Here is a 72,089-nt window from a genome sequence, read left to right as displayed (position 1 = left end):
TGGGGTTTCGTCGGAGTTGGAGCAGGAGATTGTGAGGGCTCAGTCTCTGGCCATGGCGGCCATTTTCAAGTCAGCCATTTTGGATCCAACTCAATTTTTTTCAATGTGAATAGGGTCATGTGACATCAAACTTATTGAGAATTTTACACAAAAAAACAATGGTGTGCTTGGTTTTAACGTAATTTTATTATTTCATGAGTTATTTACAAGTATCTCAAGGCAATTGTCTACGCTGTGAAGATACGAGAAGTGCAGCATCTGAAACAACGGATACTGGAAGCCCATGCTAGGATTTCTTCTGCAGTGTTGCTATCAGTGTATCAAGAGTAGGAGAAGAGGTTTACATTGGCAATCCAACACAATGGACAGCACTTTGAACACATTTTATAAGTGGTCATAAACTTGTAAATAACTCATGAAAGAATAAAGTTACGTTAAAACCAAGCACACCATTTCTTTTCTTGTGAAATTCTCAAAAAGTTTGTTGTGTCACATGACCCTCTTCCCATTGAAAAAATAAAGTTGGATCCAAAATGGCCAACTTCAAAATGGCTGCCATGGTCACCACCCATCTTGAAAAGTTTTCCCCCTCCCATATACTAATGTGCCACAAACAGGAAGTTGATATCACCAACCATTTCCATTTTATTTAGGTGTATCCATATAAATGGCCCACCCTGTAGTATATGTTGTGGGCCAGTGACTGGCTGAAGACATGTTATGTATGCTGTGATGTCCACAGTGTAGAACTGCTGGGTGATAGAATGGTGCGTGTACATTAGTGTTTTACATGTACCGCTGTCCATGTGCTGCCTTTTCATTATTTTGGAAAAGCTTTCTAAAGTATTTTCTATACATTGTATAGTCAAGACTTTAACCCCTTGACCCCCGGAGCTTTTTCGTTTTTTCGTTTTTCGCTTCCCTTATTTCCAGAGCCATAACTTTTTTTTCTTTTTCCATCAATATGGCCAGGCGAGGGCTTATTTTTTGCGGGACGAGTTGTTCTTTTGAACGATACCATTGGCTTTACCATGCGTGTAACAGAAAACGGGGAAAAAATTCCAAGTGCGATGAAATTGCAAAAAAAAAAGTGCAATCTCACACTTGTTTTTTGTTTGGCTTTTTTGCTAGGTTCACTAAATGCTAAAACTAACCTGCCATTATGATTTTCCAGGTCATTACGAGTTCATAGACACCAAACATGGCTATGTTCTCTTTTATCTAAGTGGTGAAAAAAAATTCCAAAGTTTGCTAAAAAAAAAATGTAAAAAAAATTTGCGCAATTTTCCAATAACGGTAGCGTCTCCATCTTTTGTGATCTGGGGTCGAGTGAGGACTTATATTTTGCGTGCCAAGCTGACTTTTTTAATAATACCATTTTGGTGCAGATACTTTCTTTTGATCGCCCGTTATTGCATTTTAATGCAGCGACCAAAAAAACATAATTTTGGCGTTTTGATTTTTTTTCTCGCTACGCCATTTAGCGATCAGGTTAATCCTTTGTTTTTATTGATAGATAGGGCGATTCTGAAAGCGGCGATACCAAATATGTGTAGGTGTGATTTTTTTTTTTTATTGTTTTATTTTGATTGGGGCCAAACTGGGGTAATTTGAACTTTTATATATTTTTTATTTGTTTTATATTTTTAAAACACTTTTTAAAAAATTTTTTTGGCATGCTTCAATAGTCTCCACAGGAGGCTAGAAGCATGCACAACTCAATCGCCTCTGCTACATAGAGGTGAAGCACAGATCACCTCTATGTAGCAGAAATGTAGGGTTGCTTTGACCACAGGGTGGCGCTCAAAGCAATCGGCCATCAACAACCATAGAGGTCTCAAGGAGACCTCTGGTTGTTATGGCAATGCACCGATGACCCCCGATCATGTGACGGGGGTCAGCGGTGCGAGCCTTTCCGGCCGCGCGGTCGGGAGCCCTAGTTAAATGCCGCTGCCTATTAACTAGTTAATAGGCGCGGGCGGATCGCGTTTCCGCTCGCGCTCATTGCGCGCACTTGTCCGCTGTACAAAACAGCGGACATGTCACTGCTTTGAGGTGGGCTCACCGCCGGAGCCCACCTCAAAGCGGGGGTTCTGCCAGCTGACGTACTATTCCGTCAGCTGGCAGAAAGGAGGTCACGTGCACACATTGAGTATTTCGTCAGTATTCTACATCAGTATTTGTAAGCCAAAACCAAGAGAGGAAAAATCAGAGGAAAAGTGTAATAGACATACGTCACAACTTCTGTATTTTTTTTTTTTAATCTTTATTTATTAATTTTCAGTATAGACAAAAACAGTAACAGTAAAAGAACCTACAACAGCAAATCACAAAGTTTCAAATGGTAAAACTATATTGTTAGATGACGAATTGAGAATCACACGATAAAGAACAACTTGATCTCCTGTTCAACTAGAAGCCGAAAGTAAGTCAGAGAACAAATAACTGTAAGAATAGAAAGCAAAAAAAGAAGAGAAAAGGAAAAAGAATACAGGTAAACAACAGAATGATTAATGAAAACGTCGCAAGAGATCTGGAACAGGACCTCCCTGACGCCTACAAGATGAGACATTAAGGAACAGTTAAAAGTAAATGAATACAGAAAGGAATGGGTCTATGACATTAAATATGATGAGACATATATTAAATGAGAAAACTAATGTGAGTTTGGGTCCATACACTGCGGCAATTGGGAATTGTGGAAGGAGAATTGAAAGGCCCACATACCGGAAACAAATTTTTTGATAGATTCATTGGGGGATAGGCAGAGTACTTTGCCAAGGAAGCCAAGGTTTTAGGAATTTATCATGGATACGGGATTCCCAGCTAGACAGTTCTTCCATCCTGTAGATATCCTGAACTTTGTTAATCCATTCGTTCAAGTTAGGAGGCGAGGATTGCATCCAGTGTAGCAAGATCAAGTGTTTTGCAGCGGCCAACAATAAAGGACGAAGGGCATGTCTCTTAGGTTTGAAAGAATTTGTGGGGAGCGACAGCAGTACTTCTTGGGGTGTTAAATCTCGTTTAATTATACCCAAAAGGCGAAGATATTTAAATATATCGGCCCAGTATTTCGAGATAGTAGGGCAAAGCCAGAAAATGGAAGTTAGATTGCCCACCGAACTCGAACCCCGCCAACAGAGAGGGGAATCCGACAGACCTAAATGGAATAGTCTTTCCGGGGTTCTATACCAACGTGAGAGTATTTTAAAAGCATTTTCCTGTAACAAAACACATCTTGAAAAACCATGTGAATTACCCAGAATTGCTTTGTCTCTTGAGAAGACAGGGTACAGTTTAGCTCTGATTCCCATGAGGATAGATATAGTGGTTTGAATTGGGTGGGGGGGAAATAAGATTAGGGTATAGTGTAGATATGAGTTTGGGGGGCGGGGATCTATGTCTGACCAGAAGTTCTAGCCCAGCCAATTGGGGCTGTGTTTAAAATAGGTCTTGAGTTTCGACAAAATATATCATACGTGATGTTTTTGTAAAGTATCGCGGGGGGAGGGGGCGTTTCGTAGCATCACTTGGCCAAGCATCAATGCAGTGAATCTGTTAGAGAGAAGGTGTGAAATTGGTAGTTTGGGTAAGGAATCCCAAAGACAAAAAGCATCCACATAATTGGGATCTATTAGCCATGGGATAATTTTCAGTGGTATATTATCTAGAAAAAGACAATGAGGGAATTTATTAGGAACAAGGGTCCGTCTAATAGCTAAGGTGTTGTTAGTTATTGCATTCATAGATTTGTTAGGGGGGGGGGCAGAGGAGGTCCAAAGATATATCTCTGCATTTTTCCCCAACAGATAGAGCTCAAGGTTAGGGGATTTGCGATCTGAATTTAATTTGACCAAATTCAGCCAACGGGCACGATGGATTGCGAGGTAGTATACCTTAAAATTGGGAAGGCCAAGCCCACCAGCATGTTTCTGAAGGGAGAGGATTTTAAAGGCAAGTCTCTTAAGGTACCTTCACACTAAGCGACGCTGCAGCGATACCGACAACGATCCGAATCGCTGCAGCGTCGCTGTTTGGTCGCTGGAGAGCTGTCACACAGACAGCTCTCCAGCAACCAACAATGCCGGTAACCAGGGTAAACATCGGGTTACTAAGCGCAGGGCCACGCTTAGTAACCCGATGTTTACCCTGGATACCATCCTAAAAGTAAAAAAAACAAACGCTTCATACTTACCTACCGCTGTCTGTCCCCGGCGCTCTGCTTCTCTGTACTGGCTGTGAGCACAGCGGCCGGAAAAGCAGAGCGGTGACGTCACCGCTCTGCTTTCCGGCCGCTGTGCTCACAGTGAGTGCAGGAAAGCACAGCGCCGAGGGACAGACAGCTGAAGGTAAGTATGAAGCGTTTTTTTTTACTTTTAGGATGGTAACCAGGGTAAACATTGGGTTACTAAGCGCGGCCCTGCGCTTAGTAACCCGATGTTTACCCTGGTTACCAGCGAAGACATCGCTGAATCGGTGTCACACACGCCGATTCAGCGATGTCAGCGGGAGAGCCAGCGACCAAAGAAAGTGCTGGCCCTCTAGCCCCGACCAGCGACATCACAGCAGGATTCTGATCGCTGCTGGGTGTCAAACTGAACGATATCGCTAGCGAGGACGCTGCAACGTCACGGATCGCTAGCGATATCGTTTAGTGTGAAGGTACCTTTAGACCTCCATACGAAGTTTGCGATCAATTTAATTGCGACTAGGAAGAAAGTATCAGGAAGAAGTATAGGGATCATATTCATAAAATAAAAAAATTTGGGGAGGATATAGGACTTTATTATATTGATCCTGCCAATTCAATATAGGAACGGCAGATCATATGATTTTAGTAAAGATTGTAGTTTATCCAACAGGGGAAGAAAATTATGTTTATATAGCGACGAAGGATCTGCAGTAAGATAGATCCCTAGGTATTTTAGTTTCTCAAGAGGCCACTTGAAGGGGGTTATCCGTTTAAGTTCAGAGACCATCATATTGGTTGCTGAGATGTTCAGAACTTCGGACTTATTCATGTTAATTTTGAAGTTAGAGACAATTCCAAATTCATTAAGTAAATCCAAAAAGTTTGGGAAAGCTGTTTTAGGGTTCGAGATCAGAAGCAAGAGATCGTCAGCAAAAGCTGCTGTCTTAACTTCAAATTGGTCAACTATTAAACCCCTAACAGCTGAATCCTGTCTAATTTTCTGAATCAGGGTCTCCATTACCATCACGAAAAGGGTGGGGGAAAGAGGGCCACCTTGTCTGGTACCATTTCTAATCGCAAAGGGCTCCGAAAGTAATTAATTTACTCTGACCTTAGCCATTGGAGATGAATAAAGAGTTATAATGGCATCGATAAAAGGGGGCGGAAAGCCAAACTTCTGTAATGTGCATATCATATAATGCCAACTGACTCTATCGAAGGCCTTCTCGGCATCTGTTGATAGAATAGTCAAGGGAATATTAGAGCGCTTCGCGTGAGAAAGAGCTAGGAGAATTTTTGAGGCATTATCTTTGCCTTCTCGACCCTCAACAAATCCAACTTGATCGGGGTGGATCAATGAGTCCAATATGCTATTAATTCTGGAGGCTAGGATCTTTGCCCACAATTTTATGTCGGTGTTAAGTAAAGAGATAGGCCGATAATTACCACAAAAACTGCTGTCTCTCCCCTCCTTAGGGATAACAGTTATGTAAGCCTCAAGGGTCTGCCTAGGTGGGGCATTTCCTTCCAGAAATGAATTAAAAAGAGTGACTAGGTGGGGAAGGAGTAAATCTGAATTTTTTTTTATAATATCCCACAGGGAATCCATCTGGGCCAGGTGCTTTATTACTTGACATAGTCTGTAGGGAGTCTTCAATTTCTTGAAGAGAAATTTTAGAGAGAAGTGCAGTATGGTGTTTAGGTAGCACTTTCAGGAGGGAGAAACTCTGAATCCTCTGCAACGCAGAGTCTAAGTTATAAAGAGACTCATAGTATTGTCTGAATGCTTCAGCAATCTCATCGGACTTATCAACTCTTGAGTTAGATTTTGTGAAGATATTTTTATAAACTTATTTTCTTTTTGGTTTTGGAGCAGACGGGATGTGAGTTTGCTGCTTTTGTTCCTGTGTATGTAGAATCTGTGTCTGCAGTGCATAAATAATTTAGCAGATTTAATATTAAGTAAGTCTTTCAATTTGTTGCGAAGAGAGGACAGGTGAGATTCTTGCGACCCTGATTTTTAGTAGAGACGTTCTGCAGTGCAGATCTGGTGTATGGGTGGCATAATCTCTTTTTCTCTTTGTTTCTTAATGTGAGCACCAATAGAGATAAGCTCCCCCTAAGTACAGCCTTATGAGCTTCCCAGATATTAGGAGTGAGAGAGCCTTCAGTAATATTATCTACAAAATATTGTGAGATGATGGTTTTAATTTTTTCAAAATTCTTTGGGGAATCTAATAATGTTTAATTTAGTCGCCAAGTTGTTGCGGGATGGGGTAATGTGTTGATAATGAGATCGATAAAAATTGGGGCGTGATCTGAGATTGTTATCACTCCTATATTGGTGGATTTGATTAATGCAAGGCATGAGACTGCACCAATAGAAGCTCAATTCGGTGGTATGAGGAGTGAGGAGGGGAAAAGAATGTGTAGTCTTTAGTGGCAGGGTGGTGAACACGCCAAGGATCAACCAGGTGTAGGGAATCCAATTTGTTCAAGAGTTTCCGTCTGAGATTCTGGGAATTGGGAGATAGGCCACTAGATGCGTCTGTTTCAGGGTTAATAGTTAGATTGAAGTCACCCCCCCCCCCCCACTACCAACAATCCTTCCTTAAAAAGTTGTAACACTTCCAGTGTATTTGTGATCCATTGAACCTGATGGGTATTGGGTGCATATAAGTTACCAAAAGTTACCATAGTATTGGCTAGAGTCCCTTTAACAAAAATATATCTACCTTCGTGGTCGCTTAAGCTATCCTTGAGTGAGAATGGGAGGCCTTTTCTGAAAGCAACATTAACCCCTTTAGAGGAAGACGTACTACAGCTATTGAATCATGTGGGATAGGAGGAAAAAGAAGCATTGGGAACTCTGCCAAATTTAAAGTGGGTTTCTTGAAAGAAGACAATTTTTGAGTTTTGTTTTTTTAAAAGGATTTGATTACGTTTTGCTGGGGAGTTAAGCCCTTTAACATTAAAGGATGCAACAGTGATGGATCCCGAACTCACCTGACTATTCATTTTTGACATAGCCCATGTAGATTCTTGTCTCATCAGTAGTGTTGAGCGATACCTTCCGATATCGTAAAGTATCGGTATCGGATAGGATCGGCCGATATTCAAAAAATATCGGATATCGCCGATACCGATACCCGATCCCAATGCAAGTCAATGGGACCAAAATATCGGAATTAAAATAAACCCTTTCTTTCCTTGTAGGTTCATTCTACATGAAGGAAAACAACTAAGAATAATGCAGGATGTATTTGGGGAGGTGGCGGCGACATTAAAGTCATAGAGGTTTAGCCCAATCAAATAGAATAGCATGGTTTGTTTTTTTTTTAAAGACGTTCGGAGTGACAAAGATATTGACTATGTAAATTTTTTTTTTATTTTGTCAGATATTGATGTTTCACTATTCCACGCCCTTCCCCTTCTTTTTTTTTTACTTTTCCCACACTTTCATCTTCATCATCATCAGCATCTTTGACATCAACTTCTTCTTCACCTTATTCATCTTCTTCTTCATCCTTTACCTTTTTTTTTTTTTTAATACATTCTTCATATTCATTTTATTCAACTATTATTATTCTTCCTATTCTACATATTCATTTTATTCAACTGTTATTATTCTTCCTATTCTACTTCTTCATCGTATTCTCATTTGTGACAGGCATTCCCGTAGTTGTTATCTATAAAAGTTGGAAGATTACACCTTCCGTTCTGCCAGCCACAAAAGTTACATTTGTCCGCGTTCAGTTTGGCCTGCAGCATCAGGCTTTATCCAGGGGCACCACGAGGAGGAACGGACTCACCCCCATACACTGCTTAGTCTTCTTCTGCATATAATTTAGATAATATCTTTTGCTCTGATATTAAGTGTTATGCTTAATGTTCTTCTGCTCTTTGTTCTGCAGCCTCTTGTTCTTCTGCTTCTCGGTCTTCCATGTCGCCGTCTCCAGGGTCGTCGTCTCCGCCGTCGTCGTCTCCGCCGTCGTCGTCTCCGCCGTCATCGTCTCCGCCGTCGTCGTCATCGGGGTGGTTTTCCGGGTCGTCGACGTTAGGGTCTTCAACTTGGAAATGTAGCAGAAGGTACAAGAAGGCTGAGAAAATGCCAAGAACCAGCTGATGGAACTGGAACTCGGATGGCTACCCGAAGGTTGAAGAGCCTATGGAACTACCGAGGACCAGCTGACGTTACTGGAACCCGGTTACTAAGCAGGAGGTACCCGTGCTAAAAAGCACTACCAAGGACCGCCTGACGTTGGCGGAACTCGGATACCCAGAAGGAGGCACCTAAGCCAAAGGCTCTGACCGGAACCAGCTGACGGTACTGGAACCAGGATGGGGAGCAGAAGGTACAAGAGCAAAAGACACTGCCGAGAACCAGCTGACGGTACTGGAACCCGGATGGGTAGTCGAAGGTCCAAGAGCCAATGAAACTACCGAGGACCAGCTGACGTTACTGGAACCCGGTTACTAAGCAGGAGGTACCCGTGCCTGAAAGCACTACCAAGGACCACCTGACGTTGGTGGAACTTGGATACCCAGAAGGAGGCACCTAAGCCAAAGGCTCTGCCCGGAACCAGCTGACGGTACTGGAACCAGGATGGGGGGCAGAAGATACAAGAGCAAAAGACACTGACGAGAACCAGCTGACGGTGCTGGAACCAGGTGGTGGACCCGAAGGCCCACAGGAGAGGAGAGAACAGCTAGGCCGCGAGGCAGCCGCAGTTACCGAACCCCAACAGTCCTACAGGGGGAGCTGGGCCTACTGGCACTACAGAACCAGCCTTGACTACCAATTCATGCAGCCCACATAGGAAGCTCCTAAACTGGAGGCACCCTGGAGTTGGCTAACTCGACCGCAACACGACGGGGCAAGCATAGGCGTCTCGGCGAGCTTGACACAACCCGGAAACAGCTGACGGTGCTGAAACCAGGTTTGGCACGAGGGAGTACCTGTGACAAAAACACTGCCGAGAACCAGCTGGCGGTGCTGGAACCTGGATGCGTTGCCCCAGTGTGCAAGAGCCAATGGCATGACCGAGGACCAGCTGAAGGTGCTGGAACCCGGTTACTAAGCTGTAGGTGCCCGCGCTTAAAAGCACTACCAAGGACCGCCTGGCGTTGGCGGAACTCGGATACCCAGGAGGAGGCACCTAAGCCAAAAGCTCGGCCCGGAACCAGCTGACGGTGCTGGAACCAGGTGGTGGACCCGAAGGCCCACAGGAGAGGAGAGAACAGCTAGGCCGCGAGGCAGCCGCAGTTACCGAACCCCAACAGTCCTACAGGGGGAGCTGGGCCTACTGGTACTACAGAACCAGCCTTGACTACCAATTCATGCAGCCCACATAGGAAGCTCCTAAACTGGAGGCACCCTGGAGTTGGCTAACTCGACCGCAACACGACGGGGCAAGCATAGGCGTCTCAGCGAGCTTGACACAACCCAGAAACAGCTGACGGTGCTGAAACCAGGTTTGGCACGAGTGAGTACCTGTGACAAAAACACTGCCGAGAACCAGCTGGCGGTGCTGGAACCCGGATGCGTTGCCCCAGTGTGCAAGAGCCAATGGCACGACCGAGGACCAGCTGACGGTGCTGGAACCCGGTTACTAAGCTGTAGGTGCCCGCGCTTAAAAGCACTACCAAGGACCGCCTGGCGTTGGCGGAACTCGGATACCCAGGAGGAGGCACCTAAGCCAAAAGCTCGGCCCGGAACCAGCTGACGGTGCTGGAACCAGGTGGTGGACCCGAAGGCCCACAGGAGAGGAGAGAACAGCTAGGCCGCGAGGCAGCCGCAGTTACCGAACCCCAACAGTCCTACAGGGGGAGCTGGGCCTACTGGTACTACAGAACCAGCCTTGACTACCAATTCATGCAGCCCACATAGGAAGCTCCTAAACTGGAGGCACCCTGGAGTTGGCTAACTCGACCGCAACACGACGGGGCAAGCATAGGCGTCTCAGCGAGCTTGACACAACCCAGAAACAGCTGACGGTGCTGAAACCAGGTTTGGCACGAGTGAGTACCTGTGACAAAAACACTGCCGAGAACCAGCTGGCGGTGCTGGAACCCGGATGCGTTGCCCCAGTGTGCAAGAGCCAATGGCACGACCGAGGACCAGCTGACGGTGCTGGAACCCGGTTACTAAGCTGTAGGTGCCCGCGCTTAAAAGCACTACCAAGGACCGCCTGGCGTTGGCGGAACTCGGATACCCAGGAGGAGGCACCTAAGCCAAAGGCTCGGCCCGGAACCAGCTGACGTGCTGGAACCAGGTGGTGGACCCGAAGGCCCACAGGAGAGGAGAGAACAGCTAGGCCGCGAGGCAGCCGCAGTTACCGAACCCCAACAGTCCTACAGGGGGAGCTGGGCCTACTGGCACTACAGAACCAGCCTTGACTACCAATTCATGCAGCCCACATAGGAAGCTCCTAAACTGGAGGCACCCTGGAGTTGGCTAACCCGACCGCAACACGATGGGGCAAGCATAGGCGTCTCAGCGAGCTTGACACAACCCGGAAACAGCTGACGGTGCTGAAACCATGTTTGGCACGAGGGAGTACCTGTGACAAAAACACTGCCGAGAACCAGCTGGCGGTGCGGGAACCCGGATGCGTTGCCCCAGTGTGCAAGAGCCAATGGCACGACCGAGGACCAGCTGATGGTGCTGGATCCCGGTTACTAAGCTGTAGGTGCCCGCGCTTAAAAGCACTACCAAGGACCGCCTGGCGTTGGCGGAACTCGGATACCCAGGAGGAGGCACCTAAGCCAAAGGCTCGGTCCGGAACCAGCTGACGGTGCTGGAACCAGGTGGTGGACCCGAAGGGCCACAGGAGAGGAGAGAACAGCTAGGCCGCGAGGCAGCCGCAGTTAGCGAACACCAACAGTCCTACAGGGGGAGCTGGGCCTACTGGCACTACAGAACCAGCCTTGACTACCAATTCATGCAACCCACATAGGAAGCTCCTAAACTGGAGGCACCCTGGAGTTGGCTAAACTGACCGCAACACGACGGGGCAAGCATAGGCGTCTCAGCGAGCTTGACACAACCCGGAAACAGCTGACGGTGCTGAAACCAGGTTTGGCACGAGGGAGTACCTGTGACAAAAACACTGCCGAGAACCAGCTGGCGGTGCTGGAACCCGGATGCGTTGCCCCAGTGTGCAAGAGCCAATGGCACGACCGAGGACCAGCTGACGGTGCTGGAACCCGGTTACTAAGCTGTAGGTGCCCGCGCTTAAAAGCACTACCAAGGACCGCCTGGCGTTGGCGGAACTCGGATACCCAGGAGGAGGCACCTAAGCCAAAGGCTCGGCCCGGAACCAGCTGACGGTGCTGGAACCAGGTGGTGGACCCGAAGGCCCACAGGAGAGGAGAGAACAGCTAGGCCGCGAGGCAGCCGCAGTTACTGAACCCCAACAGTCCTACAGGGGGAGCTGGGCCTACTGGCACTACAGAACCAGCCTTGACTACCAATTCATGCAGCCCACATAGGAAGCTCCTAAACTGGAGGCACCCTGGAGTTGGCTAAACTGACCGCAACACGACGGGGCAAGCATAGGCGTCTCAGCGAGCTTGACACAACCCGGAAACAGCTGACGGTGCTGAAACCAGGTTTGGCACGAGGGAGTACCTGTGACAAAAACACTGCCGAGAACCAGCTGGCGGTGCTGGAACCCGGATGCGTTGCCCCAGTGTGCAAGAGCCAATGGCACGACCGAGGACCAGCTGACGGTGCTGGAACCCGGTTACTAAGCTGTAGGTGCCCGCGCTTAAAAGCACTACCAAGGACCGCCTGGCGTTGGCGGAACTCGGATACCCAGGAGGAGGCACCTAAGCCAAAGGCTCGGCCCGGAACCAGCTGACGGTGCTGGAACCAGGTGGTGGACCCGAAGGCCCACAGGAGAGGAGAGAACAGCTAGGCCGCGAGGCAGCCGCAGTTACTGAACCCCAACAGTCCTACAGGGGGAGCTGGGCCTACTGGCACTACAGAACCAGCCTTGACTACCAATTCATGCAGCCCACATAGGAAGCTCCTAAACTGGAGGCACCCTGGAGTTGGCTAACCCGACTGCAACACGACGGGGCAAGCATAGGCGTCTCAGCGAGCTTGACACAACCCGGAAACAGCTGACGGTGCTGAAACCAGGTTTGGCACGAGGGAGTACCTGTGACAAAAACACTGCCGAGAACCAGCTGGCGGTGCTGGAACCCGGATGCGTTGCCCCAGTGTGCAAGAGCCAATGGCACGACCGAGGACCAGCTGACGGTGCTGGAACCCGGTTACTAAGCTGTAGGTGCCCGCGCTTAAAAGCACTACCAAGGACCGCCTGGCGTTGGCGGAACTCGGATACCCAGGAGGAGGCACCTAAGCCAAAAGCTCGGCCCGGAACCAGCTGACGGTGCTGGAACCAGGTGGTGGACCCGAAGGCCCACAGGAGAAGAGAGAACAGCTAGGCCGCGAGGCAGCCGCAGTTACCGAACCCCAACAGTCCTACAGGGGGAGCTGGGCCTACTGGCACTACAGAACCAGCCTTTACTACCAATTCATGCAGCCCACATAGGAAGCTCCTAAACTGGAGGCACCCTGGAGTTGGCTAACTCGACCGCAACACGACGGGGCAACGCATAGGTGTCTCAGTGAGTTTGACAATACCCGGAAACAGCTGACGGTGCTGGAACCAGGCTGGGCACGAGGGAGTACCCGTGACAAAAACACTGCCGAGAACCAGCTGGCGGTGCTGGAACCCAGATGTGTTGCCCCAGTGTGCAAGAGCCAATGGCACGACCGAGGACCAGCTGACGGTGCTGGAACCCGGTTACTAAGCTGTAGGTGCCCGCGCTTAAAAGCACTACCAAGGACCGCCTGGCGTTGGCGGAACTCGGATACCCAGGAGGAGGCACCTAAGCCAAAAGCTCGGCCCGGAACCAGCTGACGGTGCTGGAACCAGGTGGTGGACCCGAAGGCCCACAGGAGAGGAGAGAACAGCTAGGCTGCGAGGCAGCCGCAGTTACCGAACCCCAACAGTCCTACAGGGGGAGCTGGGCCTACTGGCACTACAGAACCAGTCTTTACTACCAATTCATGCAGCCCACATAGGAAGCTCCTAAACTGGAGGCACCCTGGAGTTGGCTAACTCGACCGCAACACGACGGGGCAACGCATAGGTGTCTCAGTGAGTTTGACAGTACCCGGAAACAGCTGACGGTGCTGGAACCAGGCTGGGCACGAGGGAGTACCCGTGACAAAAACACTGCCGAGAACCAGCTGGCGGTGCTGGAACCCAGATGCGTTGCCCCAGTGTGCAAGAGCCAATGGCACGACCGAGGACCAGCTGACGGTGCTGGAACCCGGTTACTAAGCTGTAGGTGCCCACGCTTAAAAGCACTACCAAGGACCGCCTGGCGTTGGCGGAACTCGGATACCCAGGAGGAGGCACCTAAGCCAAAGGCTCGGCCCGGAACCAGCTGACGGTGCTGGAACCAGGTGGTGGACCCGAAGGCCCACAGTAGAGGAGAGAACAGCTAGGCCGCGAGGCAGCCGCAGTTACCGAACCCCAACAGTCCTACAGGGGGAGCTGGGCCTACTGGCACTACAGAACCAGCCTTGACTACCAATTCATGCAGCCCACATAGGAAGCTCCTAAACTGGAGGCACCCTGGAGTTGGCTAACCCGACCGCAACATGACGGGGCAAGCATAGGCGTCTCAGCGAGCTTGACACAACCCGGAAACAGCTGATGGTGCTGAAACCAGGTTTGGCACGAGGGAGTACCTGTGACAAAAACACTGCCGAGAACCAGCTGGCGGTGCTGGAACCCGGATGCGTTGCCCCAGTGTGCAAGAGCCAATGGCACGACCGAGGACCAGCTGACGGTGCTGGAACCCGGTTACTAAGCTGTAGGTGCCCGCGCTTAAAAGCACTACCAAGGACCGCCTGGCGTTGGCGGAACTCGGATACCCAGGAGGAGGCACCTAAGCCAAAGGCTCGGCCCGGAACCAGCTGACGGTGCTGGAACCAGGTGGTGGACCCGAAGGCCCACAGGAGAGGAGAGAACAGCTAGGCCGCGAGGCAGCCGCAGTTACTGAACCCCAACAGTCCTACAGGGGGAGCTGGGCCTACTGGCACTACAGAACCAGCCTTGACTACCAATTCATGCAGCCCACATAGGAAGCTCCTAAACTGGAGGCACCCTGGAGTTGGCTAACCCGACTGCAACACGACGGGGCAAGCATAGGCGTCTCAGCGAGCTTGACACAACCCGGAAACAGCTGACGGTGCTGAAACCAGGTTTGGCACGAGGGAGTACCTGTGACAAAAACACTGCCGAGAACCAGCTGGCGGTGCTGGAACCCGGATGCGTTGCCCCAGTGTGCAAGAGCCAATGGCACGACCGAGGACCAGCTGACGGTGCTGGAACCCGGTTACTAAGCTGTAGGTGCCCGCGCTTAAAAGCACTACCAAGGACCGCCTGGCGTTGGCGGAACTCGGATACCCAGGAGGAGGCACCTAAGCCAAAGGCTCAGCCCGGAACCAGCTGACGGTGCTGGAACCAGGTGGTGGACCCGAAGGCCCACAGGAGAGGAGAGAACAGCTAGGCCGCGAGGCAGCCGCAGTTACCGAACCCCAACAGTCCTACAGGGGGAGCTGAGCCTACTGGCACTACAGAACCAGCCTTGACTATCAAATTCATGCAGCCCACATAGGAAGCTCCTAAACTGGAGGCACCCTGGAGTTGGCTAACCCGACTGCAACACGACGGGGCAAGCATAGGCGTCTCAGCGAGCTTGACACAACCCGGAAACAGCTGACGGTGCTCAAACCAGGTTTGGCACGAGGGAGTACCTGTGACAAAAACACTGCCGAGAACCAGCTGGCGGTGCTGGAACCCAGATGCGTTGCCCCAGTGTGCAAGAGCCAATGGCACGACCGAGGACCAGCTGACGGTGCTGGAACCCGGTTACTAAGCTGTAGGTGCCCGCGCTTAAAAGCACTACCAAGGACCGCCTGGCGTTGGCGGAACTCGGATACCCAGGAGGAGGCACCTAAGCCAAAAGCTCGGCCCGGAACCAGCTGACGGTGCTGGAACCAGGTGGTGGACCCGAAGGCCCACAGGAGAGGAGAGAACAGCTAGGCTGCGAGGCAGCCGCAGTTACCGAACCCCAACAGTCCTACAGGGGGAGCTGGGCCTACTGGCACTACAGAACCAGTCTTTACTACCAATTCATGCAGCCCACATAGGAAGCTCCTAAACTGGAGGCACCCTGGAGTTGGCTAACTCGACCGCAACACGACGGGGCAACGCATAGGTGTCTCAGTGAGTTTGACAGTACCCGGAAACAGCTGACGGTGCTGGAACCAGGCTGGGCACGAGGGAGTACCCGTGACAAAAACACTGCCGAGAACCAGCTGGCGGTGCTGGAACCCAGATGCGTTGCCCCAGTGTGCAAGAGCCAATGGCCCGACCGAGGACCAGCTGACGGTGCTGGAACCCGGTTACTAAGCTGTAGGTGCCCGCGCTTAAAAGCACTACCAAGGACCGCCTGGCGTTGGCGGAACTCGGATACCCAGGAGGAGGCACCTAAGCCAAAGGCTCGGCCCGGAACCAGCTGACGGTGCTGGAACCAGGTGGTGGACCCGAAGGCCCACAGGAGAGGAGAGAACAGCTAGGCCGCGAGGCAGCCAAAGTTACCGAACCCCAACAGTCCTACAGGGGGAGCTGGGCCTACTGGCACTACAGAACCAGCCTTGACTACCAATTCATGCAGCCCACATAGGAAGCTCCTAAACTGGAGGCACCCTGGAGTTGGCTAACCCAACCGCAACACGACGGGGCAAGCATAGGCGTCTCAGCGAGCTTGACACAACCCGGAAACAGCTGACGGTGCTGAAACCAGGTTTGGCACGAGGGAGTACCTGTGACAAAAACACTGCCGAGAACCAGCTGGCGGTGCTGGAACCCAGATGCGTTGCCTATTAAAGATTGTCTTCCTAGTGCCCCAACTAGCGGTGCTGGAGCAAAGGGTAAGCAGGGGGAGCAGAGTGTAGGCCGAAGCCTGCACTGGAGGCAGCTTTGTGTCTGCATTGCGTTTGCAGGACACTTTGCCGGCTACACAGTGGGGGAACAGCTGGCGTTGCTGAACCCCACTAACACAATGGCGGGTGTTTTTCTCTGTGCAGCTAGCACTTGCGGGCAAAAACTAGCGATGTTAGAGCCCGTGGTGAAGCAGGAGGAGGAGGAGAGGAGCAGAGTGTAGGCCGAAGCCTAGTTGAACCAATTTCAAAGGAAACCTTTAACCCAGGTGTTACAAAGTACAAGAGACACACCTTGTGCAGTATTAATGCTGCACAAGTGAAAGATTGCTCTATTAATTTGTCTACTTGCACACGCTGAATGAAAGACGTACACAATTTAGACCATTCTACAGTCAAACTGTAGTGGATGCATGACTTGTCTTTTTAAGGAGACGCAGCACAGGTGTCCCAAATAACGCCTTGGTGCTTGGCGCAGCTTCCTGAGCATTGTTATTTGCTGTACAGGAGTCTGCGCTCTTGTGTTATCCCTTGGCAATGCCCTGTTAGCGCTGCCCGTCTTATGACCTCATTTCATGTTGGCCGGTGCGGTTAACGATGGCCATAAATCCCAGACCCACAGTGCCTTTTCATAAAGTCACACTGCGGTGCTGGGATTCGTGGCCTTGAGCAGTAAATATTTTGGCCGCTCACACATGTCCTTACACCTGCTTCAGACTGGGTGGCCTCTGCTGATCCCTTCTCGCATGCCGCGGCCATGAGGCTGCACAGTCTGAAGAAGGCGGAAGGAGATGAGTGACGACAGGCGAACATATGCACTGCTCGTGCCCATAAACCACACCCTCGCTGACAAAATAAATAAGAAACCGAGGGGCGTTGTTTGGAGTAGGGCGGACGCACAGGCGCAGCCAGCTAACCAATGATGTCAAAAGACGGGAAGCGCTACCAAGGGTGGTGCTGCGCATCATTAGAAAGGAAAGTCACACCTCAGGGACAGTGTAATGGTCTCAATGAGACACATTTTGTACGTGTTGAGTTCCACGTGGGCAAGTAGAAAAAGTCAGCCACCTTGTACAAATGCAGCAGTACTGCTGTACAAGGTAACTGTTATACATAGAAACACCTGGGGGTGGGGGGCAGGCTCCCTTCAATTTCAGTTCATGTGCCTGCGTGGTGTTTGCAGGTCACGTTGCCGGCTACACAGCAGGGGAACAGCTGGCGTTGCTGAACCCCACTAACACATTGGCGGGTGTTTTTCTCTGTGCAGCTAGCACTTCCGGGCCAAAACTAGCGGTGTTTGAGCCCAGGGGCAGCAGCAGGAGGAGAGGAGCAGAGTGTAGGCCGAAGCCTGCACTGGTGGCAGCTTTTGGTCGGTTGTGCCAGCATGGCTTGTGCTGGACACGATGCCGGCTACACAGCAGGGGAACAGCTGGCGGTGCTGAACCCCACTAACACAGTGGCTGGTGTTTTTCTCTGTGCAGTTAGCACTTCAGGGCAAAAACTAGCGGTGTTAGAGCCCAGGGTCAGCAGGAGGAGGAGAGGAGCAGAGTGTAGGCCGAAGCCTAGTTGAACCAATTTCAAAGGTAACCTTTAACCCCCCCTCAGGTGTTGCAAGGTACCAGAGCCACACCTTGTGCAGCATTAATGCTGCACAAGTAAAAGGTTGCTCTATTAATTTTGCTCCTTGCACACGCTGAATAAAACACGTACACTATTTAGCCCATTATACTGTCAAACAGTAGTGGAGGCGTGACTTGTCTTTTTAAGGAGACGCAGCACAGGTGTCAAAATTTACACCTAGGTGCTAGGCGCTGATTCCTGAGCGTTGTTATTTGCTGTACAGGAAACTGCACTATTTTGATCCCTTGGCCATGCACTGTGAGCGCTGCCTGTCTTCTGACCTCATTTCATGTTGGCCGGTGCGGTTAGCAATGGCCATGAATCCCAGGCCCGCAGTGGGTTTTCAACAAATCACACTGCGTGGCTGGTATTCGTGGCCTTGTGCAGTAAATATGTTTGCCGCTCACACATGACCTTACACCTGCTTCAGACTGGGCGGCCTCAGCTGATCCCTTATCGCCTACCACGGCCATGAGGCCGCACAGTATGAAGAAGGCGGAAGGAGATGAGTTAAGACAGGCGAACATATGCACTGCACATGCCCATCAATCACACCCTCGCTGTCCAAAAAAATAAGACAACGAGGGGCGTTGTTTCGAGCAGGGCAGATGCACAGGCACAGCCAGCTAACCAATGATGTCAAAAGACAGGAAGCACTACCAAGGGTGGTGCTGCGTATCATTAGAAAGGAAAGTCACACCTCAGGGACAGTGGAATGGTCTCAATGAGACACATTTAGTACGTGTTTAATTAAACGTGGGCAAGGAGAAAAAATCAGCCACCTTGTACAAATGCAGCAGTACTGCTGTACTAGGTGGCTGTTATACATAGAAAGACCTGGGGGGGTGGGGCAAGGTTCCCTTTAATTTCAGTTCAGGTGCCTGCATGGTGTTTGCAGGACAAGTTGCCAGCTACACAGCAGGGGAACAGCTGGCGTTGCTGAACCCCACTAACACATTGGCGGGTGGTTTTCTCTGTGCAGCTAGCACTTCCAGGCTACAACTGGCGGTGTTATAGCCCAGGGTCAGCAGGAGGAGGAGAGGAGCAAAGTGTAGGCCGAAGCCTGCACTGGTGGCAGCTTTTGGTCTGTTGTGCCAGCGTGGCTTGTGCTGGACACGATGCCGGCTACACAGCAGGGGAACAGCTGGCGTTGCTGAACCCCACTAACACATTGGCTTGTGTTGTTCTCTGTGCAGCTAGCACTTCCGGGCAAAAACTATCAGTGTTTGAGCCCAGGGGCAGCAGGAGGAGGAGAGGAGCAGAGTGTCGGCCGAAGCCTGCACTGGTGGCAGCTTTTGGTCTGTAGTGCCAGCGTGGCTTCTGCTGGACACGATGCCGGCTACACAGAAGGGGAACAGCTGGCGGTGCTGAACCCCACTGACACAATGGTGGGTGTTTTTCTCTGTGCAGCCAGCACTTCCGGGCCCCAACTGGCGTAGTTAGAGCCCAGGGTCTGCAGGAGGAGCAGAGTGTAGGCGGAAGCCTACTTGAACCAATTTCAAAGGTAACCTTTAACCCACCCTCAGGTGTTACAATGTTGAAGAGCCACACCTTGTGCAGCAGTAAAGCTCCACAAGTTAAAGGTTGCTCTTTAAGTTTTGCTCATTGCACACGCAGAATGAAAGACGTACACAATTTAGCCCAATGAACAGTAGTTCAGTTCTGTATTGGAGGCGTGACTTGTCTTTTTAAGGAGACGCAGCACAGGTGCACATAAATAACGCCTTGGTGCTGGGCGCAGCCTCCTGAGCGCTGTTATTTGCTGTACAGGAGTCTGCGCTATTGTGATCCCTTGGCCATGCGCTGTGAGCGCTGCCTGTCTTCTCACCTCATTTCATGTTGGCCGGTGCGGTTAGCAATGGCCATGAATTCCAGACCCGCAGTGTGTTTTCAACAAATCACACTGCGTGGCTGGGATTCGTGGCCTTGTGCAGTAAATATGTTTGCCGCTCACACATGTCCTTACACCTGCTTCAGACTGGGCGGCCTCAGCTGATCCCTTATCGCCTACCACGGCCATGAGGCCGCCCAGTCTGAAGAAGGCGGAAGGAGATGAGTTAAGACAGGTGAACATATGCACTGCACATGCCCATCAATCACACCCTCGCAGCCAAAATATATGAGACAACGAGGGGGGTTGTGTCGGGCAGGGCGGACGCCCAGGCACAGGCAGCCAACCAATGATGTCAGAAGACGGGCAGCGCTCCCAAGGGGGGTGGTGCGTGTCATTAGAAAGGAAAGTCACACTTCAGGGACAGTGGAATGGTCTCAATGAGACACATTTTGTACGTGTTGAGTTCCACGTTGGCAAGGAGAAAAAGTCAGCCACCTTGTACAAATGCAGCATTACTGCTGTACAAGGTAGCTGTTATACATAGAAACACCTTGGGGTGGTTGGCGGGGTCCCTTTAATTTCAGTTCATGTGCCTGCGTGGCGTTTGCAGGTCACGTTGCCAGCTACACAGCAGGGGAACAGCTGGCGTTGCTGAACCCCACTAACACATTGGCTGGTGTTTTTCTCTGTGCAGCTAGCACTTCCGGGCCAAAACAAGCGGTGTTTGAGCCCAGGGGCAGCAGCAGGAGGAGAGTAGCAGAGTGTAGGCCGAAGCCTGCACTGGTGGCAGCTTTTTTTCTGTTGTGCCAGCGTGGCTTGTGCTGGACACGTTGCCGACTACACAGCAGGGGAACAGCTGGCGGTGCTGAACTCCACTGACACATCAGCTAGTGTTTTTTCTGTGTAGACAACACTTCCAGGTGGCAACTGACAGTGTTGAAACCCAGGGAATCAAAGAGGAGCAGAGTGTAGGCCGAAGCCTGCAGTGGAGCAAGTTGAAAGGGAACCTTTAACCCCTTTCTGACATCGGACGTACTATCCCGTCCATGTGGGGTGGGCCCCTATGACCATGGACGGGATAGTACGTCCAGCGAGATCGGCGGCGCTCACGGGGGGAGCGCCGCCGATCGCGGCCGGGTGTCAGCTGCCTATCGCAGCTGACATCCGGCACTATGTGCCAGGAGCGGTCACGGACCGCCCCCGGCACATTAACCCCTGGCACACCGCGATCAAAGATGATCGCGATGTGCCGGCGGTGCAGGGAAGCACCGCGCAGGGAGGGGGCTCCCTGCGGGCTTCCCTGAGCCCCCCGCAGCAACGCGATGTGATCGCGTTGCTGCGAGGGTCTTACCTCCCTCCCTCCCTGCTCGAGCCCCAGATCCAAGATGGCCGCGGATCCGGGTCCTGCAGGGAGGGAGGTGGCTTCACAGAGCCTGCTCAGAGCAGGCACTGTGAAGGCTGCAGCGCTGCATGTCAGATCAGTGATCTGACAGAGTGCTGTGCAAACTGTCAGATCACTGATCTGTGATGTCCCCCCCTGGGACAAAGTAAAAAGAAAAATTTTCAAATGTGTAAAAAAAAATAAAAAAAAATATTCCAAAATAATGAAAAAAAATATATATATTATTCCCATAAATACATTTCTTTATCTAAATTAAAAAAACAAAACAATAAAAGTACACATATTTAGTATCGCCGCGTCCGTAACAGACCGACCTATAAAACTGGCCCACTAGTTAACCCCTTCAGTAAACACCGTAAGAAAAAAAAAAAAAAAAACACGAGGCAAAAAACAACGCTTTATTATCATACTGCCGAATAAAAAGTGGAATAACACGCGATCAAAAAGACAGATATAAATAACCATGGTACCGCTGAAAACGTCATCTTGTCCCGCAAAAAATGAGCCGCCATACAGCATTATCAGCAAAAAAATAAAAAAGTTATAGTCCTGAGAATAAAGCGATGCAAAAATAATTATTTTTTTCTATAAAATAGTTTTTATCGTATAAAAGCGCCAAAACATAAAAAAAGATATAAATGAGGTGTCGCTGTAATCGTACTGACCCGAAGAATAAAACTGCTTTATCAATTTTACCAAATGCGGAACGGTATAAACGCCTCCCCCAAAAGAAATTCATGAATAGCTGGTTTTTGGTCATTCTGCCTCACAAAAATCGGAATAAAAAGCGATCAAAAAATGTCACGTGCCTGAAAATGTTACCAATAAAAATGTCAACTCGTCCCGCAAAAAACAAGACCTCACATGACTCTGTGGACCAAAATATAGAAAAATTATAGCTCTCAAAATGTGGTAACGCAAAAAATATTTTTTGCAATAAAAAGCGTCTTTCAGTGTGTGACGGCTGCCAATCATAAAAATCCGCTAAAAAACCCGCTATAAAAGAAAATCAAACCCCCCTTCATCACCCCCTTAGTTAGGGAAAAATTAAAAAAATGTATTTATTTCCATTTTCCCATTAGGGCTAGGGTTAGAGTTAGGGCTAGGGTTATGGCTAGGGTTAGGGCTAGGGTTAGGGCTAGGGTTAGGGCTAGGGTTAGGGTTAGGGTTAGGGTTAGGGCTAGGGTTAGGGCTAGGGTTAGGGTTAGGGCTAGGGTTAGGGTTAGGGTTAGGGCTAGCGTTAGGGCTAGGGTTAGGGTTAGGGTTGGGGCTACAGTTTGGGTTGGGGCTAAAGTTACAGTTAGGGTTTAGATTACATTTACGGTTGGGAATAGGGTTGGGATTAGGGTTAGGGGTGTGTCTGGGTTAGAGGTGTGGTTAGGGTTACTGTTGGGATTAGGGTTAGGGATGTGTTTGGATTAGGGTTTCAGTTATAATTGTGGGGTTTCCACTGTTTAGGCACATCAGGGGCTCTCCAAATGCGACATGGCGTCCGATCTCAATTCCAGCCAATTCTGCGTTGAAAAAGTAAAACAGTGCTTCTTCCCTTCCGAGCTCTCCCGTGTGCCCAAACAGGGGTTTACCCCAACATATGGGGTATCAGTGTACTCAGGACAAATAGGACAACAACTTTTGGGGTCCAATTTCTCCTGTTACCCTTGGGAAAATACAAAACTTGGGGCTAAAACATATTTTATGTGCGAAAAAAAAGGATTTTTTATTTTCACGGCTCTGCGTTATAAACTGTAGTGAAACACTTGGGGGTTCAAAGTTCTCACAACACATCTAGATTAGTTCCCTGGGGGGTCTAGTTTCCAATATGGGGTCAGTTGTGGGGGGTTTCTACTGTTTAGGTACATTAGGGGTTCTGCAAACGCAATGTGACGTCTGCAGACCATTCCATCTAAGTCTGCATTCCAAATGGCGCTCCTTCCCTTCCGAGCCCTCCCATGCGCTCAAACGGTGGTTTCCCCCAACATACGGGGTATCAGCGTACTCAGGACAAATTGGACAACAACTTTTGGGGTCGAATTTCTCCTCTTACCCTCGGGAAAATACAAAACTGGGGGCTAAAAAATAATTTTGGGGGGAAAGATTTTTTTTTACATTTTCACGGCTCTGCGTTACAAACTGTAGTGAAACACTTGGGGGTTCAAAGCTCTCACAACACATCTAGATGAGTTCCTTAGGGGGTCTAGTTTCCAAAATGGTGTCACTTGTGGGAGGTTTCTACTGTTTAGGTACATTAGGGGCTCTGCAAATGCAATGTGACACCTGCAGACCATTCCATCTAAGTCCTCATTCCAAATGGAGCTCCTTCCCTTCCGAGCCCTCCCATGCGCCCAAACAGTGGTTCCCCCCACATATGGGGTATCAGCGCACTCAGGACAAATTGGACAACAAATTGTGGGGTCGAATTTCTCCTGTTACCCTCGGGAAAATACAAAACTGGGGGCTAAAAAATAATTTTTGTGGGAAAAAATTTTTGTTTTATTTTTACGGTTCTGCATTATAAACTTCTGTGAAGCACTTGGTGGGTCAAAGTGCTCACCACACCTCTAGATAAGTTCCTTAGGGGGTCTACTTTCCAAAATGGTATCACTTGTGGGGGGTTTCAATGTTTAGGCACATCAGTGGCTCTTCAAACGCAACATGGCGTCCCATCTCAATTCCTGTCAATTTTGCATTGAAAAGTCAAACGGCGCTCCTTCCCTTCCGAGCTCTCCCATCCGCCCAAACAGTGGTTTACCCCCACATATGGGCTATCAGCGTACTCAGGACAAATTGTACAACAACTTTTGGGGTCCAATTTCTTCTCTTACCCTTGGGAAAATAAAAAATTGGGGGCGAAAAGATAATTTTTGTGAAAAAATATGATTTTTTATTTTTACGGTTCTACATTATAAACTTCTGTGAAGCACTTGGTGGGTCAAAGTGCTCACCACACCTCTAGATAAGTTCCTTAGGGGGTCTACTTTCAAAAATAGTGTCAATTGTGGGGGGTTTCAATGTTTAGCCACATCAGGGGCTCTCCAAACAAAATATGGCGTCCCATCTCAATTCCAGTCAATTTTGCATTGAAAAGTCAAATGGCACTCCTTCGCTTCCGAGCTCTGCCATGCGCCCAAACAGTGGTTTACCCTCACATGTGGGGTATTGGCATACTCAGGACAAATTGTACAACAATGTTTGGGGTCCATTTTCTCCTGTTACCCTTGGTAAAATAAAACAAATTGGAGCTGAATTAAATTTTTTGTCAAAAAAAGTTAAATGTTCATTTTTATTTAAACATTCAAAAAATTCCTGTGAAGCACCAGAAGGGTAAATAAACTTCTTGAATATGGTTTTGAGCACCTTGAGGGGTGTAGTTTTTAGAATGGTGTCACACTTGGGTATTTTCTATCATATAGACCCCTCAAAATGACTTCAAATGAGATGTGGTCCCTAAAATAAAATGGTGTTGTAGAAATGAGAAATTGCTGGTCAACTTTTAACCCTTATAACTCCCTAACAAAAAAAAATTTTGGTTCCAAAATTGTGCTGATGTAAAGTAGACATGTGGGAAATGTTACTTATTAAGTATTTTGTGTGACATATCTCTGTGATTTAATTGCATAAAAATTCAAAGTTGGAAAATTGCGAAATTTTCATAATTTTCGCCAAATTTCCGTTTTTTTCACAAATAAACGCAGGTACTATCAAAGAATTTTTACCATTGTCATGAAGTACAATATGTCACGAGAAAACAATGTCAGAATCACCAGGATCCATTAAAGCGTTCCAGAGTTATAACCTCATAAAGGGACAGTGGTCAGAATTGTAAAAATTGGCCCGGTCATTAACGTGCAAACCACCCTTGGGGGTAAAGGGGTTAACCCCCCCCCCCACAGGCATTTGTTGCTGAAAGAGCCATCTTGTACAGCAGTAATACTGCACATGGAAAATGGTGGCTCCGAAAATTATGCTCCTTGCAAACGCTGAAGTACACACTCATATAATGTGTCCCCTCACACCGTCAAACTGTCCCGGAAGTGGGACTTTCCTTTGTAATGTGACACAGCACAGCCGTCATTCCAACCCCCTTGGTGCCGTGCGCCACCTCCTCAACGTTGTTTGGTTCTGTCACGGAGCCCGCGCTGTAATGTTATCCCTTGGCCATGCACTGTTAGCGGTGCCCGTATTCTGACATCATTTAGGTGTCAGGCTGGCAGTGCCTGTGCGTCCAAGCTGCCCGAGATCCAACCTCGCAGTGTCATCTAATGTAATCCCACTGCGGGCCAGGGATCCATGGGCATGCGCAGTGTATATCATCGCCTCTCACTCACCTCCTTCCTGCTTCTTCAGACTGTGCGGCGTCACGGCCGTGGCATGCTATTAGGGATCAGCTGACGCCGCCTAGTCTGAAGAAGCGTGAAGAAGGGGAGTGAGAGGCTAGTATATGCACTGCGCATGGCCATGGATACCAGGCCCACTGTGGGATCACATTAGACGACACTGCGAGGTGGGATTTCGGGCAGCGTGGACGCACAGGCGCAGCCAGGACGACAACAAATGATGTCAGAGGACGGGCAGCGCAAACTGTGCATGGCCAAGGGATAACATAACAGCGCAGGGTCCATGACGGAATCAAACAACGCTGAGGAGGCAGCGCACGGTGTCAAGGGGGTAGCAATGACGGCTGTGCTGCGTCACATTACATAGGAAAGTCCCACCTCCGGGACGGTTGGACGGTGTGAGGGGACACATTACATGAGTGTGTAGTTCAGCGTTTGCAAGGAGCATAATTTCAAGAGCGACCTTTTCCTTGTGCAGTATTAGTGCTGCAAAAGGTGGCTCTTTCAGTAACAAACGCCTAGGGGGGGGGGACAGGTCCCCTTACATTTTAGTTGTGCCAGCGTGGCGGTCGCATGACACGTTGCCGGATACACAGCTGGGGATCAGCTGACGTTACTGAACCCCAATAACAGAGGAGCGACTGTTGACTGTGCAGACAGCACTTCCAGGCACCAACTGGCGGTGTTAGAGCCCAGGGACAGCAGGAGGAGCAGATTGGAGGTATTGCCGCACACACAGCTGGGGATCAGCTGACGTTACTGAACCCCAATAACAGATGAGCGACTGTTGACTGTGCAGACAGCACTTCCAGGCACCAACTGGCGGTGTTAGAGCCCAGGGACAGCAGGAGGAGCAGATTGGAGGTATTGCCGCACACACAGCTGGGGATGAGCTGACGTTACTGAACCCCAATAACAGAGGAGCGACTGTTGACTGTGCAGACAGCACTTCCAGGCACCAACTGGCGGTGTTAGAGCCCAGGGACAGGAGGAGAAGCAGAGGAACAGAGTGTAGGCCGAAGCCTGATTGGAGCAAGTTGAAAGGGAACCTTTAACCCCCCCCCCCCCAAGACGTTTGTAGCTGAAAGAGCCATCTTGTGCAGCACTAAGGATGCAAAAGGAAAAGGTTGCTCTTTTAATTATGCTCCTTGCAAACACAGAAGTAAACACTAAAAATGTGTCCCCTTATACCGTTAAACCGTCCCGGAGGTGCGAATTTCCTTCGTAATGGGACACAGCACAGCTGTCATTCCTATCCCCTTGGTGCCGTGCGCTGCCTCCTCAGCGTTGTTTTAAGCTGTCACGGAGCCTGCGCTGTTGTTATCCCTTGGCCATGCCCAATTAGCGCTGCCTGTCTTCTGACATAATTTGGTGTCAGGCTGTCAGTGCCTGTGCGTCCACGCTGCTCCAGATCCCACCTCGCAGTGTCGTCTAACGTAGTCCCACTGCGGGCCTTGGATCCATGGGCATGCACAGTGCATATCCTCGACTCTCACTCCCCTCCTTCCCTCTTCTTCAGACTGTGCGGTGTCACGGCCGTGGCATGCTATTAGGGATCAGCTGACGGCGCACAGTCTAAAGAAGGCGGAGGGAGATGAGCGAGAGCCCGAGGGGAAGATATGCACTGCGCATGCCCATGGATCCCAGGCCCGCAGTGTGATTCAATCAGAAGACACTGCGAGGCGGGATCTCGGGCAGCGCGACCGCACAGGCGCAGCCAGCCTGACACCAAATTATGTCAGAAGACAGGCAGCGCAAATAGGGCATGGCCAAGGGATAACAGAACAGCGCAGGCTCCGTGACAGCTTAAAACAACGCTGAGGAGGCAGCGCATGGCACCAAGGGGGTAGGAATGACGGCTGTGCTGCGTCACATTACGAAGGAAAGTCCCAGCTCCGGGACGGTATAACGGTATCAGTGAACACATTTTATAAGTGTTAAGTTCTGCGTGTGCAAGGAGCTAAACTAAAAGAGCTACCTTTTCCTTGTGCAGGATTACTGCTGCACAAGATGGCTCTTTCAGTAACAAACGACGGGGGGGGGGGACAGGTTCCCTTACATTTAGGTTGTTGTGCCAGCGTGGCGGTCGCAGGACACATTGCCGGCTACACAGCTGGGGATCAGCTGACGTTACTGAAACCCAATAACACTGGGTCGTATGTTTTTACTGTGCAGCCTGCACTTCTGAGCCGCAACTGGCGGTGTTGGAGCCCAGGAATAGCAGTTCAGGTGGTAGAAAGATGAACACAGCAGGAGACCTGGATGACACCCAATTACTTAATCAGGCAGAGGAGTGGCAAATTCCTGCGAGATCCAGGCCTGGTTCATTTTCAGGAAAGTAAGCCGGTCAACGTTATCGGAGGATAGTCGCATGCGACGGTCTGTTAGTACACCACCTGCGGCACTAAAGACACGTTCCGATAAGACACTAGCCGCAGGGCAAGCCAGCACCTCCAATGCATACTGGCTTAGCTCTGGCCATGTATCCAGCTTAGAGACCCAAAACTTGAACGGGGAAGAGCCGTCTGGGAGTACAGTAAGAGGGCAAGCCATGTAGTCTGTCACCATCTGACGGAACCGTTGCCTCCTGCTGACTGGAGCCGCCGGTGATGGTGTAGACATTTGGGGCGGGCACACAAAAGTGTGCCAGAGTTGTGCCATACTGGGCTTGCCTTGGGCAGAGGCACTGCTTCTGCTCCCTCTTTGGGCAGAGCCTCCCCCACTGCCTCGACGCACTGAGCTGCTTTGTAAAGCACTAGCAGCACTCCTCTCAGTTGGACTGGAGAAGATGATGGAATTCACCAGTGTGTCGTGGTACTCCCGCAATTTACTCTCCCGGGTCAACGCTGGGATGAGGTTTTGGACGTTGTACCGGTAGCGAGGATCGAGGAGGGTGAACACCCAATAATCAGGCATGTTGAGAATGTGGTCGATGCGGCGGTCGTTTCTCAGGCACTGCAGCATGAAATCCACCATGTGCTGCAGACTGCCAACTGGCCCAGAAACGCTGTCCCCTGCTTGAGACATGATCTCTGCCCGCTCGTCATCACCCCACCCTCGCTGTACACACTGACCACTGGACAATTGTGTCGCTCCCTCCTCTGGACGGAGCTCTTCCTCCTCCATTGACTCCTCCTCATCCTCCTCACAAAGTGGCCCCTGCGTACCCCTTTGTGAGGAACCACGTGGCGCTGACTCTCCAGAAGCTGATGGAAAAGGTGACTCCTCATCCTCCACCTCTTCCACAACATCATCCCTTAACCCTTGCAAAGTTTGCTGAAGCAGGCAGATAAGGGGGACAGTCATGCTGACTAGTGCATCATCTGCACTTGCCATCCGCGTGGAATAATCAAAAGGACGCAAAACCTGGCAGACGTCCTTCATAGTGGCCCACTCTGTGGTTGTGAAGTCTGATCGGCGCTGACTGCGACTTCTTTGCACCTGATGCAGCTGGTACTCCATAACTGCTTGCTGCTGCTCACACAACCGCTCCAACATATGTAACGTGGAATTCCACCGGGTAGGTCACATATGATGCGGTGTTCCGGAAGGCGGAATCGGCGCTGCAGAGCAGCAATGCGGGATCTTGCCAAGCTGGAACGCTGCAAGTGAGCACACTCTAGGCGGACCTTGTGCAGCAGGGCATCAAGATCCGGATAGTCCCTCAGAAAACTCTGCACAACCAAATTGAGCACATGTGCCAGACATGGGATGTGAGTGAGATTGCCAAGGGCCAAAGCTGCCACCAGATTTTGGCCATTGTCACACACTACCATGCCTAGCTGGAGATTCGCTGGCAGTAACCACACATCGCTCTCCTGCTTGATGGCATTCCAGAGCTCCTGTGCTGTGTGGCTTCGATTCCCCAAGAGTTTCAAGACGACCTGCTGACGTTTGGCCACGGCTGTGCTCATGTCGGTCATAGGTAAACGTTCACGGGTCCATGTGGAGGTGGACTGTGACGGCTCCTGCAGAGATGATTCTGAGGAACTTGTGTAAGAGGAGGAGTCAATGCGTACAGACTGGATTCCTGCAATCCTTGGAGTGGGCAGGACACGTCCTGCGCCACTCGCACGATCTGTACCTGGCTCAACAACATTAACCCAATGGGCAGTGAGGGAAACGTATCGCCCCTGTCCATGCTGACTGGTCCACGCATCGGTGGTGAGGTGGACCTTGCTACTGACGGCGTTCAGTAGCGCATGTTTTATGTTTCCCTCAACATGCCTGTGCAGGGCAGGGACAGCTTGCCTGCTGAAGTAAAAGCGGCTGGGCACCTTGTACTGTGGGACTGCCAATGCCATCAAGTCACGGAAGCTGTCAGTCTCCACCAGCCTGAATGAGAGCATTTCCAGGGACAACAGTTTGGCAATGCCTGCATTCAGAGCCTGTGCTCGGGGGTGGTTGGCCGAGAATGCCCGCCTTTTCTCCCATGCCTGTACTACCGATGGCTGTAGAGTAGACTGGGAGTGTGAGGATGACTGGGAAGGTGGTGCTGTGGGTGGAATTACACAAGGTCTCTGGACAACAGTGCCAGAGGTTCTTCCATGGCGATCCTGGGAGGAAGCCAAACCAGCTGTGCGTGAGCTGGAGGAAGAGGCTACACGAGCTGAAGAGGTGGTAGCTGCCGCTGTTGGTTGGCCTACATCTTCAGTGTGTTTCTGTAACTCCACCGCGTGCCTGGTCTGCACATGTTTCCACATATTTGTGGTATTGAGGTTGCTGACATTTTTCCCTCTTTTTACTTTCTGATGACACAGCTTGCATTTGACAAAACAAATGTCATCTGCAACTGTGTCAAAAAAGGACCAGGCACTGCAAGTCTTGGGAGCGCCCTTTTTGACTTTGGAAAGAGACAGGCTCCTAACGGGTGCCAAAGTGGAGGCTACAGGCTCCGCAGTCTTCCCCCTCCCTCTCCCTCTTTGGCCCGTAAGGGGAATCTCTTCCTCAGAGCTGCTCCCACCACCTTCCTGTTCCTCACGCCACGATGGGTCAACGACCTCATCATCTCCACTACCCTCTGCCACCAACTGCTCCTCCTGGGTAGTCTCGGCAGCACAGTACGCACCAGAAAGCGGCACCTGAGTTTCATCATCAGATGCGTACTGCGCTGTGGTCACCGGAGGCACTGGCCCACCCGCCTCTTCAGAGTCAGAGAGACAAAGCTGTTGGGCATCACTGCACACTGCCTCTTCTTCAATTTCTCCAATGCTGCTTGGCTGGCCCCCTGTTTCCAAGCCAAGAGATTCAGAGAACAGAAGTAGAGACGGCTCCTGTCCTGGGCTCTCTGACTGCCTGGCCAATTTGGCAGGTGGTGAAGAGACAGATGGCTGCTCTCCAGTGCTCTGTGCCTGAGAGGATGTAGCACTAACTGAAGTCGATGCCGAGGCGTTAGCTGCCATCCACCCGACAACGGCTTCAATTTGGTCTTCACGCAGCAGCGGTGCACGGCGCTCTCCGACAAAGCTGTGCATGAAGGACTGTTCCCTGCTGAAACTGAGTGACGACGAGTCACCGGTGCCCGCAGCAGGCACAGAATCACCACGTCCTCTCCCTGCTCCTCTCCCTGCTCCGCGCCCACGCCCACGTGCCTTACTCCCTGCCCTCTTCATCTTGGTTGACAGATAAAGATAAGCAGAAAAGTACTAAGGCCTTAGTGTGCTTATTCCTGAAATGCTCCTCCTAACAGGTGTAAGAAACACTAACGTTGTAAAGTGTGGACTAAACTTTATTATTTTTCAAATGTGGCCTACACAAGTGTTAAGTTGTGTTTGGTGAACTTTCCTTTTTTTTTTTTTCTGCAGATCGGACTACAGAGCAAGTTTAACTCACACGGGGACCGTGCAGACAGCCGTAAACGGCGCTGCAAGGCCCAAAAACCCTCCTCTAGGTTATCCTATGTAGTGTTTTTCCACTATTTAGCTGGAGACGGGTGGAAAAACACTAATAGGAAAAAAAATTTTTAAATGTTAAACAGCCTGCACTATTTGAAAAAAAGGAATTTTTTTTCAAGGTATGAGGCAGTAACGCACCCTGAGCTGAATCCAACCGGCTATGGCTGCACACAGACTACAGGGCGAGCTGCGCTCACACAGAGACCGTGCAGACAGCCGTAAACGGCGCTGCAAGGCCCAAAAAAACCCCTCTAGGTTATCCTATGTAGTGTTTTTCCACAATTTAGCTGGAGACGGGTGGAAAAACACTAATAGGAAATTTTTTTGTTAAATTTTAACCCCTTCATGACCGGGGGATTTTTCGTTTTTCCGTGTTCGTTTTTCGCTCCCCTCCTTCCCAGAGCCATAACTTTTTTATTTTTCTGTCAATTTGGCCATGTGAGGGCTTTTTTTTTGCGGGACGAGTTGTACTTTTGAACGGCATCATTGGTTTTAGCATGTCGTGTACTAGAAAACGGGAAAAAAATTCCAAGTGCGGTGAAATTGCAAAAAAAGTGCAATCCCACATTGGTTTTTTGTTTGGCTTTTTTGCTAGGTTCACTAAATGCTAAAACTGACCTGCCATTATGATTCTCCAGGTCACTACGAGTTCATAGACACCAAACATGACTAGGTTATTTTTTATCTAAGTGGTGAAAAAAAATTCCAAACTTTGCTAAAAAAAAAAAAAAAAAATTGCGCCATTTTCTGATACTCGTAGCGTCTCCATTTTTCATCATCTGGGGTCGGTTGAGGGCTTATTTTTTGCGTGCCGAGATGACGTTTTTAATGATAGCATTTCGGTGCAGATACGTTCTTTTGATCGCCCGTTATTGCATTTTAATGCAATGTCGCGGCGACCAATAAACTTAATTCTGGCGTTTCGAATTTTTTTCCCGCTACGCTGTTTAGCGATCAGGTTAATACTTTTTTTTAATTGATAGATCGGGCGATTCTGAGCGCGGCGATACCAAATATGCGTAGATTTGATTTTTTTATTGATTTATTTTGATTGGGGCGAAAGGGGGGTGATTTAAACTTTTATGTTTTTTTTATTTTTTTCACATTTTTTTAAACTTTTTTTTTTAACTTTTGCCATGCTTCAATAGCCTCCATGAGAGGCTAGAAGCAGGCATAGCACGATCGGCTCTGCTACATAGCAGCGATCTGCTGATCGCTGCTATGTAGCAGAATTGCACGTGTGCTGTGAGCGCCGACCACAGGGTGGCGCTCACAGCGACGGGCAATCAGTAACCATAGAGGTCTCAAGGACCTCTATGGTTACCATTCACAAGCATCGCCGACCCCCGATCATGTGACGGGGGTCAGCGATGACGTCATTTCCGGCCGCCCGGCCGGAAGCGGTAGTTAAATGCCGCTGTCTGCGTTTGACAGCGGCATTTAACTAGTTAATAGGTGCGGGCAGATCGCGATTCTGCCCGCGCCTATTACGGGCACATGTCAGCTGTTCAAAACAGCTGACATGTCCCGGCTTTGGTGCGGGCTCACCGCGGAGCCCTGCATCAAAGCAGGGGAGCCGGCATCGGACGGTATAGTACGTCCGATGCCGGTAAGGGGTTAAACAGGCTGCACTATTTGAAAAAAAGGAATTTTTTTTTCAAGGTATGAGGCAGTAACGCACCCTGAGCTGAATCCAACCGGCTATGGCTGCACACAGACTACAGGGCGAGCTGCGCTCACACAGAGACAGTGCAGACAGCCGTAAACGGCGCTGCAAGGCCCAAAAAAAACCCTCTAGGTTATCCTATGTAGTGTTTTTCCACAATTTAGCTGGAGACGGGTGGAAAAACACTAATAGGAAATTTTTTTGTTAAATTTTAACCCTTTCATGACCGGGGGATTTTTCGTTTTTCCGTGTTCGTTTTTCGCTCCCCTCCTTCCCAGAGCCATAACTTTTTTATTTTTCTGTCAATTTGGCCATGTGAGGGCTTATTTTTTGTGGGACGAGTTGTACTTTTGAACGACATCATTGGTTTTAGCATGTCGTGTACTAGAAAACGGGAAAAAAATTCCAAGTGCGGTGAAATTGCAAAAAAGTGCAATCCCACATTGGTTTTTTGTTTGGCTTTTTTGCTAGGTTCACTAAATGCTAAAACTGACCTGCCATTATGATTCTCCAGGTCACTACGAGTTCATAGACACCAAACATGACTAGGTTATTTTTTATCTAAGTGGTGAAAAAAAATTCCAAACTTTGCTAAAAAAAAAAAAAAAAAATTGCGCCATTTTCCGATACTCGTAGCGTCTCCATTTTTCATCATCTGGGGTCGGTTGAGGGCTTATTTTTTGCGTGCCGAGATGACGTTTTTAATGATAGCATTTCGGTGCAGATACGTTCTTTTGATCGCCCGTTATTGCATTTTAATGCAATGTCGCGGCGACCAATAAACGTAATTCTGGCGTTTCGAATTTTTTTCCCGCTACGCTGTTTAGCGATCAGGTTAATACTTTTTTTTAATTGATAGATCGGGCGATTCTGAGCGCGGCGATACCAAATATGCGTAGATTTGATTTTTTTATTGATTTATTTTGATTGGGGCGAAAGGGGGGTGATTTAAACTTTTATGTTTTTTTTATTTTTTTCACATTTTTTTAAACTTTTTTTTTTAACTTTTGCCATGCTTCAATAGCCTCCATGAGAGGCTAGAAGCAGGCATAGCACGATCGGCTCTGCTACATAGCAGCGATCTGCTGATCGCTGCTATGTAGCAGAATTGCACGTGTGCTGTGAGCGCCGACCACAGGGTGGCGCTCACAGCGACGGGCAATCAGTAACCATAGAGGTCTCAAGGACCTCTATGGTTACCATTCACAAGCATCGCCGACCCCCGATCATGTGACGGGGGTCAGCGATGACGTCATTTCCGGCCGCCCGGCCGGAAGCGGTAGTTAAATGCCGCTGTCTGCGTTTGACAGCGGCATTTAACTAGTTAATAGGTGCGGGCAGATCGCGATTCTGCCCGCGCCTATTACGGTCACATGTCAGCTGTTCAAAACAGCTGACATGTCCCGGCTTTGGTGCGGGCTCACCGCGGAGCCCTGCATCAAAGCAGGGGAGCCGGCATCGGACGGTATAGTACGTCCGATGCCGGTAAGGGGTTAAACAGGCTGCACTATTTGAAAAAAAGGAATTTTTTTTTCAAGGTATGAGGCAGTAACGCACCCTGAGCTGAATCCAACCGGCTATGGCTGCACACAGACTACAGGGCGAGCTGCGCTCACACAGAGACAGTGCAGACAGCCGTAAACGGCGCTGCAAGGCCCAAAAAAACCCCTCTAGGTTATCCTATGTAGTGTTTTTCCACAATTTAGCTGGAGACGGGTGGAAAAACACTAATAGGAAATTTTTTTGTTAAATTTTAACCCTTTCATGACCGGGGGATTTTTCGTTTTTCCGTGTTCGTTTTTCGCTCCCCTCCTTCCCAGAGCCATAACTTTTTTATTTTTCTGTCAATTTGGCCATGTGAGGGCTTATTTTTTGCGGGACGAGTTGTACTTTTGAACGACATCATTGGTTTTAGCATGTCGTGTACTAGAAAACGGGAAAAAAATTCCAAGTGCGGTGAAATTGCAAAAAAGTGCAATCCCACATTGGTTTTTTGTTTGGCTTTTTTGCTAGGTTCACTAAATGCTAAAACTGACCTGCCATTATGATTCTCCAGGTCACTACGAGTTCATAGACACCAAACATGACTAGGTTATTTTTTATCTAAGTGGTGAAAAAAAATTCCAAACTTTGCTAAAAAAAAAAAAAAAAAAAATTGCGCCATTTTCCGATACTCGTAGCGTCTCCATTTTACATCATCATGGGGTCGGTTGAGGGCTTATTTTTTGCGTGACGAGATGACGTTTTTAATGATAGCATTTCGGTGCAGATACGTTCTTTTGATCGCCCGTTATTGCATTTTAATGCAATGTCGCGGCGACCAAAAAAACGTAATTCTGGCGTTTCGAATTTTTTTCCCGCTACGCTGTTTAGCGATCAGGTTAATACTTTTTTTTAATTGATAGATCGGGCGATTCTGAGCGCGGCAATACCAAATATGCGTAGATTTGATATTTTTTTTATTGATTTATTTTGATTGGGGCGAAAGGGGGGTGATTTAAACTTTTATGTTTTTTTTATTTTTTTCACATTTTTTTAAACTTTTTTTTAAAACTTTTGCCATGCTTCAATAGCCTCCATGAGAGGCTAGAAGCAGGCATAGCACGATCGGCTCTGCTACATAGCAGCGATCTGCTGATCGCTGCTATGTAGCAGAATTGCACGTGTGCTGTGAGCGCCGACCACAGGGTGGCGCTCACAGCGACGGGCAATCAGTAACCATAGAGGTCTCAAGGACCTCTATGGTTACCATTCACAAGCATCGCCGACCCCCGATCATGTGACGGGGGTCGGCGATGACGTCATTTCCGGCCGCCCGGCCGGAAGCGGTAGTTAAATGCCGCTGTCTGCGTTTGACAGCGGCATTTAACTAGTTAATAGGTGCGGGCAGATCGCGATTCTGCCCGCGCCTATTACAGGCACATGTCAGCTGTTCAAAACAGCTGACATGTCCCGGCTTTGGTGCGGGCTCACCGCGGAGCCCTGCATCAAAGCAGGGGAGCCGGCATCGGACGGTATAGTACGTCCGATGCCGGTAAGGGGTTAAACAGGCTGCACTATTTGAAAAAAAGGAAATTTTTTTTCAAGGTATGAGGCAGTAACGCACCCTGAGCTGAATCCAACCGGCTATGGCTGCACACAGACTACAGGGCGAACTGCGCTCACACAGAGACCGTGCAGACAGCCGTAGACGGCGCTGCAAGGCCCCAAAAAAAACCTCTAGGTTATCCTATGTAGTGTTTTTCCACAATTTAGCTGGAGACGGGTGGAAAAACACTAATAGGAATTTTTTTTTTTTAATTTTAAACAGGCTGCACTATTTGAAAAAAAGGAAATTTTTTTTCAAGGTATGAGGCAGTAACGCACCCTGAGCTGAATCCAACCGGCTATGGCTGCACACAGACTACAGGGCGAACTGCGCTCACACAGAGACCATGCAGACAGCCGTAGACGGCGCTGCAAGGCCCAAAAAAAACCCTCTAGGTTATCCTATGTAGTGTTTTTCCACAATTTAGCTGGAGACGGGTGGAAAAACACTAATAGGAAATTTTTTTTTTAAATTTTAAACAGGCTGCACTATTTGAAAAAAAGGAAATTTTTTTTCAAGGTATGAGGCAGTAACGCACCCTGAGCTGAATCCAACCGGCTATGGCTGCACACAGACTACAGGGCGAGCTGCGCTCACACAGAGACCGTGCAGACAGCCGTAGACGGCACTGCAAGGCCCAAAAAAAAACCTCTAGGTTATCCTATGTAGTGTTTTTCCACAATTTAGCTGGAGACGGGTGGAAAAACACTAATAGGAAATTTGAGAAAAAATGTGCAGCAGGCTGCACTATGAGCAAAAAAGGACAACTGTGTGAGGCAGTGTGAACCCCCCCCTGAGCTGAATACAACCGGGTATATGGCTGCACACAGACTACAGAGTGAGCTGCACACACACACACACACACACAGAGACCTTGCAGAACGCTGTTAAAACAGCGCTGCAAGGCAAGAGCAAGGTGAACAGTGAAGAACACACAGCGTTTTGCTAAATTAGCCTTGGGAAAGGAAAATAAAGCAATTAGCTATCTCAACTGGCCCTCAGTTAGAACACAGCGTCCTGTCCCTAACTGAAATCACAGCAGAGTGAGCGCAAAATGGCGGCAGCGTTTTTTATAGTGCAGAGTGACATCATTTCAGCAGCCAATCACAGCCTTGCCAGTAGTTACATGCCCACCATGCTAAACAGGATGTGCCCACACTGCCAATCATTCCTCATTGGCTGCTGCGTTCAGTTTGAATTCTGGGAACTTCCGATTCCGGTATCCGATACGCGGGAAGTATCGGAATTCGGTATCGGAATTCCGATACCGCAAATATCGGCCGATACCCGATACTTGCGGTATCGGAATGCTCAACACTACTCATCAGTAAACCTGAAATAAGAAAAAAAGAACAGCATAAACAACGAACTTTTTACAAATATAAACTCGCCTAACGCAGGGGTGGGGAGGTTGTATACCCAAACATAGGCAAGGTAGTCCAAGTTGTGAACAAAAAATGAAAATGTAGAATAAAAGTATTGAATTGCAAAAAAAATAGGACTAGTAGAAACTAGACTCTGAAACAGCAATGAACAAAAAGAAAAACTTATTTTAAGTTAAGCAAGGTCATGGTGGATGCTTCTTGGGGTCGTGTTTGTTAACTTTAGGAGAGGTGTGCTTTTTCTTTAGGGACCACTCTTGTGATTTTGTTAGCGGAGGAAGGCTCCAGTTGGTGTCAATTGGCATCCAGGAAGGTAAATCAATTGGCGAAATGTCCAAAGTCTCCCAGGCCTTGTGTAGGTCATCTGGGGAGCGCACTACAATTTGTCGGCCACCAACATTTACTGTGAGGCCAAAGGGGAATAGCCATTTGTAAGCCAAGTTTTTGGCTTTCAGAGCAAAGAGAAGAGGCCTAAGAATCCATCTCTTCGCCAGGGTGGAGGGGGCCAAATCTTGGAAGAGTTGCAGTTGAGAGTTATCGTAGAGAATTGTATCTTGTTCTCTGGCGCTTGCTAAGATAGCGGCTGTGTCCACATAGCTAAGAAGGCCACAAATGACATCCCTGGGAGGTTCATCTGCTTTTGGTTTAGGTCTCATGGCACGATGCACTCTTTCAATTATAATTACAGAGGCTCTTTCTTAACCCAGAAGATTAGCAAAAATTTCTGTAGCTACTTTATCTAAAGATTCTCGTGCAAAGGACTTAGGGACACCTCTTATATGGATATTTTTTCTTCTGCCCCTATTTTCTTGATCTTCTGCGGCTAATAACGCAACATTGAGATGTTGTTGTTGTTTGAGAGCCTGATCATGTAGGCAAGTTAAAGCATCAACCATGTCGGTATTTGCGGGCTCCAAGGCCTCAACTCTATGGCCCAGTTGTCGGAGATCTGAGCGGATTCCTGACAATTCCTCAAGCAGGTGTTTCATATTTTGTGTCATTAGTTTTTTCATAAAAGCTCTGGAGATGAGAGCTCCATCTTCCGTTGCGGAGTTGCTGTTGGAGTCAACTCCGCTGAGATCAGAATCATCCAAATTTTCAAGAGAGATTAATTTTTTAAGGGCACGTCTTGCAGGAGTATGAAAAGGGTCTGTTTTTTTTCTTTAAGTACGAGTCAAGAGCACCATGGGTATTTTTTTCTGTTCATCTGCAATAGCTTTATTCGCTAATTTTTCACGTTCTTTTTGTGATTTGACCATGTTGAGAATTTCTGTTAACGTGAATGGCTGTGAACACAACTTGGACACATGAGGGAGAACTTATTTGCACATATTGGATTTAGAGCAAGTATTTGAAATGGACACTAGGTGTCACTGTAGGATCAATAGAAAGAAATAATTGACTGCAGAGCACTTTCCATGTCGATTTATGTAAGAATAAACATGTACAGTCTCTAATGACACTTTAAATGGAAGATTGTTCCTCACAATGGGTCAAAAGAGGGTTTAGGAGGCAAATCAAATACAGATCCGAGATAACAAACAGCAGCGCTCTAAAAAGGTTAAGGTGAATCCCCCCTATATCTGCGTGCTGGAGGTATAACAGCCTCACAAAGTCTGGCTGTATGATTTTACATCCTGACAAAGCCGGGTATGGGGCAGCAGGAGAGATGGCACACACAGGGAGCTGCGAGAAAAGAGCGGCTTCCTCCCTTAAGCTGATCGCTAGCAAATCTCTCTGCAGCAAGGAGTGGATCCAAGATGGCATCTGTTTTGGCGGGAGATCATCCGGGGCCGCCACCTTTCCTGCAGAGACGTGCCGGACAAAGAATCCTCCGTCAGGTCAAGGGGACACAGAGCGCCACAGCGGACCATGAGTCCACCCAGCGTCCAGCAGACAGGTACGTCCCGTTCCCCGCTGGGGCGCCGCAAACTGGGAGCAGCGGGCGGACCACGGAGGCGGCTGCACACACGGGACAGAACTGCGGGAAGTGCCGGATCCCCGGGAGTGGAGGAGCGCCTTTGCAGATGAGCGGTGAGTTGGGGCAGGGGAGTGTGCCCGGGGCAGGGGCAGACCGTACCTCACTGAAGCTGCCTCAGTCAGCAGCACGCCTGATATGTGAGGGATCCAAGATGGCGATATCTCCACACCGCTGCCCTCTCTCTCGGTCAAGAGCTGTGAGTCCTGGGCTGAGATAAAGTGCTCCACGCTGCTCTAAGCTCTCCCAGAGAAAGCTGCAATAGGACGGTCCGTCCAGGGAGCTGAAATTGTCACTGTAGCATCTGTAAAAGTTTGGGGAAATACAGAGTTAAGCAGGAGCTCTTAAAAAGTGCGACTGGTCACTTGTGGAGTCAGGCCACGCCCCCAACCCACTCATGGGTTTGGTTTACAAATACTGATGTAAAAAACTAACCAAATACTGAACAAGTGAACATGGCCTTAGACACTTTTCAGTAAAAAAAAAAAATCTTGGTTAACAGTTTGCACACATTCAGTGTTTGGTGAGGTTTTTTTTATCTCCAGATTTGAAAGCCAAAATCAGGAGTGGAACTGTCAGAGGAAAAGTTCAATAGTAATACGTGCACCACTTCCGCATTATTTACCCACTGCTGAAAAATTGAGCATTTACGCTACGTGTGAACACAACCTCACCGCATTTTAACCACATTTATTATTGAAAATATTAATCATGCCATTTTACATAATCTGAATGCTGTGTTGTGCGTGTCGTTATGATTACAAGGACACAAAATAGAGTATTTCCATGTAATTTGCTGATTTGTGAAGTTTATTTTTTTTAAAAAAAAAGCTAAATAAAACTGACTTTATTGTAATTGTTTTTCATTATTTTTTAAGTAATTTTATAGGAAGAAAAAAATCTCTTATTCTCCCTTTAGAATGCAGAGACCTAAAAATTCATTTATAAGTACAGATGTATCTACTATATAGTTGTCTAAGGGTCACTTCCGTCTGTCTGTCTTTCTTTCTGTCACAGATATTCATTGGTCGCGGCCTCTGTTTGTCATGGAAATCCAAGTCGCTGATTGGTCGTGGCAAAACGCCCACGATCATTGCCACGACCAATCAGTGACGGGCACAGTCTGGCGGCAACATGGCCGCTCCTTCCTCCCCGCAGTCAGTGCCCGCTCCATACTCCCCTCCAGTCAGCGCTCACACAGGGTTAATGGCAGCGCTAATGGACCGCGTTATGCCACGGTGTAACGCACTCCAATAATGCTGCTATTAACCCTGTGTGACCAACTTTTTACTATTGATGCTGCCTATGCAGCATCAATAGTAAAAAGATCTAATGTTAAAAATAATTAAAAAAAATAAAAAATCATCATATACTCACCTTCCGGCGCCTTTCCCGCTCCTCGCGACGCTCCGGTAACCGATCCGTGCATTGCGATCTCGCGAGATGATGACGTAGCGGTCTCAGGTTCTCAGAAGGGACAATTAATTGAGGCTCCTCCTCCTCCACTGATGATACTATGGATGTTCTTCTCCCCGGAAAGATAATGGAGAGTGAAGTGGAAACGGGAGAAGAACAAGTACCCAAGTACCATCTAGCCATCTAATGCTGCTATTAACCCTGTGTGACCAACTTTTTACTATTGATGCTGCCTATGCAGCATCAATAGTAAAAAGATCTAATGTTAAAAATAATTTAAAAAAATAAAAAATCATCATATACTCACCTTCCGGCGCCTTTCCCGCTCCTCGCGACGCTCCGGTAACCGATCCGTGCATTGCGATCTCGCGAGATGATGACGTAGCGGTCTCAGGTTCTCAGAAGGGACAATTAATTGAGGCTCCTCCTCCTCCACTGATGATACTATGGATGTTCTTCTCCCCGGAAAGATAATGGAGAGTGAAGTGGAAACGGGAGAAGAACAAGTACCCAAGTACCATCTAGCCTGGTGAGAATTTAGCCGCTGGGCAGTATGCAAGTAAACCAAATTTTTGTAGTCGGTATAGACTTGGAAAGGAAAACGAGCCCCCTCCAGGAGGTGTCTCCACTCCGAGAAAGCCATCTTCATAGCTAGCAACTCCCTGTCCCCGATGGAATAATTCCTCTCCTCCGGTGTGAAGGTCTTAGAGAAAAAGAACCAAGGATACTTCCGACCTTGAGCATCCTTTTGGAATAGGACTGCTCCAGCACCAACAGATGAGGCATCCACCTCCATTATGAAAGATTTATCTACATTGGGGCGATGTAGAATGGGAGCGCTAGCAAAGTGGGACTTAACAGAGAGGAAGGCCTTGGAGACCTCCTCCGACCACCATTTGGGATTTGCTCCTTTTTGGTGAGGGCAACCAAGGGAGCTACCAAAGTTGAGAAGTGGGGAATGAACTGGCCATAGTAATTAATGAACCCCATATAGCGCTGCACCGCTTTGATAGAATGGGGTTCCTGCCAGTCCATCACTGCCAGTAGCTTGGCAGGATGCATAGCCAATCCCTGGGGGGAGATGATATAGCCAAGGAAAGGCAAGGACTCCTGCTCAAACACACACTTCTCCAACTTGGCATAGAGGGAGTTTGCCCGTAGGAGGTCGAAGACTTTGCAAACATCTCTCCGGTGGGAGTCTATATCTGGAGAGTAGATGAGAATATCATTCAGATAGACTACAACCGAGGTGGAGAGCATATCCTGGAAGATATCATTCACAAAGTCTTGGAAAACGGCAAGGGCGTTACAGAGCCCGAAGGGCATCACCAGATACTCATAGTGCCCATCCCTGGTGTTAAATGCCATCTTCCATTCGTCCCCCTCACGGATGCAAATCAGGTTGTAAGCATCCGCAGATCAAGTTTAGTAAATACCCTTGCTCCTCGCAACCTATCGAATAGCTCTGATATCAGAGGCAGAGGGTATTTGTTCTTAACGGTGATGGCGTTAAGACCCCTTTAGTCAATGCATGGACGTAGTTCTCCATTCTTCTTCTGCACGAAGAAGAACCCAGCCCCTGCAGGTGACACTGACTTCCAAATGAATCCTCTTGCCAGATTCTTTTGGATGTATCAGGACATTGCCTCCGTCTCCGGGAGAGACAGGGGATAGACTCGACCCCGGGGTGGCCAAAGCATCCCTCACATGGTAAGCCAGCCCCCTCCAAAATATAGGGATGAGGGCTTTCTCCGGCGACTCCAGCTTAGATGCTAAAGTCCGGAAGTGGATGGCAAAATGGCTGACCATGCATGAGCCCTTGGTCAATGCCACCAGTTGGAGCGCCATATCATGGGTGACTCGAGGTCCTAAAAAGACCTGTTTCAGAGTGCTCAGAAACAGCGGAGCACTCTGCACCACATGATCATCGTGCTCCCACAGCGGCGTAGCCCACTCCAATGCCCTGTCCGACAGAAGGGATATAATGAATCCCACCTTTGCCCGCTCTGTGGGAAAACGTGCTGCCAGGATCTCGAGGTGTATTGCGCACTGGCTCACGAATCCCCTACATGACTTGCAATCACCAGAGTATTTATAAGGCAGCGTAAGGTGGGATAAGGTCGGAACAGGGGGGCAGTGGAGAAACTTGCTGCAGCCACGCTAGCAGCCTGAACAGCTACTGCGGTAACATCCACAGCTGAGGTTGCACTCTCAAGAGCCGCCAACCTGCCCTCTAGCTGCTGGATGAACCACTGCAGTCGCTGTTCGTCCGCCATTACTAGCCAGACCTGGGTGCTAGTACAATGATAGGGCTAGCGGAACGCACCAAATAATAAAGAGGTAGATATGAGGTGTGTTCGCAGCCCAGGGTCCACCGTGCAGAGATGGAACCTGCTGTTGAGTAATGGCGGATGGACACTTGCTCACACGTGGGTTAAACTTCACCCAGTGTGTATGGAAGTGTACTCTGTTGCTTAACAGAGTCGCCAAAATACGCTGCGCCCTGTTAGCAGACACAGGATGCAGCTGCAAGACACTAGTGGGATCCCTATGAATCACCCCCACTAAACTGGTGATTGGACTCTGTGACGGGGTGTACGGCAGAGCAAGAAGGGACAACAGGCCGAGGGATGATTCAACAGATTTATTATCAAGAACGCTGGAACAACACATGCAGGTAGATCTACAGAGTCCACAATTAGTCCAACAAAACAGGTTCGGGGGCACCTCCCGATAATCCTTGTGCCAGCTAACAAAGCAATAGTCCACACGAGTCCAAGGGATCCCAAAACAATCCCACGAGCGACGAGATATGTCCTCAGCTCAAGTTACATAGTTACATAGTTACATAGTTATTAAGGTTGAAGGAAGACTATATGTCCATCTAGTTCAACCCATAGCCTAACCTAACATGCCCTAACATGTCTCCCCATTCGCTTCCGCAGTCACAGATGGACATGGGGTCTTGCCTCAGCTAAGAATCCCCACTCCTTCTCCTTCAAGGATCAACTCACATCTGATCTCAAAATAAGAATGGATTGTCTGAGCTCCTGGGATCCGCCCATGAAGGGGGGTAGGGGTCATACCTTCTATTCAATGGTTGGGTCCACCAAAAGATTCTAGACTGGTGGGCTCCAAGTAGTCTATGTAGTATGTACATTTAACTAGCCACCTGCTGTGAGGAAAAATGGCTATTCTTTCACTAGTGGTATTGACAAAGCTTAATTACATTATAGCTTAGGGCTGCAAGTATTGGGGGAAGGAGACATATTGTTACAGGTGAACTCCCAGCACAAGAAAATACATAAATTACAGCTAATAGAAACCAGAGAACAGTTACATACATCAAATGGCATATTATTCAAATACAGGACAGGGCAAAAGTACATATCATGACAGACTCGCTCTGACCCTTGGTGGCTTTTGAGCCCGCGCCTGAGGACACCCCGAGTCAGATGCAGAGTCCAAGCGGGAATTCCCACCCTACACTGACAGGCTCTCAGGAAAGCGCACTGATTGCTCACGGTGCCGTATAGACGGGCACTGCAAAAGGCACTGTAATGTGTGCTATGTGTGCAGGTAGCACTGTCGGGCGCTATATAGCTTCCACCATTCGCGAGCAGTCAACAACACAAGGAATGGGAATGATTAAGGAGCTTTCATCCATCGACAGTCATTCACCTACACACACAGACGTTATCAAGTTTATACTAGCGCATGGCCATGCGGCCATGCAAACCTTTTATAGAGGAAGCTCTCCGGGATCTTCCTAGTGGTCCAATAGGAGCTGCTACAGAACCTGAGCATGTGACCCCTGACCTCCAATGAGAGGTCGTCCCTTGGGCATGCTCAGTAGAAGAAAAGCAGGACTTAGTCCCAGGAGCGTCTGCTCGCCGCTGAACAGTGCTGGTTACAGTGGCTGAGCCTGGAAGGGCAGCAGTAACCAAGCGCACATTATCTGCCTTAGCCAGACACTGGGACCGACATCTCTGCTGAGCAGGCTCCACTGTGGCTGGAGAAGAATGGGAGACCGCAGCGGAGGTGGTTCGAGATTCCCCCTGTGCAGTGGCGGGAACTCGACAACACCCGTGCCCTCAACAATGCGGTTACTGGGAAAGTCCACCTAACCACGGACACGTGGACAAGTGCTTGTGGGCAGGAACGGGTACATCTCACTGACGGTACACTGGGTTAAAGGGAACCTGTCACCCCCAAAATAGAGGATGAGCTAAGCCCACCGGCATCAGGGGCTTATCTACAGCATTCTGTAATGCTGTAGATAAGCCCTCAATGTATCCTGAACGATGAGAAAAAGAGGTTAGATTATACTCACCCAAGGGCGGTCCCACTACAGTCCGGTCCGATGGGCGTTGCTGTCTGGGGCCTCCCATCTTCTTACGATGACGTCTTCTTCTTGTATTCACACTGCGGCTCTGGCGCAGGCGTACTTTGTTTGCCCTGTTGAGGGCAGAGTAAAGTACCGCAGTGCGCAGGTTCCGGGAAAGGTCAGAGAGGCACGGCGCCTGCGCACTGCAGTACTTTGCTCTGCCCTCAACAGGGCAGACAAAGTACGCCTGTGCCGGAGCTGCAGCGTGAAGACAAGAAGAGGACGTCATCCTATGAAGATGGAAGGCCCCGGACCGGACCGTGACGCCCATCGGATCGGACCGCCACCCCAGGTGAGTATAATCTAACTTGTTTTTCTTATCTTTAAGGTTACATCGGGGGCTTTTCTACAGCATTATAGAATGCTGTAGATAAGCCCCTGATGCTGGTGGGCTTAGCTCATCTCGATTTTTGGGGTGACAGGTTCCCTTTAACATAGTGGAAGCCGGGACCCAGTCGGACCTTGGGATGGAACACATCCTCCCCACACCGAGGATTGTGGGCCCTACATCAATCAGGGTTGCCCTCACAGTCTACAGATCCTGCACCTCCTCCTCTTCAGCCTCCATTTCTGAAGTCAACACATCAGTCAGAAGCTGCAAGCACTGCAGCACTGCCTCAGCCAAACGGCAACAGGTTGTGCAGAAGCTAATCTGCATAGGTGACAAACCGCACAATGCAGAAGAGTTGTGGACAGCGCTCAAAGAGCAGTCAGATATTTGGATGACATCGCTGAACCTACAGCCAGGCATGGTCGTGTGTGACAATGGCCAGAACCTGGTGGCAGCTCTGAGGGAAGGTGAGCTCACACATGTACCTTGCCTGGCCCATGTGTTTAACCTCCTGGTTCAAAGTTTTCTGAAAAGCTACCTGAAGCTGCCGGATCTGCTAGTGAAAGTACGCCGTCTGTCTGTCCATTTTAGAAAGTCAGCTACAGCTTCAGCCGCCCTTGCCTTGCTTCAGCAGCGATTGCAGCTTCCGGCTCACTGTCTGGTGTGTGATTTCCCCATGCACTGGAACTCTACGCTGCATATGTTGGAAAGGATTTGTGAGCAGAAAAGGGCAGTTGTTGACTACCAACATCAACAAGGCCATCGATATTCATATCAGACTCCACACATAAGACCTCAGGAGTAGTGTTGAGCATTCCGATACCGCAAGTATCGGGTATCGGCCGATATATGCTGTATCGGAATTCCATTAACGAGTTCCGATATTTTTGTGATATCGGGAATCGGTATCGGGATTCAGATTCATGTATAAAATAAAGAATAAAAATAAAAAATATTGATATACTTACCCTCTGACGCGCCCTGATTGTCACCGCTGCAACCGCCATGCTTTCGTTGCAAAGAATGAGCGCGTTAAGGACCTTCGATGACGTCGCGGCTTGTGATTGGTCGCGTCCAATACCGATACTTTCAAATATCAGACGGTATCGCTCAATACTACTCAGGAGTGGACATGGATGTCAGACATATGTACAATCCTACAAAACTTTGAGGACTGCACCAAGATGTGAGCTGCGATGACGCCATAATTAGCACTCTAGAGGAATAATTATCATATGCAGAAGGTTTATTGATGTGCATCCATAAAGGCAAGTCGAACGTTTTCGGTCCACATCCGGACCTTCATCAGAACAAATATAAGAGATATGGTGCAGGGAGAAACGTTAATCCTGGCTCTATAAATTCCAATATTGGTAGGGTAGCCTGGATGCAGCAAGAAGTCCTGTCCACATAGGCGCACGTGTAATGCAACCGGAGACGCTGGGTAAATGGCGCCATTTACCCAGCGACTCCAGTCGCATTACACGTGCGCCTACGTGGACAGGACTTTTTGCTGCATCCAGGCTACCCTATGCCTTTATGGATGCACATCAATAAACCTTTAGCATATGATAATTATTCATCTAGAGTGCCAAGTTTTTTCGGATTTGGATTTGTTGGGCTGGGTACCCTACTTGAGCACCTACTATATACACTACTACGAGTGCCGTGTTGTTCTATTATTACGACACCATAACTAGCGTCACCATCCCGCTTCTCAGCATTCTGAAAACTTCTCTGCTCACAATTAAAGAGGACATGGAGCAAGGAACCATACGGGGATTATACTCATCCCAGCCTCATGTCTTTCCAATGTGGATTGGTAGGCAATGAGGAGAACAGGAGCTACTTTCATGCGCTATAGACGGTACTTCAAGCACAGCTGAATTCCCATCTGTTCAGTGGGGAAGGCCTGAGGACAGGGAGGAGGAGGATGAGGAGGAAGAGGACAGCAGTATGTTGCACTGCGTTTCACGTGACCCTCGCATTATAAAAATTTTGGGTGACACTCATTCTTGGTTGGTGACACTTCTAGACCCAGGCTACAAGGAGAACTTTAATCTCTTCTACCAGAGGCAGAGAGGTGTACTAAAATTCTGCAGTACCAGAGGGCCCTTGTAGTGTAATTACTTAGAAAATTCCCATGTGAGAATGCTGGCAGCGGACGTCAGAAGTACAATCCATCTCAGGCAGGGTAACAATGTAACAAAGTTCAGGGACAGTTTTCTCAGACCCTCCCATCGTGCTGGCACAGAGGCAAGGGCAGGGGTGGGTTTCAAATTTTTAACAACAGGTTCTGTGGTTGTGTGTAGGAAAACCACACCCATTTTTAAGCTACACCCATTTACACACACCTTTTCATCAGACATATAAATGTATGGGTGCAGTCAAACCACACCTCCCAATTCTTGAAGAAGGGAAAGAGGGATAAAGCTAGCGGTGCACACGCAGCACGCTGTGACAAATTTTAGGCCACGCCTCTTACCACACCCATTTCACAACTAGTCACACCCATATCCACATCCCAATCACACCCATTTAGCACTGCTGATCACACTGTTGCATAAACAATAATTAGAAAAAAAATATGGCCACACATGATGCTCCATACTGCATAATGGCCCCACATGATGCGCCATACTGTATAATGGCCCCACATGATGCTCCATACTGTATAATCGCCACACGTGATGCTGAATACTGTATAATGGCCCCACATGATGCTCCATACTGTATAATGGCCCCACATGATGCTCCATACTGTATAATGACCACACAGTGCTCCATACTGTATAATGGCCCCACAGGATGCTCCATACTGTGTAATGGCCCCGCATGATACTCCATACTGTATAATGGCTCCACATGATGCTTCATACTGTATAATTACCAGACATTGTGCTCCATACTGTATAATGGCCACACATGATGCTCAATACTGTATAGTGGCCCCACATGATGCTCAATACTGTATAGTGGCCCCACATGATGCTCAATACTGTATAATGGCCCCACATGATGCTCAATACTGTATTATGGCCACACATGATGCTCAATACTGTATTATGGCCACACATGATGCTCAATACTGTATAATGGCCCCACATGATGCTCAATACTGTATAATGGCCACACATGATGCTCAATTCTGTATAATGGCCCCACATGATGCTCAATACTGTATAATGGCCCCACATGATGCTCAATACTGTATAGTGGCCCCACATGATGCTCAATACTGTATAGTGGCCCCACATGATGCTCCATACTGTATTTTGGCCACACACGATGCTGGGTAAAGTATAATGGCCACACATAGTTACTCCTACACATGCGGCTCCGCTCCATACACCTTGCACACATGGCTCCGCTCCGTACACCTTGTAAACATGGCTCCACTTCGCACACCTCACACACACTGCTTCGCTCACCTCGTACACACGGCTCCGCTCCATACACCTCATGCACACACGGCTCCGCTCCGTACACCTTGCACACATGGCTTTGTTCCGTACACCTTGTATACACACGGCTCCACTCCGTACACCTTGTACACACACGGCTCCAGTCCGTACACCTTGTACACACATGGCTCTGCTCCGTACACCTTGTACATACATGGCTCAGCTACGTACACCTCATACACACCCGCCTACGCTCTGTGCACCTCGTACACTTCCGGCTCCGCTCCGTACACCTCATACACACCCGGCTCCGCTCTGTACACCTAATACACATCCGGCTATGCTCCGTACACCTCATACACACACAACTCCACTCCATACACCTCATACACACCCGGCTACACTTCGTACACCTCATACACACACAACTCTGTTCCGTACACCTCGTACACACCCGGCTCCGCTCCGTACACCTCATACACACCCGGCTACGCTCCGTGCACCTCATACACATACAACTCCGCTCCGTACATATCATATACACCCGGCTATGCTCCGTACACCTCATACACACACAACTCTGCTCCGTACACATCATACACACCCGGCTACGCTCCGTACACCTCATACACACACAACTCCGCTCCGTACATTTCATACACAGCTGGCTCCTCTCCATACACCTCATACACACACGGCTCCACTCTGTGCACCTCATACACACACGGCTCTGCTACATCCACACTGCACACCCCTCCTGACCCCACACATAAGTTTACCCTCATCACCATGACAGCACAGCAGAGTCATGCAATACATGGAGGCCCTTGATCATGTGACTCCTGACTCCTCCTGTGACCTCATCACAGGTCCTCTGCACAGAGCAGCGGGAGCCCTGTATGTGGTGTGTGGCTCTCTGAGAATGGAGGTATGCGGCTCTGCAGTGTGGGACCCTCTCAAAATCGGGATGGTTGGGAGGTGTGGTACTAGATCGCGGCTCTGAATCTCCCCGGTTCGGGGAACCGGCTGCTTTTTTTAACAAGAAACACATGGGCTACTTGCACAATGAACAAGTCTGTAGGAACCTGTTCACACACCACCAAGAAATTTGAAGACACAAAAGAGCACAGTGAGGTCAAAAATACCCTGTTGTAAAAAAATCACAGTAATAAGCAAGTGCTAGTCAAGAGATGGAAAAAACAGGGTATTTAGTTGATACTTTTTTTGCAAAAAAATGTATACTAAGCTGCTCCACCAAACGTCAAGGTATACCCATATAGAGCAGTCCTAACTGATGCATGTAATTCCTATCTGATGTATTTAAAACCTGACCATCTGTATATTACCTGTATAAGCTGGGTTCAGAGAGGGAATGTCCAGAAAGTAGCCCATGTGTTTCTGATTCTGTAATTGTTCTCTTGTTTCTACAAGACTAGGGAGTCCACCACTCCTTATGGGTCATTTGCATCAAAGCTGTTCCATCCAGCATGTCCACATGAAAATTCCCTCTCTGAACCCTGCTTATACAGGTACTATACAGATGATCAGGTTTTGAAATACATCAGATAGGGATTATATACATTAGGTAGGACTGCTCTATATGGGTATACCTTGACGATTGGTGGAGCAGCTTAGTATACATTTTTTTGAAAAAAAAGTATCAACTAAATACCCTGTTTTTTCCATCTTTTGACTGGCACTTGCTTATTACTGTGATTTTTTTACAACAGAGTATTTTTGACCTCACTTTGCTTTTTTGTGTCTTCTACATTCAAAAGGTGTATACAAAAAGAAGACACTCATGATCGGCACGTCAGTGATATGGCAGAAAGGTGCACTAATTATATAGTATGGAATGCACTACGCATGTGGGATGACACTGCCAGGCTGAATTCATATACAGGCTTCTTCAGTGAGGCAAGTATGAATGTTGGATGTATCGGGTTCTAACTCTACTTACCTGTTTATATTGCTGTGGTTTTGTTAGGGTCATTGTATCCGAGATGAATTTTATTTGCACTTGGCACTTTATTTTTAGTGAACTCACCTGATTCATTATTTAGTCCATGTGAAGAGAACGGGCTGGCACTCACCGTTCCATGCAAAATAATCCTTTATTGTGGATACATAAAAGCCACACCAGGCGGGTAAAACAGTGGAGCTCATGTGAGACGACGATCGTTTCACACTACAGAGCGCTTCTGATTCATTTTTTATATATGCGCAGTATAACCATCATCTTTTTTGCACATCTTCTGTATTTACCCTGAGACAATAGAATATGTATGTTTTTCCGTGTATTATAATTGAATTTATTTTATAACTATGGGTATTATGTGCATAGTGCATTCCATACTTTATAATTAGTGCACCTTTCTGCCATATTACTGACATGTGCCTTTCATGAGTGTCTTCTTTTTGTATACACATTTTCAATGTACCCTGATATGATACAACATATATATTATTACAGTGTATTATCATTGGTACTTCATGCATTTTGTGCCCCTTGCATATTAACTTGAGTCTCACTTTGATTGGCATTGCAAATCACATTTAAGGTTTATTGCTTAATATGCATCTTTATTGTGGGTGCACATGTGTTTTGTGTGTGCTTTTTAATTGCTTTTAAAGTTTTTCTGTGCATTTGGTATTTCAATAAATGCTTTTTTCATTATATAATCCTTAAGTCCTCAGAGTTGTCACCCCAATCGCACTTGCTTCCTCACAGCTCCCAAGTCTCCAGCTGCCCATCTGAGCATGGGGTAACACACATGGTTGAGTCTGTAGAGCTGTTTACGCATGCTATAGCCTAGGAAGCAGAGGTCTGCTCCAGAGCTTCTGTGAATCCAGACGAGGAAATGATCTGCACTGATGCCCAGAATCTTTGTGAGTCGGATCCAGGCCCAGATGAAGAAGGTTCTGAGCATAATGTAGACCCTCGTTCCCAAACTGTAACTCCTGTTGGTGGAGACAATTAGGAAGATGATGAGACTGAGATACCTGATTGGAACGAAAACTTGACTTTTCGGTCGGGGCAGGAAGAGGTTGGCTCTGAGGACCACGGGTGTGAGAACACACAGGATGATGATCACGAGGTTGTAGACCCCACTTACTGTCAACCCCCAGTCCACCAGTCCATGAGGTCAGCAGAAAAGGTGGAGGAGGATGCTAGAGACGAGTCTGATGACGAGGTAACGGTGCACCTTCCTGGACAGAGACAGAGTACTGGAAGCACCCAACAACTGCATCCTCAACCCCAACTGTGCCTCAGACCAGAAGTCGTGGTGGCTCTTCAGGTCGCACGGGCTCTAAGCCTTGCATAGCCTAGGCATTTTTTTACATCGCAAAGGATGACCCAACTCATGTTGTCTGTAAGATTTGTCAACAAAATCTCAGTAGAGGCCAAGAAATCACTAGCTTGAGTACTTCATGCATGAACCGTCACATGGATATGAGGCATAAGTTGCAGTGGGAAGCTCACTGTGCTACAATGCGGCCTAGTGGGCCGGGTCATCCACCGTCTGCCCCATCAAGTACATCTGCGTCCTCTTCATCCTGTGACTGTGGGGACAGCAATTGCACATGGTTTTGGATGCAGACCTTCCACCTCTTTACCCGCAACAGCCAGTGTGATTGGCAGGTCGTCAGGACATTTGCAAGTGGAAACACCTGCTGGTGTTGAGCACTCTCTGACATCGACACCACATTTTGATCAAGGCAACATAACATCTCTGCCTGCACCTTCCTCACAGACCAGCAGTTTGCTGGGGACACCCTACTTAAATCCATCTAAGCACGGCAGCCAGCCCTCAGTCCCTCAGATGTGGACAAGTAAAAGACCATTTCCTCCTAGCGATGACAAAGCTAAGAGGTTGAATTTCTCCATCTACAAGCTGTTGGCTACAGAAATGCTGCCTTTCCGCCTGGTGGACACAGAGGATTTTCGAGACCTTATGTCCGCCGCAGAGCCCCAGTACCAGATGCCCAGTCGCCACTAATTCTCAAAGAAAGCTGTGCCTGCGCTACACCAGCATGTCACACACAACATCACCGCTTCCTTGAGAAACTGTATGTGACAGGGTGCATTTCACCACAGACAATTGGATGAGTAGACATGGACACGGGCGTTACATGTCAGTGACTGGGCACTGGGTAACTACGGCGACATCAGGAGAAGGGGCTGCTGTCCAAGTCTTGCCGTCGCCACGAGTTGCTCATTGATCCTCTGTATCTAGAAGTTCCTCCACTGCTTCTGCCTCCTCAACCTTCTCTCAGTCCTCCACCTTCACCCAAAGCCTGTCTGTTAATGCCACCCACGTTGTAACTGCGTAGAAGGAATCCTGCACACCTCCTCACTATGCTGTCACCAGGGCTCAACAGCATCAGGCAGTATTTACATTGAAATATCTGGGAAATGTGAGTCACACAGCTGAGGAGTTGTGGTCAGCTCTGGAGACCGAATTCCATCAATGGTTGTCTTCACTCAACCTGCAGCCAGGGAAGGCTGAGTGCGACAATGCTGCAAACCTGGGTGTGGCCCTTCGCCGGGCCAATGTCACACACGTGCCTTGTATGGCTCACATTTTGAACCTAGTTGTTCAGCAATCACTGACCTCACTGTGCTCTTTTGTGTCTTCAAGTTTCTTGGTGGTGTGTGAACAGGTTCCTACAGACTTGTTCAATGTGCAAGTAGCCCATGTGTTTCTGGTTCTGTAATTGTTCTCTTGTTTCTACAAGACTAGGGAGCCACCGCTCCTTATGGGTCATTTGCATCAAAGCTGTTCCATCCAGCATGTCCACATGAAAATTCCCTCTCTGAACCCTGCTTATACAGGTACTATACAGATGATCAGGTTTTTAAATACATCAGATAGGGATTATATACATTAGGTAGGACTGCTCTATATGGGTGTACCTTGACGATTGGTGGAGCAGCTTAGTATACAATTTTTTTTGCAAAAAAAAGTATCAACTAAATACCCTGTTTTTTTTCCATTTTTTGACTAGCACTTGCTTAATACTGTGATTTTTTTTTACAACAGAGTATTTTTTACCTCACTGTGCTCTTTTGTGTCTGCTTTTTTAACAAGCGGTTGCATCAAACCGGGGAGAACCGGACGAATCCCACCCCTGGGCAAGCGGTGCTGTAACAAAAGGTGCAATGTTTGGGAATATGCTGAGGGAGTACCTTGCGGATCGTACAAAGGTCCTCCGTGATTCCTCTGTGCCTTTTAATTATCCAAGCTAAACACAAGGCATGAACTGGCTCTCTACACCTTGGTGGTCCTGGCCTGCCCTGCTGCTAGCGTTCTGTCAGAGCGGGTTTTTAGTGCCGCTGGTGGAATTATAACAGAGAAGCGAATCCGCCTGTCAACTGAAAATACTGACAGGCTGACTCTTATAAAAATGAACAAGGGCTGGATTGGGCAAGACTTCTGTACACCACCAAGTGAAAACAGTGAAACGTAACCTCTAATACATTGTCTTTTTTTGTGGAGGTTTTTGTCATGCACCTCTCCCCAACCATAGATGGCTATCCGCTTCCTGATTTTGTCTGTTTGGTTTTATCCTCCTCCTTATCCTCATCCTCATCATCCACAACAAGTACAACACCTTGCTGAATGTATTCTGTGATGCAAAAGTCACTCAACTTTTGTGCAAGGGTGTTTTCAGATGCCCGTTACTAATTAGAAACCAAAATAAACTCCCCAGGGGGAACTGTCATCAAAATGAGATGTATGTATATTTTTCCCATTTATTCTTATACTAGCTGAAGAGCCCGGCATTGCCTGGGCATAATAAATATCTGTGGTTAGTTATAGCACCTCACTTCTCTTATTTTCCCATCACGCCTCTCATTTTCCCCCTCACATCTCTCATTTTCTCCCTTACACCTCTCATTTTCCCCCTCACTCCTCTCATTCCCCCCTAACCCTTGTCATTTCGACCTCACATCTGTCATTTTCCAATCACTCCACTATTTTCCCTCACTCCTCTCATTTTGCACTCACACCTTTTCATTTTCACCTCACGCCCCTCATTTTCACCTCACAGCTCTCATTTTCCCCTCAGTATATACATGTTTGTCATCTCCCTTATTTATAGTATACACCTGTATGTCATCTCCTGTATATAGTATATACCTGTATGTCATCTCTCCTGTAAATAGTATATACCTGCTGTATGTCATCTCCTCCTGTATATTGTATATACCTATGTGTCATCTCCTCCTGTATATAGTATATACCTGTATGTCATCTCCCCTGTATATAGTATATACCTGCTGTATGTCATCTTCTCTATATACCTATGTGTCATCTCCTCTTTTATATAGTATATACCTGTATGTCATCTCCTCCTGTATATAGTATATACGTGTGTCATCTCCTCCTGTATATAGTATATACCTGTAAGTCATCTCCTGCTGTATATAGTATATACCTGTGTGTCATCTGCTCCTGTATATAGTATATACCTGTGTGTCATCTCCTCCTGTGTATAGTATGTACCTGTATGTCATCTCCTCCTGTATATAGTATATACCTGTGTCATCTCCTCCTGTATATAGTATATACCTGTGTGTCATCTGCTCCTGTATATAGTATATACCTGTGTCATCTGCTCCTGTATATAGTATATATCTGTGTGTCATCTCCTCTTGTATATAGTATATACATGTGTCATCTCCCCTGTATATAGTATATACCTGTGTCATCTCCTCCTGTATATAGTATATATCTGTGTGTCATCTCCTCCTGTATATAGTATGTACCTGTATGTCATCTCCTCCTGTATATAGTATATACCTGTGTGTCATCTCCTCCTGTATATAGTATATACCTGTGTGTCATATCCCCTGAATATAGTATGTATGTGTGTGTCATCTACTCCTGTATATAGTATATACCTGTATGTCATCTCCTCCTGTATATAGTATGTACCTGTGTGTCATCTCCCGTGTATATAGTATATATGTGTGTCATCTCCCCTGTATATAGTATATACCTGTGTGTCATCTCCTCCTGTATATATTATATACCTGTGTGTCATCTCCCCTGTATATAGTATATACCTGTGTGTCATCTCCCCTGTATATAGTATATACCTGTGTGTCATCTCCCCTGTATATAGTATGTACCTGTATGTCATCTCCCCTGTATTTAGTATGTACCTGTATGTCATCTCCCCTGTATATAGTATATACTAGTGTGTCATCTTCTCCTGTATATAGTATATACCTGTGTCATCTCCCCTGTATATAGTATATACCTGTGTGTCATCTCCCTTGCATATAGTATATACCTGTGTGTCATCACCCCTGTATATAGTATGTACCTGTATGTCATCTTTCCTGTATATAGTATATACCAGTGTGTCATCTCCTGCGCTGTATAGTATATACCTGTATGTAATCTCCTCCAGTATATAGTATATACCTGTGTGTCATCTCCTCCTGTATATAGTATATACCTGTGCGTCATCTCCTCCTGTATATAGTATATATCTGTGTGTCATCTCCCCTGTATATAGTATATATCTATATGTCATCTCCTCCTGTATTAGACCGCGTTCACACGTTATTTGGTCAGTATTTTTACCTCACTATTTGTAAGCTAAATTGGCAGCCTGATAAATCCCCAGCCAACAGGAAGCCCTCCCCCCTGGCAGTTTATATTAGCTCACACATACACATAATAGACAGGTCATGTGACTGACAGCTGCCGTATTTCGTATATGGTACATTTGTTGCTCTTGTAGTGTGTCTGCTTATTAATCAGATTTTTATTTTTGAAGGATAATACCAGACTTGTGGGTGTTTTAGGGCGAGTTTCATGTATCAAGTTGTGTGTGTTGAGTTGTGGCTACATGCATGTAGCGACTTTTGTGAGATGAGTTTTGTGTGGCGACATGCGTGTAGCATCTTTTTGTGTGTCGAGTTGCATGTGACAGGTTAGTGTAGCAAGTTGTGTGCAGCAAGTTTTGCGCATGGTTTTGAGTGTGTGCAAGTTTTGTGTGAGGCAACTTTTGCATGTGTTGCAACTTTTGTGCATGTGGCAACTTTTCCACGTGTGCAAGTTTTGCGTGTGGCGAGTTTTCCATGAGGTGAGTTTTGCACGTGTGGCGAGTTTTGCGTGAGCCTAGTTTTGCATGTGGTGAGTTTTGCGTGTGGCGAGTTTTGAGCGGCCACTTTTGTGTTTCGACTTTTATGTTGCGAGGTTGGTGTATGTGTAGTGAAATGTGTACTAAGGTTGGTATATGTGTTCAAGCACGTGATAGTGTGTGGCGCATTTTGTGTGTGTGTTCATATCCCCGTGTGTGGTGAGTATCCCATGTCGGGGCCCCACCTTAGCAACTGTACGGTATATACTCTTTGGCGCCATCGCTCTCACTCTTTATGTCCCCCTTGTTCACATCTGGTAGCTGTCAATTTGCCTCCAACAGTTTTCCTTTCACTTTTTCCCCATTATGTAGATAGGGGCAAAATTGTTTGGTGAATTGGAACGCGCAGGGTTAAAATTTCGCCTCACAACATAGCCTATGACGCTCTCGGGGTCCAGATGTGTGACTGTGCAAAATTTTGTGGCTGTAGCTGCGACGGTGCAGATGCCAATCCCGGACATACACACACACACACACACACACACACATTCAGCTTTATATATTAGATATTCCAGTTTTAATATCTCTGCACCGTCCTTTTATGACCCAGTGTATACCTCTACAATATGAAAATATTGAAATACTATTATGTATTTTTTTTATATCCCTGTCTCTGAGCTCTTGCTAGTGACAAAAATATCTCGTTGGACACAATCTGGCATCATATGTATGAATCTGTGTCTGCCCCTCCCTTTTGTTATTACCCTGGAAAGGATGTTCCTTAACATATTTCCCAGCAAAATCCATTTTGGTTTCGTTTTTGTATGTTTTTTGGTGCAACTGGAAAAATGGCGTGAAACTCTGACAACATTGTTTACAGCTGTGAACTAGGAGTCAGAAATGCTTCCAGGGGCGATCCCCATGATATCCCTGTGTCATTTGAGCAGTGTTTCCATCATTTTCAGATGTTGTTAGACCATAAAAGGATCCCTGGGGGGGATTGTGGTAAAAATGCCCCAGTTTTCCTTAGACTTACTTTGGGATCGTTGCTCGGGTCGAGTACCTGAGTATTCCACTTTGCTCGACCCGAGCAACGTACACCCGAGCATTTTAGTGCTCGCTCATCGCTAATAATAATCTCATAATGAGCACTGGACCCCATCCCATTCCCCCCCCCCCAAGACCGTAACCATGTCCCGAACTGAACTACGTTATTAATTTTATTATAAGCGATCACTATTATGAGATTATTACATGTAGTATAGCTAGCTAGTATTACAGCTGTGGTGTATAGGGGGGCTGCAGGGGGTTTAATATGAGATTAATATATGCAGTGAGATTATTACTTGTAATGGAGATTATGTCAGCCTGGCATTATCTGCACCACATGTAATAATCTCAATTTATACAACATATAGTAATCTTATAATAAACCCCCTGCAGCCCCCCTTCAGACAGTAATCATGGGGAGATTATTACATGTGGTGCAGATTATGTTAGGATTTATTTTTGGGGGGAAGTGGCAGGAGATTTATTATGTGATTATTACATGCAATATTATTACATGTAATACATGTAGTAATCTGATAATAACCCCTCCCCCAGACAGCAATCCTGGCATAAACTGCACCACATGTAATAATCTGATAATAACCCCATCCCCTCCTCCCGACAGTAATCCTGGCATAATCTGCACCACATGTAATAATCTGATAATAACCCCATCCTCTCCCCCGACAGTAATCCTGGCATAATCTGTACCATGTGTAATAATCTGATAACACCCTCCTGTCCCCCAGACAGTAATTCTGGCATAATCTGTACCATGTGTAATAATCCGATAATAACCCCCTCCTGTCCCCCAGACAGTAATCCTGGCTTAATCTGGACCACGTGTAATAATCTGATAATAACCCCCTCCTATCCCCAAGACAGTAATCCTGGCATAATCTTTACCATGTGTAATAATCTGATAATAACTCCCTCCTGTCCCCAAGACAGCAATCCTGGCATAATCTGTACCATGTGTAATAATCTGATAATAACCCCCTCCTGTCCTCCAGACAGCAATCCTGACATAATCTGTACCACCTGTAATAATCTGATAATAACCCCCTCCTCTCCCCCAGACAGTAATCCTGGCATAAACCTCACTGGCATTACATAAAATAATATAATAACCTCCCTCCCCTGTTTAACAGCAAAGTCATTCATCAACTGGGGAATAACTCAGCCATCGATTCTTACTTGTTATGGCTGCAGCCGAAGCATTCCTCGGCACTGCACGTGAGGCCTAGTCCAAAGACAATGGTGAGCACTGAGAAGTGCGCAGAACGTGACAGCTGCACAAGCAGCAAATGAGCCATTTTTGCCACCTCTTATTAGGCTCCTCAAAATAAACAACCAGGACTTATACTGACCATTAGGAATCCTGGATGTATTTATACTCTTATTGCGGCACTAGATGGTGGCCCGATTCTAACATATCGGGTATTCTAGAATATGTAGGTAGTATATAGCACAGGCTATGTACTATATTGCACAGTGACGTAGTATATAACACAACCGACGAAGTATTAAACATAGCCACGTAGTGTATTGCACAGCTACTTGGTGTATTGCACAGGCACGTAGTATATTGGTCAGCCACGTATTATATAGCAGAGCCATGTAGTATATAACATAGCCACGTCGTATATCGTAGTATATTGCACTGCCACGTAGTATATAACAGAGCCACGTAGTATATTGCACAGTCGACGTAGTATATAACAGAACCGACACAGCCACATAGTGTATTGCACAGCTACGTAGTATATAGCACAGAGCACGTACCATATTCCACAGCCACGTCGTATATTGGACAGTCACGTTGTATATTGCACAGTCACGTTGTATATTGCCCAGCTACATCGAATATAGCACAGAGATGTAGTATATAACAGAGCCCACGCAGTATATAGCAATGTGGGCACTATATGCATGTTAAAAAAGACTTAAATAAAAAATAAACATATACTCACCTGTCGAAGGCCCCTTCAAGTCCTGGCGCCTGTGTGCCCTGCACGCGGCAGCTTCCGGTCCCAGGGTTGGTATGAGCGCAGGACCTGTGATGACATCCGGGTCACATGACCGTGACATCATGGCAGGTCCTTCTCGCATAGCATCCTTGGCACCGGAACCTGCCGCTTGCACTGCCGAGGACAGCGGGTGACGTCGGAGGGTGAGAATAACCTTTTTATTATTATTTGTAACATTAGATCGTTTTACTATTGATTCTGCATACGCAGCATCAATAGTAAAAAGTTGGTCACACAGAGTTAATAGCTGCGTTAAGGGTGGTTTTACACTTGCGTTTTTGTCTGCAGCGTTTTTTTTTTTTCAAAAAAACGCATGCGTTTTTTTCCTATATTTAAGGCTACGTTCAGATTTGCGTTGTGCGCCGCTGCGTCGGCGACGCAACGCACAACGCAAATAAAAATGCACCAAAGCGCACGCAAAAACGCTGCGTTTTGTGACGCATGCGTCCTTTTTTGCCGAAATTTGGACGCAAGAAAAATGCAACTTGTTGCATTTTCCACGCCCGACGCTTGCGGCAAAAAAAACGCATGCGTCGCACAACGCAGCACAACGCATGTCCATGCGCCCCCCATGTTAAATATAGGGGCGCATGACGCATGCGTTGCTGCAGCGTTTCCCGACGCAGCGTCGGGAAACGCTAATGTGAACGTTGCCTAACATTGAAAACGCATGCGTTTTTGTTTGTACGCGTTTGGTCGCGTTTTGCAACGCATGCGTTTTTTTACTGCATGCGTTCATTTTCAGAAATGCATCTTGTAGTATTTTTGAGAGGCGTTTTTTGGACCAAAAAAAACACATGCGTTTTCATGCGTTTTTTTTTTGGGTCAAAAAATACATTGGAGTCAATGGGGACGCATGTGTTTTTTTGTGCATGCGTTTTTTGCTTTAAAAACGCATGCGTTTTTATATTAAAAAACCAGAAAACACACTGATATGCCACCCCCCAACATAAACGTGATAAAGGGATCCTAACCCTAACCCTACCCCTAACCCTACCCTACCCCTAAGGGATCCTAACAATAACCCTACCCATAACCCTACCCCTACCCCTAAGGGATCCTAACCCTAACCCTACCCCTAATCCCTTTAGGGTTAGGGTTAGGGGTAGGGATAGGATCCCTTAGGGTTAGAGGTAGGGTTAGGGTTAGGATCCCTTTAGGGTTAGGGTTAGCGGTAGGGTTAGGGTTAGGATCCCTTTAGGGTTAGGGTTATGATCCCTACCCCTAACTCTACCCCTAACTATTTCTGTTTATAGTGGGTTTTTTACTTTATTTTGATGATTGGCAGCTGTCACACATTTCTCAGCATGCGTTTAAAAAACGCAAACGCATGAAAAAACGCATGTAAACGCGTCAAAACGCCGCGTTTTTTTCACCACATGCAAAAACGCATGCGTAAAAAAACGCAGCGTTTGCACGCGTTTACATGCATTTTTTCACCATGCGTTTTTTTGTGTTTTTAACCGCAAAAACGCACCCAAAAAAACGCAAATGTGAAACCAGCCTAACGGAGTGCATTAAACCTCGGTCCGTTAACTCTGGCATTAACCCTGTGTGAGCGCTCAGCGCTGACTGCAGGGCAGTAAAGCAGCGGCCATTTCGCTGCCAGACTATGGCCGTCGCTGATTGGTCGTGGCAATGGTCGTGGGCGTTTTGCCACGACCAATCAGCGACTTGTATTTCCATGACAGAGGCCGCAACCAATGAATATCCATGACAGACAGAAAGACAGACGGAAGTGACCCTAAGACAATTATATAGTAGAATTGTACTTGTTTGATATCTATCTTATAGACCATCAGGTCATGCTCTGACCAACAGAGGGCAGTATTGTTCCATGTCACGTTTTCATGCATTATATGGCTGTAGGTTGGCTCTATTTTTCACACTATATTCATGAATTGACACTGTGCATTTTATTATTAGAATCTATTTTTTCTCACTCATTGACCATTAAGAGGTTGTGGATTATTTACCACAAATTATTACATATATTAATTCTTTGATTTTGTATGCCGGGATTTTTCTTGCCTTTTTTCTCCCTTTCTATTGTTTTTATAGTTTTAAGAGAGAGAGCTGAGAGTGAGAGGATCAGTGCTGGAGGATGCAGGGCTGAGAGTGAGAGGATCAGTGCTGGAGGATGCAGGGCTGAGAGTGAGAGGATCAGTGCTGGAGGATGCAGGGCTGAGAGTGAGAGGATCAGTGCTGGAGGATGCAGGGCTGAGAGTGAGAGGATCAGTGCTGGAGGATGCAGGGCTGAGAGTGAGAGGATCAGTGCTGGAGGATGCAGGGCTGAGAGTGAGAGGATCAGTGCTGGAGGATGCAGGGCTGAGAGTGAGAGGATCAGTGCTGGAGGATGCAGGGCTGAGAGTGAGAGGATCAGTGCTGGAGGATTTAGGGCTGAGAGTGAGAGGATCAGTGCTGGAGGATGAAGGGCTGAGAGTGAGGGGATCAGTGATGGAAGATGCAGGGCTGAGAGTGAGAGGATCAGTGCTGGAGGATGCAGGGCTGAGAGTGAGAGGATCAGTACTGGAGGATGCAGGGCTGAGAGTGAGAAAAGATCAGTGCTGGAGGATGCAGGGCTGAGAGTGAGGGGATCAGTGCTGGAGGATGCAGGGCTGAGAGTGAGAGGATCAGTGCTGGAGGATTTAGGGCTGAGAGTGAGAGGATCAGTACTGGAGGATGCAGGGCTGAGAGTGAGAAAAGATCAGTGCTGGAGGATGCAGGGCTGAGAGTGAGAGGATCAGTACTGGAGGATGCAGGGCTGAGAGTGAGAAAAGATCAGTGCTGGAGGATGCAGGGCTGAGAGTGAGGGGATCAGTGCTGGAGGATGCAGGGCTGAGAGTGAGAGGATCAGTGCTGGAGGATGCAGGGCTGAGAGTGAGAGGATCAGTGCTGGAGGATGCAGGGCTGAGAGTGAGAGGATCAGTGCTGGAGGATTTAGGGCTGAGAGTGAGAGGATCAGTGCTGGAGGATGAAGGGCTGAGAGTGAGGGGATCAGTGATGGAAGATGCAGGGCTGAGAGTGAGAGGATCGCTGCTGGAGGATGCAGTGCTGAGGGTGAGAGGAGGGCTCAGGCCTGTGTGTTCAACCACTAGCAATGGAGCTGAAATCCCCTGCTCCTAGGAAGCATTGTCAAATGCAGAAATCCAGCTGCCTGCTGAAAGGAGTGAGTATATATGTGTATGCTCAATGTGTAAAGTGTGTATATGTGCAAGTCATGTGTCTGTAGTTTGTGTATATGTATATATACAATACAGACCAAATGTTTGGACACACCATATTTAAAGATTTTTCTGTATTTTCATGACTATGACAATTGTAAATTCACACTGAAGGCATCAAAACTATGAATTAACACATGTGGAATTATATACTTAACAAAATAGTGTGAAACAAGGGAAAATATGTCTTATATTCTAGGTTCTTCAAAGTAGCCACCTTCAAACCCATTTATAAGGCAAGAAATCCCACTTATTAAACCTGACAGGGCACACCTGTGAAGTGAAAACCATTCCCGGTGACTACCTCTTGAAGCTCATCAAGAGAAGGCCAAGAGTGTGCAAAGCAGTCATCAAAGCAAAAGGTGACTAGAATATAAGACATATTTTCTGTTGTTTCACACTTTTTTGTTAAGTATATAATTCCATATGTGTAAATTCATAGTTTTGATGCCTTCAGTATGAATTTACAATTTTCATAGTCATAAAAATACAGAAAAATCTTTAAATGAGGTGTATCCAAACTTTTGGTCTGTACTATATATATGTACTGTCTGTAAATACTGCGTATTATGTACTGTGTGTATGTATATATATGCACCTTGTCTATATATGTGTCTTTATATGTAGTGTGTGTGTGTGTGTGTGTGTGTGTGTGTGTGTGTGTGTGTGTGTGTCTGTGTGTGTGTACACTGTTCAAAAAAGGAAACACTAAAATCCCACATACTAGTTATCACTGAATGAAAAACTCCAGTTGTAAATCTTTACTCATTATATAGTGGAATGTGTTGAGAATAAAACCTAAAAATTATCAACGTAAATCACAAATAATTTCCCACGGAGGTCTGGAGTTGAAATGATGCTCAAAATCAAAGTGGAAAATGAAGTTACAGGCTGATCCAACTTCAGTGGAAATGACTCAAGACAAGGAAATGATGCTCAGTTGTGTGTGACCTCCACGTGCCTGTATGACTTCCCTACAACGCCTGAGCATGCTCCTGATGAGGCGGCGGATGGTCTCCTGAGGGATCTCCTCCCAGACCTGGACGAAAGCATCTGGCAACTCCTGGACAGTCTGTGGTGCAACGTGACATTGGTGGATGGTGCGAGACATGATGTCACAGATGTGTCCAATCGGATTCAGGTCTGGGAAAGGGGCAGGCCAGTCCATAGCTTCAATGCCTTCATCTTGCAGGAACTGCTGACACACTCCAGCCACATGAGGTCTGGCATTGTCCTGCATTAGGAGGAACCCAGAACACCAGCATATGGTCTCACAAGGGGTCTGAAGATCTCATAGTGGTACCTAATGGCAGTCAGGCTACCTATGGTGAGCACATGGAGGTCTGTGCGGCCCTCCAAAGAAATGCCACCCCACACCATTACTGACCCACTGCCAAACCGGTCATTCTGAAGGATGTTGCAGGCAGCAGATTGCGCTCCACGGCGTCTGCAGACTCTGTCATGTCTGTCACATATGCTTAGTGTGAACCTGATTTCTTCTGTAAAGAGCACAGAGCGCCAGTGGCAAATTTTCCAATCCTGGTGTTCTGTGGCAAATGCCAAGCGTCCTGCACAGTGTTGGGCTGTGAGCATAGCCCCATCTGTGGACGTCGGGACCTCAGGCTATCCTCATGCCCTTAGACTATCCTCATGGAGTCGATTTCTAACCGTTTGTGCAGACACATGCACATTTGTGGCCTGCTGGAGGCCATTTTGCAGGGCTCTGGCAGTGCTCCTCCTTGCACAAAGGTTGAGGTAGCAGTCCTGCTGCTGGGTTTTTGCCCTCCTATGGCCCCCTCAACCTCTCCTGGTGTACTGGCCTGTCTCCTGGTAGTGTCTCCAGCCTATGGACACTATGCTGACAGACACCGCAAACCTTCTTGCCACAGCTCGCATTGATGTGCCATCCTGGATGAGCTGCACTACCTGAGCCACTTATGTGGGTTGTAGAGTCCGTCTCATGCTACTGCAAGTGTGAAAGCACAATCAACATTCAAAAGTGACCAAAACATCAGCCAGAAAACATTGGTACTGAGATGTGGTCTGTGGTCCCCACCTGCAGAACCACTCCTTTATTGAGTGTGTCTTGATAATTGCCAATAATTTCCATCTGTTGTCTATTCCATTTGCACAACAGCATGTGAAATTGATTGTCAAGCAGTGTTGCTTCCTAAGTGGACAGTTTGATGTCACAGAAGTTTGATTTACTTGGAGTTACATTCTGTTGTTTAAGTGTTCAGACCAAAAGTTTGAACACACCTTCTCATTTAAAGATTTTTCCAACAATCTTGAAGGAGTTCCCAGCGATGCTTAGCACTTGTTGGCCCTCTTGCCTTCACTCTGAGGTCCAGCTCACCCCAAACCATCTCGATTGGGTTCAGGTCTGGTGACTGTGGAGGCCAGGTCATCTGGCGTAGCACCCCATCACTCTCCTTCTTGGTCAAATAGCCCTTACACAGCCTGGAGGTGTGCTTGGGGTCATTGTCCTGTTGAAGAATAAATGATGGTCCAACTAAACGCAAACCGGATGGAATAACATGCCACTGCAAGTTCAGTATGCCTTCAATTTTGAATAAATCCCCAACAGTGTCACCAGCAAAGCACCCCCACACCATCACACCTCCTCCTTCATGCTTCACGTTGGGAACAAGGCATGTAGAGTCCATCCGTTCACCTTTTCTGCGTCGCACAAAGACACGGTGGTTGGAACCAAAAATCTCAAATTTGGAATCATCAGACCAAAGCACAGATTTCCACTGGTCTAATGTCCATTCCTTGTGTTCTTTAGCCCAAACAAGTCTCTTCTGCTTGTTGCCTGTCCTTAGCCATGGTTTCCTAGCAGTTATTTTACCATGAAGACCTGCTGCACAAAGTCTCCTCTTAACAGTTGTTGTAGAGATGTGTCTGCTGCTAGAACTCCCTGTAGCATTGGCCTGGTCTCTAATCTGAGCTGCTGTTAACCTGCGATTTCTGAGGCTGGTGACTCGGATAAACTTATCCTCAGAAGCAGTGGAGACTTTTGGTGTTCCTTTACTGGGGCGGTCCTCATGTGAGCCAGTTTCTTTGTAGCGCTTGATGGTTTTTGCAACTGAACTTGGGGACACTTTCAAAGTTTTCCCAATTTTTCAGACTGACTGACCTTCATTTCTTAAAGTAATGATGGCCACTCGTTTTTCTTTACCTAGCTGCTTTTTTCTTGCCATAATACAAATTCTAACAGACTATTCAGTAGGACTATCAGCTGTGTATACACCAGACTTCTGCTCAACACAACTGATGGTCCCAACCCTATTTATAAGGCAAGAAATCCCACTTATTAAACCTGACAGGGCACACCTGTGAAGTGAAAACCATTTCCGGTGACTACCTCTTGAAGCTCATCAAGAGTATGCCAAGAGTGTGCAAAGCAGTCACCAAAGCAAAAGGTGGCTACTTTAAAAAACCTAGAATATAAGACATATTTTCAGTTGTTTCACAGTTTTTTGTTAAGTACCGTATATACTCGAGTATAAGCCGACCCGAGTATAAGCCGACCCGAGTATAAGCCGACCCCCCTAATTTTGCCACAAAAAACTGGGAAAACTTATTGACTCGAGTATAAGCCTAGGGTAGAAAATGCAGCAGCTACCGGTGAATTTCAAAAATAAAAATAGATGCTCCATACCGTTCATTATTGCCCCATAGATGCTCCATATACAACTGTGCTATATAGAATGCTCTGCACCGTTGATTATGGCCCCATAGATGCTCCTTATAATGCTGTGCCATATATAATGCTCTGCACCTTTGATTATGGCCCCATAAATGCCCCTTATAATGCTGTGCCATATATGCTCTGCACCTTTGATTATGGCCCCATAGGTGCCCCTTATAATGCTGTGCCATATATGCTCTGCACCTTTATGGCCCCATAGGTGCCCCTTATAATGCTGTGCCCCATATATGCTCTGCACCTTTATGGCCCCATAGGTGCTCCTTATAATGCTGTGCCCCATATATGCTCTGCACCTTTATGGCCCCATAGGTGCTCCTTAGAATGCTGCTGGTGCTGCCATAAAAAAAAAAAAAAATCACATACTCACCTCTCTTCTCAGGACGCCGGCGCTTTCAATAATTACCTGCTCCTCGTGCGGCTCCGTCTCCAGCACTGACGCTCAGCAGAGGGCGCGCACTGACTACGTTACCGCGCCCTCTAACCTGAGCGTCACTGCTAGAGGACGCTGCAGACGGAGCCGGAGCGAGGAGCAGGTAATTATAGCGCTGCGCTCCCCTTACCTGCTGTGGCGCGGTCCCTGCAGTCCCTGGCTTCTCCGGCGCTGCAGCTTCTTCCTGTAATTGAGCGGTCACATGGCACCGATCATTTACAGCAATGAATATGCGGCTCCTCCCCTATTGGGGTGGAGCCGCCTATTCATCTCTGTAATGAGCGGTGCCATGTGACCGCTCAGTACAGGAAGAATCAGTTGAATTTATATTTTCTCATCATTTTGGGAGAGCTGGTACACAGTGCTCTCGGCCTCAATATATGGTGGTGCTTTTTGATTATATTAACAAGTGCAGATCTGCAGAGTCTGGATCCGCAGTGCTGTGAATTGCTAGCCGGAGGTAAAGGTGCAAACCTGAATAGAGACATAATCCAGTATATGCGGCTCTAGAAGGAAGAAGATGATAATTAGTATTGAAGGTAATGGAGGTTACACCTTATGAATCACACTTTCTATGGCAGCACAGGCATGGTACTATGATGCATGACAGCATTAAATACCGTGTCCCATCCTGAAAACCTGTTGCACACTGTGAATGGGCAGTGGAATTATATTGACAGGGCATAATCATAACGCAACAAAAAGGCATGATTCAGTATGCGTGGCTCTAGAAGGAAGAAGAGGATAATCAGTACAGAAGGTAATGGAGGTTACATCTTATAAATCACACATTCTATAACAACACAGAAATGGCATTATGAAACATGACAGCATTGAACACCGTATCCCATCCTCAAAACCTGTTGCACACGGGATAAACTTTGAATGGACAATGGGATTACATTGGCAGGGCATAATTATAATGCAATAAAGAGCACATTATCAGATATTTGGCCACGAATGTATGTTACAGGAAGGATAGGGGATCGTATTCTTTACTGAGGCCCTTGGGGGATAATGTATCTAGAGTGTGGTTTCAAAAAGACTCCCGTCGTTTTAGTTGTTTATACGATCCCCACCCCGTCTGGATTGTGGTATCTGTTCAAGAATCTGAAATTTAAGTTGCGCTATTGTATGTCCCTTGGTGATGAAATGATGGGGGACTGGAAAACACATATTTTTTACAGTGGATGGTGCTCTTATGTTTGGTTATTTGATTTTTAACAGACTGTGTTGTCTCCCCTATATACAATAATCCGCAGGGACGTTTAATTGCGTATATGGCAAAGGTAGTGTCGCATGTGAAAAAACCCCTTAAAATTTTATACGTCTTCCCAGTGAGTGGATGAGAAATCTGGGGGCCCTTCAGTACGTTATTGCACTGTGTGCAATTTAGGCATGGAAAGGTGCTGGTCTTGGGGTTCTGTAGAAATCTCTGTCTCTTGGTTGCTCTATGCGGTCCGATATCAGCCTTGACCAGTGAATCTTTCAGATTAGGGGCTCACTTGAAACAAGGAAGACATGGTGTCCTGAATCCGGAACGTCCGGATATGCTGCATGAAGTAATGGCCAATATTTCCGAATGGACTTATGGATCAAGTATGCGAAAGGGTGATAGGAATGGACAAAGGCAACCCTGTCAGATTTGCCCTGTGCTTCATTAGGATGTGTTGGTCTAGAACGTTCAAGATGGATTGGGGGTAACCCCTTTCCTTGAATTTAGATTCCATTTTTTGAACCCTGACATCCCGGGTGGTGTCATCTGAAACTATCCGTCTGACACGTTGCAGTTGGGCCTTGGGGATGGAAGACTTCATTGACACTGGATGAAAACTATCAAATGGTAATAGACTGTTGCGGTCAGTGTTCTTTGTGTTTATGTCCGTGGAGATTGATCCATCAGGGTTCTTAATCACCACGGTGTCAAGAAAATTAATTCTAGATTGGTCGTGAGCTATAGTGAATCTCAGTCCTGGCCATGACCGATCGAGGAAGTTATGGAAAGCAATAAATGATTCAAACGAGCCCCCCCATATGGAAAAAATGTCATCTATGTAATGTTTCCATAGAATGACATTATTGAGCCGCACAGCCAGCTCTTCCCTCTCCTAGTGTATCCTCACCCACCCCCTGCAGACTGTGAGCCCTCGCGGGCAGGGTCCTCCCTCCTTATGTACTCGTGTGCCTTGTTATCTGCTCATGGTTAATGTAATTGTCTATATTTGCCCCGTATTCACATGTAAAGCGCCATGGAATAAATGGCACTATAAAAATGTATAATAATAATAAATAATAATAATTGAGGAAGAGAGAAGACCCATAGATGGCGGACTCTTCGAAATCTGCTATATAGCAATTAGCATAGGGGGGCGCTATGTTTGAGCCCATTGCAGTGCCTCTGGTCTGCAGGAAATAATCATCCTGAAATAAAAAAATAGTTTTTGGTGAGTACTATAGTTTGGAGATCAACACACATATCTATATCTATTGCCGTCTAAACCCACCCCATCTCTTTTAATTTACCTACCGCGCTCACATCGTTAGAACCAGAGGTGGACACCGCGTTCATCAGCGCCACTGTGGCATACAGCCCCGAACTTGTATTCAGGTCAGTTCACCCCGCCGGTACCTCACATATTACTTTCCTCCAGACATATTTCCTCATTGTGTGCGTCCTTTCACAGATCCTAACAACGTCATTCCTCTCCTCTAAAAGGTTTACTGGTATGTGCCCCTGGCTTAATATTTTTTTTCTCATGACTACGCATTCGTTTTCTATATTTTGCATACCAGTTTTCTTTTCATTATAGAACTAGTGAGCATTTTGGAAACCACAGATGTACCCTGTCTATTTGAAATATAATGGTATGTATTAACCCACTTATTACAGTTCAATGGTACCCCCTTCCTACGAGTAGGCGCCTATTCATATTATGCTAATACCTTGTTGGGCTTATTATTACTGGTTGTCAGCTGTACGTTATTGATATTTCTGTCATATTTGTTATAATATGTTATAACAATAATGTTATATCATAACAGATAATGTTATTATCTGTATTTGTTTGTACATATTTTATTTTTGTATTATTATTACTTATTATTTTATGTAGTAACTGATGAAAGTCTGAAGCAAGACCGAAACGTTTTACTACAGAGAATCACATTAAATCCTGTTTGATCACTTAAGATGAGTGCTGGGTTTACTTAATATATGCTAATGGTGTGGGAACCTACCCAGGCACCTTTATATATATTTGTGCGCACGGTACTTTTTCCAATTTTAAAATTGTACAGCCTTATTTGGCTATGTGGTGTGTGATACATCATCAGACACATCCGCCTTTCATTTATGAAGGAGGGACTCTCAAAGTCACAAAGTCTATTTTTATAGGGCCAGCAGTCGGCCCTCACTATTCTAAGAGAACCATTAGCTGGCTATGCTTTTTTATTCCCATTATTAAACAGTTGGTCCCTTATACTGTTATTGCAAATGCAATGAGTGGCAGGGCTGCGCAAAATTTGGACATACCCCAACAACCCATTGAACAGATGTCATGGATGACCACATGCGAGGCCTGCCCTGTCCCAAAGTTACACGCACACCAATAAGCCTTTCAATGCACGTACTGGATGGCCACAGGAAAACCAAGGTTCACAATATTAATTTGGTACTCCCATACTGTTTGCTTATGCATTGAATGCAAGGCCTGCCCCAAAGTTACACACACCCCAATAAGCCTTTGAACCCACGTACTGGATGGCCACAGGAAAACAAAGTTCACATTATTCATTTGGTACTGCTATACTGTTTGTTTATGCAATGAAGGCAAGGACTGCCCTGCCCCAAAGTTACACGCACCCCAATAAGCCTTTGAACCAAGGTACTGGATGTCCACAGGAAAACAAAGTTCCTGTTGTTAGTCATTTGGTTCTCCCATAAAGTTTGCCCATGAAGTGAATGCAAGGCCTGCCCTAAATTTGCATGGACCCCAATCCCCCTTGGAATAAATGTGGACGATGGCTTCAGAAAAATGTTTTCCCAGTTTAAAGGAGCAGGTCTCCTATACCTGTAATGCCCATGCAGTAAGTGTATTGGTTGATAAACATTTCCCCCGATGGGGCGGTACACGTCAACATACTGTGCAAACATTTTTACTTGCGGGCATCATAAAAACCCTTGAAAAAATAACTTGGCTGTTGCATCACAGAACACGTTCACCATGGTGATCTAGTGGTGGTGTCTGAAGAGACATGGAGGATAACCTCCTAAAAATTATTTTCCCAGCTAAGGAGTGGGTCTCCTATACTTGTAATGATCATACACTAAGTGTATGGCCTGACAAACATTTCCCCCTGGGGGGGTACACCTCATCAGAATGTGTAAACAATTTTTTAGGGGCATCAAAAACACCCTTTAACACAATAACGTGGCTGTTGCATCACGGTCACCATGCTGATTTAGCGATGGTGGCTGATGAGGATGAGAAGGAAGAGGATAACAGCAAATAGGCAAAATCAGGAAGCGTATACCCATGTGTGGGTGTAAAGAGGTGCATGTGAACATACCTCCCC

The sequence above is a fragment of the Ranitomeya imitator genome, chromosome 5 (genome assembly GCF_032444005.1).
Source record: "Ranitomeya imitator isolate aRanImi1 chromosome 5, aRanImi1.pri, whole genome shotgun sequence".
Taxonomy (NCBI): domain Eukaryota; kingdom Metazoa; phylum Chordata; class Amphibia; order Anura; family Dendrobatidae; genus Ranitomeya; species Ranitomeya imitator.
This window is presented reverse-complemented; position numbering follows the sequence as displayed.